Source organism: Aegilops tauschii, chromosome 2, assembly GCF_002575655.3.
Source record: "Aegilops tauschii subsp. strangulata cultivar AL8/78 chromosome 2, Aet v6.0, whole genome shotgun sequence".
Taxonomy (NCBI): domain Eukaryota; kingdom Viridiplantae; phylum Streptophyta; class Magnoliopsida; order Poales; family Poaceae; genus Aegilops; species Aegilops tauschii.
Window position 1 is genome coordinate 485,066,261 of NC_053036.3, and position 72,089 is coordinate 485,138,349.

A 72,089-nucleotide genomic window follows, 5' to 3' on the forward strand; every position below is an offset into this window, starting at 1 on the left:
CTGATGAAGTCTTTCGACAATGTTGTTAGTCGATCAGTGAGTTCCATAACACTTTCCGTATGAAGACTTCTAAAACCAGCAAACATGGCACGAAGCATTTGAGTGGAAGGGTCTGTTCTGGCAATGAATTCTTCATAAGCATTTTTTATGGCATCCCAGAGTTCGTTAACAGTGTCAAGTGTCTGGAACCGAATGAAAATGTCCTTTGAGATACTTGCACAGATAATGTCTTTCGCTTGTGCAATCAACTGCAGCAAAGCTTTGTCATCACAAGTTGGAGCATCAGGGTGCTGAATAGTGTATCCATTTTTCACAATCTGCCATAGTTCTAGATCGATCGCTTGAATTTTGATTCTCATTCTTTCTTTCCAGTAGAGATAGTCATTTCCATCGAAGATAGGAAATCTTTGACAGTGCGAGGATCTACCTGGATACGACATACTCAAAACTCCAAGGACGTTAGACCTTTAATAAACAGAGACAGGGAGTACCCACTCTGATACCAATTGTTAGGACCGAGAGTATATCAACCAGAGGGGGATGAATGGGAGATTCAAAAATTCTTTTGAATGTTTTGAACAGATCCTAAACGCAGCAGCGGAAATAACGTATGATGGAAAACAGCTCAATTAAGCATTATGTTGGGGAGCATATCTATCGACGTATGAAGTAATTACCGCACGTGCTTGCAATAACACAAGTTTGATCACAACAATATTAATGCTACACGCTATCACATGAAGTAACATGAGACAAAACATGACATGAGGAGCGAAATATAACTCTGATAAATCAACACAGATGAACCAAGGAATATGACAGTGATGAATGAAAGAAAAGTGATGTGAATGCAGCGGGATGAACACAATGATATCTGAAGTGAGCAACGGAGATGAATGATACAACCGATGATAATGATCAGAAGAACTATCGACACAGAGCACAAATGTAAACTGCTGAAGGAATTGCAGTAAAGTAGAATGAATCAGTGGTGCTTGATGGCGACAACAAGATTTGGTAGACCAGTTCACCCTTCTGTCAAAGGGCTACGTCTGGTTGGAGGGGTTGTGACTTAACACGGAAGATAAACTCTCTTCACCCTGTTCTCCTTCAACTCGAAGCTGATCAGACTTCAGTTGATTTCACTCGTGGTAGATACTTTTCGGCGATCTCCAAACCTTCGATCGACCTTCGCGAACCACAATCACTCTTCGTTGCTAAAGATCTAGCTCGGTGAAGACAACAACTCTTCAACACTCGAGCCGAAACCTATCTGTCTAGAGAGTGCACAGCTCTCAAGAGTAATAGGTATAAGAACTCTAACTCAGAACTACTGTGGTGCTAAACTACCATCTAAGTTTGGGATCTTGATTTATCTTTCGGTGGATCTTAAAATCAAATCACTTGAAGAGTGGTTGCTCAAATCAATCTTAGAAATCTCAAGCGGAGCAGCCAATGGACAATGTTGGAGCGGGGTGGCTATTTATTGTCGCAACCTTCCCTGATGGGAAATGACCAGATTGGACATTGAGAGCAGCCAATGGCCGAACGACACGAGTCCAACGGTAAGATTTTGAGCACAATGGCAACATTACTTGTGGAGCAAGTAATGCTAGCTCCTCGGTCTGAGACAAATCTCTCGCAGCATAGAAGATCACAGTCTCTTGCTGACAAGTATTTGTTCGGAACACAAAGAGATTTCTCTCGCGACTTTCATAGGTTCGGATCTAAGCTTCGAGAACCTATACCCCTCTTAATAGTATGGAGGTCCTATGACTCAAATGAACAAAAGAAGAAAGACGAAAAGAATACTACGTCTTCAATTTGTCTTCGATTTCCGCTCGCTGCAGCCAATTTTTTCGGACAACAACACCGAACCAAATGCTTTCCTTCATAAGTAATCTTTCGAGGGGATAATTCCTTCACAGCAATCTTCTCGTCTACATGTCTTCAACAGATGTAGCTCGTTCTTCTGTGCAGCGCAGATATACTTTGGTGAAGTTCCTCGAACTTGGAACCGGAGATAGCATTCTCTTTGGTTTCTGTATGGACTATTTTTGTTAACAATCTCCAAAACATAGGTAGGCAGATATTGCACCAATAGTGGTCAACCGGGTTCCCCCTCTCAACCATGACTTCCTTGCGGTGGCGGAGACCAGTCACTACATGCCGCTGCATCACCGCACCGCCATCTGCAACATGGTTCAAGGTCTGCTACATGAATCTCAGCTCTTCACTACTGAAACTAGTGACCATCCATTTGGTGTTGGTTTGTTTGGATTTGTGGAAGAATTTATGAGAGATACTGCTATTGCAACTCCGAGTGAACTAGAAGAGGAAGACCTCCTGGTCACCTTTGTTCCCCACAATTTCGCGCTTAATAGGCGTACCACCACCTATGGTCCAGAATTATGGCTGATGTACTTTGGGTTCCCATATGATTATTAGACTGAATATTATATCAATAAGTCACTTGGGGGATATGGATCTTTGGTTTCTTGGTATAATCCCAGGCAGGATAGAAGATATATTTTGCTCCACGCTCATGTCATGCATATGCGGCTGATTCCTAAGATTTCCATAATATGGCAACTGGGAGGAGCACGGCGCTGTTGGACTGTGTAAGTCACCATTCTTCGTAGCAACGACTGGAACATGTTGCTACCTGAAGTTCCGCCTACTGGTGAAAAACCCCTCCACCGGACGACAACCCGCATCCACACTTCGGACCAGATCTCACAGCAGAGCAGTTGTACCAGTAACAGGTACATAATTGGCTTGTGCAAAATGCTCCTCCTCCCAATGGTGCTCCTAATGATCTCAATATGGAGGCAGAGGTCCAAGTAGATGTTGGATGGGGAGCTTAGCCTGCACCTCCCCCTCCACCACTGCCACCTCACTTAGTTAATTATTAGGCCTGGCTTGCTGCCCAGGGATTGACATTGCAACATGGCCTTGTTCCCGAAGACAATGATACAAATAGTGCAGTGCAAGCATGGAATGACTCCATAACTGTCTCTGATGACACTAGCTCAATGTAATCCATCATGGCTATCTCTGTTGTTGATGCATTGCCTATTGAACCCAACCACCTGCAACATCATACTGAAGAACTAGATGTCATTGTCCGTCTGCACAACTGTGGAGTTCAGTTTGGCATGTCTGCTCAAGGAGAAAAAATACTTGCAATCTTGCTCGCGGACCCAATCCAACGTCAGCAGCTCAACATCTTTCTCTTCAATGCTCTCAGACCTGCACTTGCCACAGCGGGACCTCGGAATAGTGGTTATGGAATGAGGCAGGAACACTTGGAAGTTACTGTCAGAATCACTCATACTACTGCAGGTATTCGACCCCTGTCAATCCTGACAACACTTCTATGGCTGCAATGAGTGAACAATCTGAACCAATGTACAATCCTATGTAAACTGCTCTTGCTAACACTATGCCCCTGGGCTTATCAGAGCAGGAGATGGATAGCTCAGAGTCTGACAGCCATACCCAAAACCTAAACATGGCTGCAGAATATGTGGACTCTCTGGACCATACTCAGACTGATGTTGTTGAAACCTTGGATAAATCCACTACTCTTAGTGCACCTTGTTTCCCTCTGCCTGAGAATAATGATGCAAGTTCTGCACAGGGCAACAACTCCTCTGTTCCTGGTTCGTCTGGCCACACTCAACGTAAGGGTAAAGCTCCAGCTCCTATCGACTGCTCCAGCCTCCGCCATAGTACCAAAAACAACAAGTATGATGGTTTCAAAATCCACCAGCCGACAGACAACCGTCAATATAAATCCAAGGTGAAGGCCAGGATGATCCCCTCAGCTCTAAACTCCAACAATACCCACATTACCTCTGGCACCTCTGAAGCAACAGAAGTAATCCCCCACCAACCACTATACCAATGATGCAGGCGATTGGAGTGCAGCTCTGTGCTGTCCCTGAAGAACCCTCTGCAGACACCCTCGCCAAGGAGCTAGAAGAGGCTTCATCTCCTTCCACTTAAGTTTCCTTGCTCTCCTTTTAATAATGGTACTTTTGAGCACTTAGAATGTGCTTTGCTGGAACGTACGTGGACTTAATGCTTCCAATAAGCAGTTAGCTCTTTCGAACGCGATCACATCGAGTGGGTGCGCCATTATATGCTTGCAAGAGACAAAAATGGCTACTTTTGATGCTGCATTGCTTAAATCCCTCTGCCCAAAACATTTTGATCAATTTTCTTACATTACTTCGCAAGGGGCCTCGGGGGGGGGGGGGTAGTGACGATATGGAATAGTTCTATCTTTGCTGGCCATGTTATCTTTTCTAAACCTTTTGTGCTTGGTATTCAGTTCACCTCGAAGCAATCTGCGCATAAATGGGGGTTGATCAACGTTTATGGGCCATGCAAAGGGGAACGGAGAGACACATACACCAAATGGTTATTTGATCTACATATCCCATCCAGCAAGAGTTGGCTATTGTTGGGCGATTTTAATTACATCCGATCACTAGAGAATCGCAATAGACCAGGGGGAGATGTGCACGATATGTTCACCTTCAATGATTTCATTAGGACTCAAGAATTAATTGAACTACCAATTAAAGGCCGATCCTTTACGTGGAGTAATATGCAGCAGGTTCCATTATTAGAACAACTTGACTGGACGCTAGCATTTCCCAACACTATGGTTAAACCACTCGGTCGCCCGGTATCTGACCATGTGCCTTGCAATGTCATAATTCAGACCACGATTCCCAAAACTAAATTATTCCGCTTTGAACACTACTGGATCGCTCACCCTGGCTTCATGGACGTAGTATCAACTGCCTGGGACAAACCCATTAAACATGGAAAAAATAAAAATGCAGCCTTCATTATACGCCACAAGCTTAAAGCGGTCAGACAAGCACTTAGCAAGTGGAGCAAGCAAATTTCTCGTCTCACTATTGCAATTGAAAATACAAACAAGGCACTTCTAGAATTGGACACTCTTGAGGAAAAAATAAAGCTGTCATTACCTGAATCTAACTTCAGAAGGATTCTCAAGAAACACCTCCTACGACTGCTATCCTATCAAAAAGAATACTGGAAAAAAACGTTATATGATTAGATGGATAAAATTTGGAGACGAGAACACAAAGTTTTTCCAAGCTGCAGCCACAGAAAGGTACAGGAAAAAATACCTTGCCAGTCTGAGAACGCTCAATGGCTTTGTGGTTGATGATCATGTGGGGAAAGAATCCATTCTTTTTAACACCTTTAAAGATCGCCTAGGCACAATAAACCCACAAGGTATGAAATTTGATCTGAACGAGCTCATTCACGCAGACCCAGACTGTCGGATGTGGGGTTCCGGCAAACCCTTAAGGTTCGAACACTGGGGTGCGCGCGAAGTCTTTCCCTCCTACCGATCTGCGCCCTTGCTCGCTAAGATCTCGCGGACGAACTCGACGAACTCGCAACACAGAAAGACACGGGATTTATACTGGTTCGGGCCACCGTTGTGGTGTAATACCCTACTCCAGTGTGGTGGTGGTGGATTGCCTCTTGGGCTGATGAAGAACAGTACAAGGGGAAGAGCAGCCTCCTGAGGTTGAGGTGTTCTTGTGCTAGTGTTGGCTTTCGATCTGTTCCCCTTCTCCCCCACTACTGTGGTGGCTAGACCTATTTATAGAGGCCCTGGTCCTCTTCCCAAATAATGAGCGGGAAGGGAGCCAACAACGCTGGGCAAATTTGAAGGAGGACGGCTAGTACAAGCTATCCTGACAAAAGTGGTCTTCGCCTGCAAAAGGCTCTGGTGGTGACGCCATCTTAGGCTCCACGATGACCTCCATCTTGCCGTCCTCCTGGTCTTGGTCTCGTTGCACCAATATAGCAACCTTTGCCTGATGCCTCGGTACTCCTCGCCTGCGCTGGCTTCCTTAGCACCAAAGAGGAAACAAGGACGCTGCGGCGCTGGCGCCCGCCTAGCGCCTGCCTGGTGCCGATCGTCATGGCTCACGTCATGAGAGCCTCGTGAGGTTTGCCCCGCCTTGATATCTCCACTCCTCGTGAGCCTGCCTGGCTTGGCCGCTCCTGAGGAGGTCTTGCGTCGTCCGCCTCGCGAGGCTTGGCCCCTCGCGAGGGTCTTGAATGCTTTGTCGAGGAAGATGGGTCGTACGGCGTGCTAGCTCAGCCACGCCGTGGGCCGCAGGCAGGCAAGTCTGGGGACCCCCATTCCCAGAACGCCGACAGTAGCCCTCGGGCCCAAGGTGCGCTCGGGCTTGGCTTCGCGGCAAAGCCAAGGGTCAAGTTCGGAGCACCACGGGCCCCAAAAGCCTGCAGCCTCGGTTGACGCGTGGCGGTTGATTGGACGCGGGCGTCTTCGCTTCCCCACGCTGCCTCGGCAACTGCTTGACCTGACAAAAGGCTGGCGCAGGCAGCACTTGCCTTCATTGCTTCTTCCTTGCCTCGCTCAGGATCCCCTTTCTTGCTCCTCGCCACCGCTACCTCCAGATCCGCTCCAATCTTATCCTGCACCGACAATCCATGGCGCCGCACAAAGTCAAGACTTCCTCAGCACCGGCTTGGTATGATCCGGCCCTTGAGGCGCCCACCATCACGGAAAAAAGCCTTGCCTCCGTGCGCCTGCTGATGGCGGGCGAGAGCAATGAGTGGGGGGCGACCGAGCTCCGGCTTGCCTCCGATGTGCCGGAGCCCGAGGGAAGCACCTTCTTCCCCTTCTTCTCGAGCGATGTCGCCGTCGGGTTGGTTCCTCCCTTCTCTGATTTCTTTTATGAAGTCCTCAACCACTACGGTCTGCAGGCGTTGCATCTTCATCCCAACTCTGTCCTCCTGTCCATCTTCGCCTACTACTGTGAGGCGTACCTGGGCGTGATGCCGTCCGTGGCGTTACTGCGCCATTTCTTCTTCCTTCATGTCAGCGAGGGTCACATCTCCGGATGCGCTAACTTCGTCGCATGCGGCAAGGCCAACTCGATCTCGAGCACCAGGAAGAGGGCCGACAACATCCAATCCAAATGGGTCATGATGGATGCCAAGCGTGCCGATCCGCGCCTGGCGTTGCCAACGGCGGCGCCCTCTTCCAACGGGGGGTGGCCCAAGGTGGAGCTCGCCGATGAGCGGGCATCGCTAGTGTTGGGGCAGATGGTGACCGACCTGAAGCCGGGCAATGCGAGGGTGGCCAAGGCGACGGGGGTCATGCTCCTGAGGGAGTTCTTGACGCTGCGAGTGGCCCCGCTCCAGGCGCGCGCGCGCCCCCTGTGGGAGCTTGAAGAAGAGGGAAATAAGGCCTGCCTGAGGCCAGGGGCCCTGCCTGACGATGAATTGGCTACTGTTCTGCGCCTCATAGCTGGGGACAACCAGGAGTACCCGCCAAGCGCCTTCGTTCCTCTGTTCCAGCGTAGGGATCGGGAGGAATTCGTCGCCTCCAGGCCGACCTTTGACGCGCGTGGGCTGGTGCCGCCGGCGCTCCCAGGGGCTCCTGCGGCGCCCATACCGGTGGAGGTGTCCTCTGACGAGTCCCGCGGGGAGGGGGAAGAGGAGGTGGACTCGGAGAAGACTCTGGAACAGGTGGGGGAGACTTCCCCTCTGAGCAAGGCCGAGATCCTCCGCGCCTTGCCTGACGACGCCGAGGTCGACGCCCGCCAGGAGGTGAGGGAGCAACCCCTCATCCCGACAAGGGGCAGGTCGTCGCTGGTGCCTCGCGATGCCGTCTCCACCCCGACGCCTCCTGGCGCTGGTTCCGGCCCTGCCGCTGCTCCGCCTGCTGCCGCCGAAGCCCGCACGCCTACTCCCCAGGTCCCGATGCTTTCAGGCTTCCAGCTCCCCAAGCGGAAGGTGGAGTACTGTGCGGTGGACCGGTAGGTGCCTCGAGCTTCGCCTTATCCCTACTGGTACTCGTTATTTCCTGACGCTCGCCCTTGGTTGATCAGGCCGACATCTTCGGCGAAGAAGAGGAAGGAGGATACGGCGATCGTGCCTCCCTCCACAGAGAAAGGAGGCAGCAGCGCCCGCATCTCCCCAGCCCGGTCGTCCTCGCGGGGCCAAGAGGAACATTGCCGCATGGAATCAGCCCCCATGGCCCCGCTGGCTCCGGAGGTGCCGGCACTTGTTGCGGCTGATGAGGTCCCAGCTGCTCCGGAACCCGCGATCTCCCAAGCCCTAGTGACGATGTCGCTTCCTCCCACTGCTGCACCTCCACTCCCTGGTTCTTCTACTCCTGCTGCTGCTCTGGAACGTGCTCTTTTAGAGATGACCCAGTTGCAGGCGGATCTCCTAAGTGCGGACCCGCGCCTTGTGGCCGGGCACCTGGAGTTGGCCTCAGGCTGGCTCCACTCCGACTTGGCTGTTCACGCGGCACTGGGCCAGGCCGCTGCGGCTTCTGAGAAGGAGAAGAAGAGTGCCACCAATGCCACAGTTGATCGTGAGATGCCGTTGAAAGACGCCAAGGCCGCCCGTGACCGCTGCCGGGCGCTAGAGGACTAGTTGCAGAGCCTGCACGACAAGCATGCCGAAGAAGCGCGCTGCCACCAAGCGAAGGCGAAGGAGATGAAGGCCCGGGAGGAAGCCGTCAAGAACCGTGATGCTGAGCTGGCGGAGTTGGGGAGGGCGCAAGCCGCTGAGCGCGACCGGTTGGAAGAGCTGGAGCGAAAGGCGAAGACGAGGGAGGCCGATCTCGACGCCAGGGCACGAGTCCTGACTGAAGACCGCACGGCTTTTGCCGACCTCGAGAAGAGATCTCGCAAGGCGCTGAAGACGCTCGCCGAGGCCTCGGGAGGGGCGCGCGACGCCCAGGTCCGGGAGACCTGGTTGGGTGGCGTGCGCTTGGGCGTGACCCGAGCGCAGCCCCGAGGCCTCGGGAGGGGGCGCGACGCCCAGGTCCGGGAGACCTGGTTGGGTGGCGTGTGCCTGGGCATGACCCGAGCGCAGCCCCCATGCCCAGCCCCCTCGTGCGGCTCTCCCGAGGGGAGGCATTGTGGTGAGGCTGGGCGCTAAGCTCTGGGCTCCCTGAGGTTGGTACGACCGTGGGGCCGCCCTCAGTTGTTTATCACCAGCGCGGAGCATAGTGCTTTCGCTTGTGCACGGGCATAGCCGCTCCTCGGCAGTGTCGACAGCCAGCGCGGAGCATGGTGCTTCCACTAGGGCGTGGGATGGGGGCCCCCCTCCGGGAGGAGCCCCCGGGGCGTGTACAGCCCCGCCCTAACACGTGGCTTGCACGGCAGGGCTGCGAGGTGTATCTGGGCACTCGTGAGCCAGCGCGGGACTCACGAGGCCCTACCTCAGGGCGGGTTGCTTCTGGTCTTGAGTCTTGGTGACTGTATGTTCTTGCAAGGCGGTTAGATGCAAGCACTCTACGTCCTCAGGTCCCGGCCCTCGAGCGAGCTCAGCCGCCGCTGGTATGCCAGGTCGCGATGCCGTGGTCAAGGCCAGGGGGTGAGGGCTGGAGAGCCAGTAAGAGCTCCTGAGTCGCGATGCTCAGGAGCCCCCCTTTTAACGCGCAAGTGAATTGCATAGGATGAGCAGACCCGTGATGGGCGGCGATCGAGCAGGCGATAGCCGTGGGCAGGTTAAGCATGGAAAGCAACTCAACTTAGGTAAATGCAGGAAGATACATGCCACTGGGTCCGGCCCGAGCGGCTTGGGGATGATGCAGCCCGTGGGGCGCCCCCAACAAGGTGAGCTAAAGACATAAGCAAAAGGGATACATGCCACAGGGACGGACCCATGTGGCCTGGGAATAATGCAGCCCGAGGGGCGCTCCCAGCTAAACAAGCTTGGAAGATGTCACCTGGTTATGTAGACGAAGTAGAGTTGGTGCAGCTGAAGACGTGCGTCGAAGGAGTGACTCCTCATGAGCCACCAGAGCCCTGAGCCTCGAGAGGCTCTGGGGGCTCGGGAGGTTCCCTGAAGACCGTCTCCATTTCCTCCAGGACGGCGTGGTACCTGGCCTCCTGAGCCGCCAGGACACGCCGCATATTGCGCTGATAGGCCGAAGCCACGCTCGGCAAGCCGAAGGGCATGCGAATGTAGCTGTGTGGTGGGCCCTCGCAGCGGCCCACACGCGATGGCCAGAAGCGCTCCTGAGATGCGGCCCTGTTGAGCCCGGGGACGTCGATGCAGACACGCAGCCCAGCATCCTCGCCAGGATGCGGAGCTGCGCCTCGTGAGCAGCTATCGCCGCGCATGGCTCTTGCTTCTTGCAGTTCCTGAGTGGTATTGGTGATGAACTCCTGAGTGGTGGGCACTCCTTGCCCTGTGCTCTCCTGAGGGACACGTGCCGCGAAGCACGCCTCCAAGTGGTGCCCAAGCGCCTCCCTCATGAGGTTGGCAAGGTCTGAGGCCCTCCAGAAGAGAGCCCTCGAGCCCTGTCCGAGGAGGGCGCCGGGCACGCCTTCCTATGCGATGGAGGAAGGCGCCCCTGGGACGGACGCTGATCCTGATGAGGCTCCTGCCGCGTCGCAATCCTCCTGAGGTCCTGCGCGGCGCAGCTGCTTCTTCTTGGGGATGGCCTCCGGAGGGCCCTCACTTCTGCTGTCGGGGTCGTCGATTGCTGCAGCTTGGAAGGCGTGCTCAAGGGAGCACACCGCATCTCTTTCTTCACACGGGACCGTGATGATTCCTCCGCTTCCCAGCATCTTGAGGACGTTGTAGCCGTGGTGGATGACCGCCATGAATTTGGCCAGGGCCGGATACCCGAGGATGGCGTTGTACGGCAGGCGGATGTGCGCGACGTTGAAGTCGATGAGCTCGGTGCGGTAGTTCTTGCGTTCTCTGAAGGTGACGGGCAGGCGGACTTGCCCTATCGGTGTGGTGGAGCCGTCGGTCACTCCTGAGAAAGGTTTGGTTGGCTAGAGCTGCTCGTATGGCACTTGGAGATTGTCGAACGTGTCGACGGACAGGACGTTGAGCCCTACGCCGCCGTCGATGAGGGTCTTGGTAACCTGCACATTGCTGATGACTGGGGAACACAACATCGGGAGGGCGCCGGCAGTGGCCGCGCAATTGAGCTGATCTGCCGAGTTGAAAGTAATGGCACATTGGGACCACTTGAGCGGGCGCGTGGCCTCGAGCTTGGGGAGCACCGCGTTCACCTCGCGAGCGAACTGTTTGAAGATGCGCTGAGAGGCTGGGGCCTGGGCGCCGCCCAAGATGCAGGCGATTGTGCGCGGCTCTTGGAAGCCCCCAGCCCCCTCATCCTGATGGTGGTCGTCGTTCCTTCTTGGTGGTGGCAGCGGGGGAAGACCGGTGTTGCCTTGGGGGCGATCCTCGCGAGGCTGGTCCCTCCAGGCGCCCTCGCAGGATGGTCCTGCGAGCGGTCCTCACGAGGCCTGTCGCGCCACTCCTGGCGCGGGCCACAGTCGTCCCAGCGTCCGCCTCCACGTCCTCCTCCATGGTCGTAGCCCCGGTCGTTGCGCTCGGGGCGTCGACCGAAGCGTCCTTCCCGTATGGCTCTGAGCTCTTGACAGTCGGTGGTGTTGTGGGTGTTCAGGTTGTGGAAGGCGCAGAACGATCGGCCGTTCTTGGATGACTCGGGCTGATCCCTGCCCCGCTTGGTGTCGGGCTCCGCTGCGAGCACCACTGCCTCCTTGCGCTTCACGTCCTCGGCCTTGGCCTTCTTCTCCTCCGCTCCTGCAGCTGGCAACTCGAGGAGAGAGAGGTGCCCCTCCTCAGCTCTTGCGCACTTGGTCGCCAGGTTGAACAGCTCCTGAGATGTGTAGAGCTCCTCGTGGATAGCGAGCTCTTCCTTCATCTTGACGTCGCGGACGCCGTCGGGGAATGCGGAGATGATGGCCTCGTCCGTGACCTTGGGGATCTTGAGGCGGGTGTTGTTGAAGCGTTGGATGTTCTTTTGGAGGGTCTCTCCCGGTTGTTGCTTGATGCGGTGCAGGTCGCCCGCGGCCGGCGGGCGGTCGCGCGTGCCCTGGAAGTTGGCGACGAAGCGGTCGCGCATCTCCTCCCAGGAGGAGATCGAGCCGTGCTGCAGGTTCAGGACCCAGGAGCGAGCCCCATCCTTGAGAGCCATGGGAAACCAGTTCGCCATGACTTTCTCATCGCCGTTGGCTGCTTCGATGCTCAGGTCGTAGAGCTGCAGGAACTCCGCGGGGTCGGCGGTGCCGTCGTAGCGAGGAGGCAGGTCCGGCTTGAACTTGCCCGACCAGGCGACGGTACGCAACTCGGGGGTGAAGGCGCGGTAGCCAGCTGTGGTCACTGGTGCCCGCCTCGGAGGTGGAGCTTGGTCTTGACGAGGTCCGCGCGGCGCCGCTGCGGGCGGCGCGCGGTCTTGACGAGGCGGCGCAGGGAGCGCAGGTGCAGCTTCTCGCGGCCGCGGGATTACTTGGCAGCTTCTTTCCTCGCGCGTGGGCACTGGGCGTGGTGGATCACGCCGTGGGGCCACGCCCCTTGGTGCCAAGGCACCGTCTTGGGGCAGAGGTGGTGGAGGCGCGCCATGAGCCTCATCGCCCGTGGCTGGCTGAGGGTGAGGTACAGAGAGGGACGGCACCGGGGAGCCCCCTGCGGCGCGGACGAGCTTGGTGACACGGTCGAGCCACTCCTCGTAGAGGTCGTCGACAGGGCGGTAGCGTAGGAGTTCGTTTGCCGCAAGGAGCGCGGCCCGCGCCTCCATGGGAGCGCGGTGTGCGTGAGACGAAGAACCGACCGGGGTTAGCGATGGTGTGGCGGTGCGGCCGTCCTGCCGCATCGAAGGATGCAGCAAGGACGCCTGCTGCTCGTTCCCCGCCGGGCCGGTGGTAGCGTTGGCGGCGGGAGATGGTGAACGACGAGGTTGCCCGCCGACGAGAGCCGTCTGAGCAACGCGGGCGGTGAGGGCAGCCCGACGCTCAGCTCGAGCACGACGAGCGTCCGCTATGGAGACGACGGAGCGACGAAGCAATGGACTGATGGAAGGGAAGCTACGGCGCACCCCTACCTGGCGCGCCAAATGTCGGATGTGGGGTTCCGGCAAACCCTTAAGGTTCGAACACTGGGGTGCGCGCGAAGTCTTTCCCTCCTACCGATCTGCACCCTTGCTCGCTAAGATCTCGCAGACGAACTCGACGAACTCGCAACACAGAAAGACACGGGATTTATACTGGTTCGGGCCACCGTTGTGGTGTAATACCCTACTCCATTGTGGTGTTGGTGGATTGCCTCTTGGGCTGATGAAGAACAGTACAAGGGGAAGAGCAGCCTCCTGAGGTTGAGGTGTTCTTGTGCTAGTGTTGGCTTTCGATCTGTTCCCCTTCTCCCCCACTACTGTGGTGGCTAGACCTATTTATAGAGGCCCTGGTCCTCTTCCCAAATAATGAGCGGGAAGGGAGCCAACAACGGCGGGCAAATTTGAAGGGGGACAACTAGTACAAGCTATCCTGAAAAAAGTGGTCTTCGCCTGCGAAAGGCTCTGGTGGTGACGCCGTCTTGGGCTCCACGATGACCTTCGTCTTGCCGTCCTCCTGGTTTTGGTCTCGTTGCACCAATATAGCAACCTTTGCCTGATGCCTCGTTACCCCTCGCCTACGCTGGCTTCCTTAGCACCAAAGAGGAAACAAGGACGCTACGCGCGCTGGCGCCCGCCTGGTGCCGATCGTCATGGCTCACGTCACGAGAGCCTCGTGAGGTTTGCCCCGCCTTGATATCTCCGCTCCTCGTGAGCCTGCCTGGCTTGGCCGCTCCTGAGGAGGTCTTGACTCGTCCGCCTCACGAGGCTTGGCCCCTCGCGAGGGTCTTGAATGCTTTGTCGATGAAGATGGGTCGTACGGCCTGCTAGCTCAGCCACGCCGTGGGCCGCAGGTAGGCAAGTCTGGGGACCCCCGTTCCCAGAACGCCGACACAGACCTTGATCAACTCACTCTTCCATTCACACATGAAGAAATTGACAAAGTTGTGAAAGAAATGCCCCCGGACAAGGCGCCTGGCCTAGATGGTTTCAATGGGGCGTTTCTAAAAGCGTGCTGGCCAATCATCAAAAAGGACTTCTACAATATGTGTTCTGAATTCCATGAAGGGTCTCTTAACATTGAAAGCCTGAATTATGGTCATATCATGCTGATTCCCAAAACCAACTCTCCAGAAATGGTGAATGATTATCGTCCTATCACTTTGCTCAATTGTTGCCTGAAGATTCTCACCAAAATACTGGCCAATAGACTCCAATAGGTCATTCTTTGCTCAGTTCACCACAACCAATATGGTTTTCTGAAGGGATGATCTATACACGACTGCCTTGCATGGGCTTTCAAGTTCATACACCAGTGCCAAGTCTCTAAGAAACAAATTGTTCTGCTCAAACTCGACTTCGCAAAAGCCTTCGATACTATTGAACACGCTGCAATGATTCAGATTATGGAAAAATGGGCTTTAACATAAGATTGATTAAATGGATCAAAAGCATTTTCAATTCTTGCAAATCTTCAGTGCTCCTTAATGGTGTCCCCGGGAGGCAATTCCCATGTAAATGTGGGGGTACGCCAAGGAGACCCGTTGTCCCTCTTGATATTTGTTCTGGCAGCGGAATTGCTCCAAGCAGTCATTAATGATGCCATGCGTAAACAACTTCTGAGGCACCCATTCGATGATGGCAGCACCTTGATAATAATGCCTGCCTGCCCAACACAAGCAAGCCTGATGAAGGGAATCCTCACGGATTATGCTGAGTCCATTAGACTGCGTATTAACTTTCACAAATCCACAATTGTGCCGATTAATACACCTTCAGACCTTTGCCAAGACATAGCGGCCATTTTTGGTTGCTCAACGGCTTCCATGTCGTTCACGTACCTCGAATTACCTCTAGGCACAGGTAAACAATCCATACAGGATCTCACCCCTCTGGTATGCCAGGCCGAGCACAAGATCACAACCACAATGCTACTGATGCCGTATGCTGGGAAATTGGCGTTAATTAACTCAATTGTCACATCATTGGTTGTCTTCACCATGGGAACAATTAGACTACACCCAAACATTTTGGAACAGCTGGACAAAAATCGCCACCAATGCCTTTGGAGGAAAAAGACTGACGATGGAGTGAAATGTAACTCCCTAGCTGCATGGGATATGATTTGCCATCCAAAGAAGCACGGAGTATGGGAGTGCTCAATCTTCGAGTGCAAAATGATGCAATACTGATCAAGTTCTTGCACAAATTCTATAACCGGCATGACATTCCCTGGGTACAACTGATATGGGATACGTACTATCGTGACACGATCCCCCACACGCAGCTGAATAGTGTGGATCCTTCTGGTGGCGCGAAGTAATGCAACTCAGCCCAATATTCAGAGGGGTCACTTCGGTTCAGGTGCATCGTGGTGATACGACCCTTTTTGGAAGGACTATTGGAACCAAAACCTCCTTTCCGAAGCATTCCCCCGAGCTTATTGATTCACTACAGTCGAGGATATGTCTGTCCGAGATTTCCTACAAACCACAAAACTGCGGACAGTGTTTCACCTCCCCTTATCTGTCCTAGCTCATGAGGAAGTGAGGCAGATTCAAGTTACAACCATTGACACAGACATATCAGGTCAAACACATGACATATGGTCCTACATTTAGGGGAAAATGGAGTTCAGAACCAAAGAGTATTATGCCTACTACTAATTCAGAGAAGTTCAAGCTCACCAAGCTTTCAACTGGCTATGGAAATCAACCAGCACTCTGATAACCCACAAGTATAGGGGATCGCAACAGTTTTCGCGGGTAGAGTATTCAACCCAAATTTATTGATTCGACACAAGGGGAGCCAATGAATATTCTCAAGTATTAGCAGTTGAGTTGTCAATTCAACCATACCTGGATAACTTAGTATCTGCAGCAAAGTGTTTAGTAGCAAAGTAATATGGAAGTAACGGTAACGATAGCAAAAGTAATATTTTTGGGTTTTGTAGTGATTGTAACAGTAGCAACAGAAAAGTAAATAAGCGAAGAACAATATGTGAAAAGCTCGTAGGCATTGGATCGGTGATGGAGAATTATGCCGGATGTGGTTCATCATGTAACAATCATAACATAGGGTGACACAGAACTAGCTCCAATTCATCAATGTAATGTAGGCATGTATTCCGAATATAGTCATACGTGCTTATGGAAAAGAACTTGCATGACATCTTTTGTCCTACCCTCCCATGGCAGCGGGGTCCTCATGGAAACTAAGGGATATTAAGGCCTCCTTTTAATAGAGTACCGGACCAAATCATTAACACATAGTGAATACATAAACTCCTCAAACTAAGGTCATCACCGGGAGTGGTCCCGATTATTGTCACTTCGGGGTTGCCGGATCATAACACATAGTAGGTGACTATAGACTTGCAAGATAGGATCAATAACTCACATATATTCATGAAAACATACTAGGTTTAGATCTGAAATCATGGCACTCGGGCCCTAGTGACAAGCATTAAGCATAGCAAAGTCATAGCAACATCAATCTCAGAACATACTGAATACTAGGGATCAGGAGCTGTGACTAGTTTCTCTTTGAGAGTGTTGAAAGCAACGTCACACTCAGGAGTCCAGACATACTTCACATGCTTCTGGAGGAGGTTGGAAAGAGGCTTTGCAATCTTAGAGAAATTCTCAACGAATCTTCGGCAATAGCTTGCAAGACCAAGAAAACTGCGAAGCTGCTTGACATTCTGAGGAGGTTCCCAATTCACAATTGCGGACACCTTCTCGGGATTAACAGCGATGCCCTTGGCAGAGATGATATGACCAAGGTAAAGAACTTCATCAAGCCAAAACTCACATTTGGAAAACTTCGCATAGAATTGATACTCTCTGAGCTTGTCGAGCACCAATCGCAAATGTTTGGCATGGTCCTTCTTATTCTTGGAGAAGACCAAGATATCATCGAGATACACCAGGACGAATTCATTGGTATAGGGGTTGAAGATGAAGTTCATCATACGAGAGAATGTTGGAGGAGCATTGACAAGGCCGAAAGACATGACAGTATATTCATAAGAACCAAAGCTTGTTCTGAATGTTGTCTTGGGAATATCTTCTTCACGAATGCGAATCTGATGATAACCCATTCGAAGGTCAAGCTTGGAGAATACTTTAGCACCTTTGAGTTGCTCGAATAGCTCATTGATGTTGGGAAGTGGATACTTGTTCTTAATTGTCTTCTTGTTCAATGGACGGTAGTCGACACAAAGTCGGTCCATGCCATCCTTCTTCTGGACAAAAAGAACACCACAACCCCATGGAGATGAACTCGGTCTGATCAAACCCAGACGCTCTTGTTCATCGAGCTGTTTCTTCAATTCCTTCAGCTCCTTGGGTCCAAGCTTGTATGGACGCTTGCAAACGGGTTCAGTGTCGGGCTCAAGATCGATAACGAACTCAACTGGCCGGTGCGGAGGCATACCCGGAAGCTCTTCTGGAAAGACATCTTGGTACTCACAAACGACTGGAATTTGAGGAATAGCATCCAACTCGCCCTTCTCATTGAGAGAAAACAACCGAATGGTTTCATCACGAGCGGCATAGATGATAACATCCTGAGAAGAGTGTGTCAATTGAATTTCCCTGGCAGCACAATCAAGTTGAGCCTTGTGCTTAGAGAGCCAGTCCATCCCGAGAATTAGATCAATATCCGAGTCACCAAGGACAATTGGAGAAGACAGAAATTTATAGTCGCCCATCTTGATAGAGGCAGATAGACAAGTTGAATCAACGGATAGAAATTGCAACATATAGTCTTCACAATAAACATTCGAACGAGGATGAACGAATGAATTCCATAGTAAATCATCACACTTCCATTAAGGTGAGAAGCCACTTGATAAGAGATTGATGAATAAAATAAAAAGGTACGACTGGAACAAATAAGTGGTAAGGATTACCCAATCACAAACCACATATCTGCGGGAAGAAATGCTAAGAGCTAGTTGAATCCCACCTATAAACTCCCAAACTTTCTGGTTATGCAATCTGGTGTTGGGGATACAGGGGACACAAAATATATCACCCAAACTAGCCATCCCTAGATCCAGCTGTATACATCCGTCAACACATAACCAAGAAACCTTTGGAAATCGTGTACCTCAACCTTCGAAAAGCATCCGTTATACGAGTTATGGCAATACTCTCGAACTCCCGCCCCAGTACTGGGTGGCGTCGAGGTGATCTCACCAACAACTGCATAAAAGAGATTTTCGATGTCGGCGAAACTCAGGAATTCCAGAACTGCAATGATAAAATTGTGACGACAACACCTCAGAGCTCAACTCCCTGGGACACTGCCACAACCCCTAAATGTCAGGAGGCACCAAGAACAATGTTCTCGTCACAAAACCATCGGAACGATTCCAAGATACCCGCGTGATCCTAATTTTTTTTAGTGAAATTTGAGGAGAGAAGAGTCAAAACTTCTACGTAAGGAGACCTCACCAGAGCGACGAAGGGACTGAGGAGTAAAAAGAATCCTACTCTCCGATATATATAATCCTAAGACTCGAAACATTTTTGTTCTAGACTCAACAACGCCAGCGATTCGATCAAGCAGGGGGCTCCTAAGTCGGGGATGGCTCTGATTACCAACTTGTAACGCCCACGATGCGGCTATATCTCCCACGTGTCGAGGCACGACTTAGAGGCATAACCGCATTGTAGGTGTTGTCGCAAGAAGGGTCATCTTCACACAATCCCATGTAATGAACAAGAATGGGATAATGAGAGTTGGCTTACAATCGCCACTTCACACAATACATAAATAAATTCATACATCATCCAAAATCCACATTTAGACCGACTACGGTCAAATCCAAATGAAAATAAGTTAACCCCAAATGCTAGATCCCCAATCGTCCCAACTGGGATCCACTACTGATCATCAGGAAACGAAACATAGTAACGACCACGTTCCTCGTCGAACTCCCACTTGAGCTCGGTTGCGTCCTCTGCACTGGCATCGTCGGCACCTGCAACTGTTTTGGTAGAATTTTTGAGCCACGAGGACTCAGCAATCTCACACCCGCGAGATCAAGACTATTTAAGCTTATAGGAAAGGATGGTGTAATGAGATGGAGCTGCAGCAGGCACTAAGCATATATGGTGGCTAACATACGCAAATGAGAGCGAGAAGAGAAGCAACGCAACGGTCGCGAAGCTAGAAATGATCAAGAAGTGATCCTGAAACTACTTACGTTCATGCATAACTCCAACCGTGTTCACTTCCCGGACTCCGCCGAGAAGAGACCATCACGGCTACACACACGGTTGATGTATTTTAATTAAGTCAAGTGACAAGTTCTCTACAACCGGACATTAACAAATTCCCATCTGCCTCATAACCGCGGGCATGGCTTTTGAAAGATAATACCCTGCAGGGGTGTCCCAACTTAGCCCATTATAAGCTGTCACGGTCAACGAAGGATAAACCTTCTCCCGGGAAGACCCAATCAGTCTCGGAATCCCGGTTTACAAGACATTTCGACAATGGTAAAACAAGACCAACAAAGCCGCCCGATGTGCCGACAAATCCCGATAGGAGCTGCACATATCTCGTTCTCAGGGCACAACGGATGAGACATCCTACGAGTAAAACCAGGCCTCAAGTTTCCCCGAGCTGGCCCCGCAGTCTACTCGTTTCGGACCAACACTCGAAGGAGCACTGGCCCGGGGGGTTAAAATAAAGATGACCCTCGGGCTCGCGAAAACCCAAGGGAAAAGGCTTAGGTGGCAAATGGTAAAACCAAGGTTGGGCCTTGCTGGAGGAGTTTTATTCAAGGCGAACTGTCAAGGGGGTCCCATAAATCACCCAACCGCGTAAGGGACGCAAAATCAAGGAACATAACACCGGTATGACGGAAACTAGAGCGGCAAGAGTGGAACAAAACACCAGGCATAAGGCCGAGCCTTCCACCCTTTACCAAATATATAGATGCATTAATTAAATAAGAGATATTGTGAAATGCCAAAATATCCATGTTCCAACATGGAACCAACTTCAACTTCACCTGCAACTAGCAACGCTATAAGAAGGGTTGAGCAAAAGCGGTAACTTAGCCAAACAACGGTTTGCTAGGAAAGGATGGTTAGAGGCTTGACATGGCAATATGGGAGGCATGATATAGCAAGTGGTAGGTAGCGCAGCATGGCAATAGAACGAACAACTAGCAAAGCAAAGATAGAAGTGATTTCGAGGGTATGGTCATCTTGCTTGCAAGGTTCTCAGAGGTGTCGAAAGCTTGATCCTCGTAAGCGTACTCAACAGGTTCCTCGTTCACGAACTTATCTCCCGGCTCTACCCACAGCAAGAACACAAGCAATGGAACCACAATCAATCACGGGAAATGCACAAGCAACATGATGCAATACATGCATGATATGCAAGATATGATATGCGATGTGTATGCGTGCTCCGAAAGAAAAAGGATGAACAAGGAAGTAAATTGGCAAACCAAGTATGCCACTGGAAAGATGAGATGATTTCGGTCGAAATCGATATAAAGATCACCGGAAACGGATGCACGGTTTGCAAATGGCAAGCAAAACAAGAATGACACGATTCTGCGATTAACAGCATGATAGCACTTAGAATACATCACGTAACTATGCTACAGCACCCCAACATAGCAACAAAGCATAAGACAGTTATCTACAGGAGATGCTTGACAAAAGATGAACACTGAGCTACGGCTATATCACAACATAACAGGTTCAAACAAGCATGGAAAAAGTGCAAAAGATATCAGCTTCACAGACACTGAAAATACTGAACATGGCTGAAACAGCAGCAGGTAGCAATGTTCAGAGCAAGCAATCAACATGCTAAAGGAACTTAACATAGCAAAACAAGGCATGGCATGAATCTACTAAACGCATAGAACAAAAGTCCCTTACTGGACATGAGCCAAAAAGGATCAGAAGATATGATGGCACCCATGTAAACATAGCAAGTTTCGTTAACAGGTTTCAAACAGCAGAAAACAGAGCATGGCATTAACAGAAATTATGAGGGCATCTTGGTGAGCTTGATTCACTCATTACAAAGCAATGCATGACAAAACAAGCATACCTATAGAAAGAAGGCATGTTTATGAAGCTAACCATGGCAAGACCAAGTTCATTGCATGTATGGATCAACTACAACAACCTTGGCAAAATTGAATATCATGTTAACAATCTGCCAGAAACATTTTACAGCAAAAGTAGAGCAAGATTAAGACATGCTAGGACACTCCATAATTGCACATAGGGGCATGGATGGATAGAACACAACAATATCTACAAAACATCCTTACTGAACATGTTCAAAAGAAGCACGGATCTCACTGTAGCCACATGGATACATGGCAACAAAATAACAGCAGTAACAGACTTAGCAAAATCCCAAGTCCCTGAAAACAGAAACATCACGAAGCCTAGTTTGCATGCTTGTGCTAGTCACCACATAGATCACAAAAATACATGTCATACACCTCTGTAAAGATGGCATGGCATAGATCAAAACACCTGTAGAGCTCATGCCCATAAGATGCACACATCAAATGTAGCAAAAATAACAAAACACCAAGTTCTGATAAGTAACAGCAGTAAACATCATATAGCACTCTTGCACCAGAGATTTGGGCATCAAAAAGGACTCAATCGAGCATGGCACAATGGAACAAAATAAAGAGCATCTCGAGATGAACATCTCAATATATCATGCATGCAAAACGGAGCAATATGCGATGAGATATGATGCGATGAACATGAGCACATAATGCAATAATATACGGGACTTGGCAGAAAACGAGGGGATTTCAGCGTCAACCTCCAGATCCAGATCGGGGCGGCACGGAAGTCGAGGTTCACCGGGGTGAGCTCGCCGGAGATCTTGCCGGTGAGGGAGGAGGCGCCGGCGGGGGTGGAGCTCGGGCGCGGGAGGAAGGAGGAAGGCGTCGGCGGGGTCGCGGCGCGCGCGGGCGTCGGCGGGGCACCGAGGACGGCGGCGACCGGCGAACGGCGGCGGCGACGGGGAGACGAGGCGGCTGAGCGGGAACGGCGGCGGGGTGCGCGCCCGTCGACTGCGGGCGGAGCGGCGGGCGACGGCGGGAGCCGCGGGCGCGGGCGAGGAGGCGCGGGCCGCGGGGGCCGGAGATGGGCTCGGCGGGCCGGCGGCGGTGGGGCGGCGGCGCTGCCACGTGGCGGGCGGTGACTGGCTGCGGGCGGCGGCGCGGTTTGTCCGGCGCGGACCGGACGTGTCCGGCACGTGGAGGGAGCGGGGCTAGGGTTGATCTGTGCGAAAAATCTCGGGGGGATCACCTATTTATAGCTAGAGGGAGCTAGGAGACTCCAAATGGAGTGCGGTTTTCGCCCACACGATCGTGATCGAACGACCGAGAGCATGGAAGTGACTTAGATGGGTTATTGGGCTGTTTGGAGGGGGTTTTGCTGCAACACACAAAAGGACTTTGCGGTTAACCGTTGGAGCATCAAACGACCTCCAAATGGAACGAAACTTGACAGGTGGTCTACCGGTGGTATACCAAGGCCACTTGACAAACCTCGGTCCATTCCGAGAACGTTTAACACCCGCTCACAAAAAGAGACAAGAGGGGTGCGCCGGTGCACGTGGGAGTGTCGGATTGCAAAACGGACAACGGGGAAAATGCTCGGATGCATGAGACGAACACGTATGCAAATGAGATGCACATGATGACATGATATGAGATGCATGACATGAACAAAATGCAAAACAAAAACAAAACCCGACCACGAAGGGAATATCATAGCACATAGCCGAAAATGGCAAGAGTTGGAGTTACAAATATGGAAAGTTACATCTAGGGTGTTACAAAACCCTAACAAAACTAACTCGATTACATGATAAATCTCATCCAACCCATAACCGTCCAGCAAGCCTAAGATGGAATTACTCACGCACGGCGGTGAGCATCATGAAATTGGTGATGGAGGATGGTTGATGATGACGATGGCGACGGATTCCCCTCTCCGGAGCCCCGAACAGACTCCAGAACAGCCCTCCCGAGAGGTTTTAGGGCTTGGCGGCGGCTCCGTATCGTAAAACGCGATGAAACTTTCTCCTTGATTTTTTTCTTCCCGAACACGAATATATGGAGTTGGAGTTGAGGTCGGTGGAGCGTCAGGGGGCCCACGAGGCAGGGGCGCGCCCCCCACCCTCGTGGACAGGTGGAGGCCCCCCTGACGTGGATTCTTCTTCCAGTATTTTTAATATATTCCAAAATAATTCTCCGTGAAGTTTCAGGTCATTTCGAGAACTTTTGTTTCTGCACATAAATAACACCATGGCAATTCTGCTGAAAACAGCGTCAGTCTGGGTTAGTTCCATTCAAATCATGCAAGTTAGAGTCCAAAACAAGGGCAAAAGTGTTTGGAAAAGTAGATACGACGGAGACGTATCAACTCCCCCAAGCTTTAACCTTTGCTTGTCCTCAAGCAATTCAGTTGATAAACTGAAAGTGATAAAGAAAAACTTTTACAAACTCTGTTTGCTCTTGTTGTTGTAAATATGTAAAGCCAGCATTCAAGTTTTCAGCAAAGATTATGAACTAACCATATTCACAATAACTCTTAGGTCTCATGTTTACTCATGTCAATGGCATAATCAACTAGCGAGCAATAATAATAAATCTCGGATGACAACACTTTCTCAAAACAATCATGATATGATATAACAAGATGGTATCTCGCTAGCCCTTTCTAAGACCGCAAAACATAAATGCAGAGCACCTTTAAAGATCAAGGACTGACTAAACATTGTAATTCATGGTAAAAGAGATCCAGTCATAGTCATACCCAATATAAATTAATAGTAATGGATGCAAATGACAGCAGTGCTCTCCAGCTGGTGCTTATGATAAGAGGGTGATGACTCAACATAAAAGTAAATAGATAGGCCCTTCGCAGAGGGAAGCAGGGATTTGTAGAGGTGCCAGAGCTCGATTTTGAAATAGAGATAAATAATATTTTGAGCGGCATACTTTCATTGTCAACATAACAACCAAGAGATGGCGATATCTTCCATGCTACACACATTATAGGCGGTTCCCAAACAGAATGGTAAAGTTTATACCCCCCTCCACCAACAAGCATCAATCCATGGCTTGCTCGAAACAACGAGTGCCTCCAACTAGCAACAGCCCCGGGGAAGTTTCGTTTGCAATTAATTTGATTTGATTTGCATAAAGCATGGGACTTGGCATCCCGGTGACCAGCCATTTTCTCGTGAGTGAGGAGCGGAGTCCACTTCTCTTGAGAATAACCCGCCTAGCATGGAAGATACAGACAGCCCTAGTTGATACATGAGCTATTCGAGCATACAAAACAGAATTTCATTTGAAGGTTTAGAGTTTGGCACATACAAATTTACTTGGAACGGCAGGTAGATACCGCATATAGCAAGGTATAGTGGACTCATATGGAATAACTTTGGGGTTTAAGGGATTGGATGTACAAGAAGTATTCCCGCTTAGTACAAGTGAAGGCTAGCAAAAGACTAGGAAGCGACCGACTAGAGAGCGACAACAGTCATGAACATGCATTAAAATTAATGAACATTGAGTGCAAGCATGAGTAGGATATAATCCACCATGAACATAAATATCGTGAAGGCTATGTTGATTTTGTTTCAACTACATGCGTGAACATATGCCAAGTCAAGTCACTTGAATCATTCAAAGGAGGATACCACCCTATCATACCACATCACAACCATTTTAATAGCATGTTGGCACGCAAGGTAAACCATTATAAGCTCCTAGCTAATTAAGCATGGCATAAGCAACTATAATCTCTAATTGTCATTGCAAACATGTTTATTCATAATTGGCTGAATCAGGAACGATGAACTAATCATATTTACAAAAACAAGAGAGGTCGAGTTCATACCAGCTTCTCTCATCTCAATCAGTCCATCATATATCGTCATAATTGCCTTTCACTTGCACGATCGAACGATGTGAAAATAATAAGAGTGCACGTGCATTGGACTAAGCTGGAATCTGCGAGCATTCAATAAACAGGAGAAGACAAGGCAATATGGGCTCTTGGTTAAATCAACAATAATGCATATAAGAGCCACTTCAACAATTTAATCATGGTCTTCTCCTATCGACCCCCAAAGAAAAGAAATAAAACTATTTACACGGGAAAGCTCCCAACAAGCAAAAGAAGAACGGGAAATCTTTTTGGGTTTTCTTTTTAATTACTACTACGGCAAGAACAGTAAACTAACTAAAAGCTATTACTAATTTTTTTTGTTTTTCTTAAGGTTTTTCAAACACACAAGAAGAAAGCATAAAAAGAAAATAAACTAGCATGGATATTACAGTGAAAGAGTATGAACACCGACATCTAGCAATGAGTGTGTGAACATGAAAGTAATGTCGGTGAGAAATACGTACTCCCCCAAGCTTAGGCTTTTGGCCTAAGTTGGTTTATTGCCACGGATGGCCTGGCGGATATCCATAGTTGTAACCGGGGTCGTACTGAGATGCAACGGCTATTGCCTCCTGAGCTGCAGTGTGGCGGCGAGCTGCCTCCGCCCTCCTCTCATACTCATCTGCCTCCTCTCTGGTAATAAAATGTCTTCCTTTTGCCTGATAATCAAAGAAGGCAGGAGCAGGGAGAGTAATATGGACAGCACGACGTCTGTTAAAGATTAAGCAATACTGGAGGGACTGCTCGTTCCTCTCAAGAAAATGATGATGAACCATGGCATTATAATCTAAATAAACATTAGGCAGCTCAACATCATACTCACGTATAGGTACCTCAAGAAAATTAGCTAGACGGATTGCATAAATTCCTCCAAAGAAATCTCCATTAATTTTATTATTATGCAACCTACGTGCAACAATAGCTCCCAAATTATAAGATTTATCTCCTAACACAGCACTCCTAAGAATACTGAGATCAGGGACACACATGTGACATGCTTCATCCTTACCATTGATGCACCTACCTATGAAGAGAGCAAAATAATTTATAGCAGGAAAATGAATACTCCCTATGGTAGCTTGTGTTATGTCTCTAGATTCACCCATAGTTATACTGGCGAGAAAATCTCTAAATTCAGATTTGCGAGGTTCACGAGGACTACCCCATTGTGGAAGTTTGCAAGCAGTGGTAAAATCCTATAAGTCCATAGTATAAGAATTCTCATAAAGATCAAACAGGACAGTTTGAGAATTGCGTGAAGATGAAAATTCAAACCTCCTCACAAAGGAACTAGTGAGATAGTGGTACTGGGGGCACTTTTCTGCCTCAAAGCTCACAAGATCGTCATTACGCAAATATGCGTTAAATTCTTCCTTGATTTCTGCTCGATCCATAAAGTCTTCTGAAGGCCACTCACAAGGCCGCACTGGGGCGTCCCTTGGTGGTTCATCATCAGCATCACGCATTGCAAGCCTGGGTCCTTGCTTCCTTGAAGGACCACCTTGGTACATTTTCCTAAACATCTTTCTTCCTCTGAAAGATTTCTGAAATTTTTAGTAACTTCAAATAAAAGTGAACCAAGCTCAACAAAATTGATAGCAACTACTCCTACAAGTGCCTAGAGCCTATATCATGCATTAGAACTACTTGGAACCATATAAATTTGACATGGAAGCTCAAGAACATGGTCACTTAGGCAGCACAAATTTGCAATGAATAAAGCACTAGAACAAAAACTAATTGGACCAATGGAGGAGTACATACCAAGGAACAATCCCCCCAAGCAGTTTTGTGAGACGTGCTTTGAGCAAGGAGATCGAAAATCGCAGCAAAATGAGCTAGAACTCGTGCTTGAGCTGGATGGTGAATTTTTTGGGAGGAAGAAGAAGTGTGTGGGTGCAGGAATAAGTGGAGAGGAGCCACCGTGGGCCCACGAGGCAAGGGGCCGCGCCCTGGACCCTCGTGGCCAGGTGCTTGCTCCCCCTGTTGTGTTCTCAGTGCCAGATATTCTCAAATATTCCAGAAAAAATCATATTTCAATTTCAGGGCATTTGGAGAACTTTTTTTTCGGGGTATTTTTATATTGCACGGATAATTCAGAAAACAGACAGGAAAATACTATTTTTACTTTATTTAATCTAAATAACAGAAAGTAAAAGGAGGGTACAGAAGGTTGTGCTTTCTAACTTCATCCATCTCATGCTCATCAAAAGGAATCCACTAACAAGGTTGATCAAGTCTTGTTAACAAACTCATTCCGAATAACATGGAACCGGAGAAATTTCGAATAACACTATGTTACCTCAACGGGGATATGCACATCCCCAATAATAAGAATATCATATTTCTTTTTGACAGTAGGAAGAGGAAATTCAAAACCTCCAATAATAATCGATGGAATTTTTCCAATAGAGTTGATACTATGAACTTGAGGTTGTTTCCTCGGAAAGTGTACCGTATGCTCATTGCCATTAACATGAAAAGTGACATTGCCTTTGTTGCAATCAATAACAGCCCTTGCAGTATTCAAAAAGGGTCTTCCAAGAATAATAGACATACTATCGTCCTCGGGAATATCAAGAATAACAAAGTCCGTTAAAATAGTAACGTTGGCAACCACAACAGGCACATCCTCACAAATACCGACAGGTATAGCAGTTGATTTATCGGCCATTTGCAAAGATATTTCAGTAGGTGTCAACTTATTCAAATCAAGTCTACGATATAAAGAGAGAGGCATAACACTAACACCGGCTCCAAGATCACACAAAGAAGTTCTAACATAGTTTCTTTTAATGGAGCATGGTATAGTTGGTACTCCTGGATCTCCTAGTTTCTTAGGTATTCCACCCTTAAAAGTGTAATTAGCAAGCATGGTGGAAATTTCAGCTTCCGGTATCTTTCTTTTATTAGTGACAATTTCTTTCATATACTTAGCATAAGGGTTCATTTTGAGCATATCAGTCAAACGCATACGCAAGAAGATAGGTCTAATCATTTCAGCAAAGCGCTCAAAATCCTCATCATCCTTTTTCTTGGATGGTTTGGGAGGAAAAGGCATGGGTTTCTGAACCCATGGTTCTCTTTCTTTACCGTGTTTCCTAGCAACAAAGTCTCTCTTATCATAACGTTGATTCTTTGACTGTGGGTTATCAAGATCAACAGCAGGTTCAATTTCTACATCATTATCATTACTAGGTTGAGCATCACCATGAACATCTTCATTAATATTATCACTAGGTTCATGTTCATTACCAGATTGTGTTTCAGCATCAGAAATAGAAATATCATTTGGATTCTCAGGTGGTTCAGCAATAGGTTCACTAGAAGCATGCAAAGTCATATCATTTTTCTTTTTCTTCTTTTTAGAAGAGCTAGGTGCATCTAAATTAGTTCTTTGAGAATCTTGCTCAATTCTCTTAGGATGGCCTTCCGGATACAAAGGTTCCTGAGTCATTTTACCAGTTCTAGTAGTCACTCTAACAACATAATCATTATTCTTATTATTTAATTCATTGAGCAAATCATTTTGAGCTTTAAGTACTTGTTCTACTTGAGTGGTAACCATAGAAGCATGTTTACTAATGAGTTTAAGTTCACCTTTAACTCTAGACATATAATCACCCAAGTATTCAAGCGTATCGGAATTATATTTCAATTGTCTACCAAAATAAGCATTAAAGTTTTCTTGTTTAACAATGAAATTGTCAAACTCATCTAAGCATTGTCTAGCAGACTTATAGCGATGGATATCACCTTCATCAAATCTATAGAGAGAATTTACCTTTACTACCTGTGTCGGGTTATCAAGACCATGAGTTTCTTCAATAGGTGATGGATTAAGATCATATGTTTCTTCAACAGGCGGTAAATTAAGACCATGTATTTCTTCAATAGGAGGTAAATTCTTAACATCTTCGGCTTTAATACCTTTTTCTTTCATAGATTTCTTTGCCTCTTGCATATCTTCCGGACTGAGAAATAGAACACCCCTCTTCTTCGGAGTTGGTTTATGAATAGGCTCAGGAGTTGGCTCAGGAAGTGTCCAATTATTTTCATTTGTCAACATATTATTCAATAAAATTTCAGCTTCATCCGGTGTTCTTTCCCTGAAAACAGAACCAGCACAACTATCCACGTAATCTCTGGAAGCATCGGTTAGTCCATTATAAAATATATCAAGTATTTCATTTTTCTTAAGAGGATGATCAGGCAAAGCATTAAGTAATTGGAGAAGCCTCCCCCAAGCTTGTGGGAGACTCTCTTCTTCAGTTTGCACAAAATTATATATATATATATATCCCTTAAAGCAGCTTGTTTCTTATGAGCAGGGAAATATTTAGCAGAGAAGTAATAAATCATATCCTGGGGACTACGCACACAACCAGGGTCAAGAGAATTAAACCATATCTTAGCATCACCCTTTAATGAGAATGGAAATATTTTAAGGATATAAAAGTAGCGAGTTCTCTCATCATTAGTGGACAGGGTGGCTATATCATTTAATTTAGTAAGATGTGCCACAACAGTTTCAGATTCATAGCCATAGAAAGGATCAGATTCAACCAAAGTAATTATATCAGGATCAACAGAGAATTCATAATCCTTATCAGTAACACAGATAGGTGAAGTAGCAAAAGCAGGGTCAGGTTTCATTCTAGCATTAAGAGATTGCTGCTTCCATTTAGCTAATAACTTCTTAAGATCATATCTATCATTGCAAGCAAAAATAGCTTTAGCAATTTATCCATCCATGACATAGCCCTCAGGCACAACAGGTAATTCATATTTATTAGGGGGAGAGTCTTCATCATCACTTTCGTCAATATTATCAGTTTCAATAATTTCATTCTCTCTAGCCCTAGCAAGTTGTTCATCAAGAAATTCACCAAGTGGCACAGTAGTATCAAGCATAGAAGTAGTTTCATCATAAGTATCATGCATAGCAGAAGTGGCATCATCAATAACATGCGACATATCAGAATTAATAGCCGAAGCAGGTTTTGGTGTCGCAAGCTTACTCAAAACAGAAGGTGAATCAAGTGCAGAGCTAGATAGCAGTTCCTTACCTCCCCTCGTAGTTGAGGGATAAATTGTTGTTTTTGCGTCTTTCAAGTTCTTCCTAGTGACCAGCAGATATAAATCCCAAGTGACTCAAAGAATAGAGCTATGCTACCCGGCAACGGCGCCAGAAAATAATCTTGATAACCCACAAGTATAGGGGATCACAACAGTTTTCGAGGGTAGAGTATTCAACCCAAATTTATTGATTCGACACAAGGGGAACCAAAGAATATTCTCAAGTATTAGTAGTTGAGTTGTCAATTCAACCACACCTGGATAACTTAGTATCTGCAGCAAAGTGTTTAGTAGCAAAGTAATATGAAAGTAACGGTAACGGTAGCAAAAGTAATATTTTTAGGTTTTGTAGTGATTATAACAGTAGCAACGGAAAAGTAAATAAGCGAAGAACAATATGTGAAAAGCTCGTACACATTGGATCGGTGATGGAGAATTATGCCGGATGTGGTTCATCATGTAACAGTCATAACATAGGGTGACACAGAACTAGCTCCAATTCATCAATGTAATGTAGGCATGTATTCCGAATATAGTCATACGTGCTTATGGAAAAGAACTTGCATGACATCTTTTGTCCTACCCTCCCGTGGCAGCGGGGTCCTAATGGAAACTAAGGGATATTAAGGCCTCATTTTAATAGATTACCGGACCAAAGCATTAACACATAGTGAATACATGAACTCCTCAAACTAAGGTCATCACCGGGAGTGGTCCCGATTATTGTCACTTCGGGGTTGCCGGATCATAACACATAGTAGGTGACTATAGACTTGCAAGATAGGATCAAGAACTCACATATATTCATGAAAACATAATAGGTTCAGATCTGAAATCATGGCACTCGGGCCCTAGTGACAAGCATTAATCATAGCAAAGTCATAGCAACATCAATCTCAGAACATAGTGGATACTAGGGATCAAACGCTAACAAAACTAACTCGATTACATGATAAATCTCATCCAACCCATCACCGTCCAGCAAGACTACGATGTAATTACTCACGCACGGCGGTGAGCATCATGAAATTGGTGATGGAGGATGGTTGATGATGGCGATGGCGATGGATTCCCCTCTCTGGAGCCCCGAACGGACTCCAGATCAGCCCTCCCGAGAGGTTTTAGGGCTTGGCGGCGGCTCCATATCGTAAAACATGATGAAACTTTCTCCTTGATTTTTTTCTCCCCGAAAACGATTATATGGAGTTGGAGTTGAGGTCGGTGGAGCGTCAGGGGGCCCATGAGGCAGGGGGCGCGCCCCCACCCTCGTGGACAGGTGGAGGCCCCCCTGACGTGGATTCTTCTTCCAGTATTTTTAATATATTCCAAAATAATTCTCCGTGAAGTTTCAGGTCATTCCGAGAACTTTTGTTTCTGGACATAAATAACACCATGGCAATTCTGCTGAAAACAGCGTCAGTCCGGGTTAGTTTCATTCAAATCATGCAAGTTAGAGTCCAAAACAAGGGCAAAAGTGTTTGGAAAAGTAGATACGACGGAGACGTATCACACTCCAAAGTTAAAGGTGTTCGGCTGGTTCCTCCTCTCCGATAGACTAAACACTCGAAACATACTGAAAAGAAGGCACTATAACATTGGGAATAACTTTGATTGCAGCCTGTGTGACAATCATGTTGAAGAAATGGTGGAACATCTCTTTTTCCACTGCACATTCAACACCGCATGTTGGAAGATCTTGGACATCATCTGGATCGAACACACTAACAGACTTGAGCTGGTTGAGATTGCGAAAAAGAATCATGCCATACCCATGTTCATGGACATCTTCCTGGTGGCTGCGTGGAGTTTATGGAAAGAGAGGAATAACAACTTTTCCAGAGGGGTCCCACCGACGATTGCATCCTGGAAACGTAGGTTTAAATCAGAATTTAGCGCCCTGATCCATAGGGCTGCTGAACAAAAGAAACACTTTATTGATGCCTTTGTAAATTCTTTTGTTTAGATACTAGTTAGCCCCCCCCCCCACCCCTCTCTCTCCTCCCTTCACCCCCACACCAAAGTGTGTGTCCCCCCATGTAAATAATTGTATTAGAGAGTAATACACATGCAGTAGAAGTCTTTCCTACTATTTATTTGATCAAAAAAATTAGTCCCTTACGACGGATAAGGGATCGGCTAGGTCCCGATTAGAGAAGTAAAACCGCATTCTTACTCCTCGAACCGGTTATAACAGGGGCGGAGCCAGAAAATTAAGTCGATGGGTTCATTGATTGAATTAATTATTTTGAAGATTTAGTGTGAATTAATTGATTATAGTGGCCAATTTCCCAATTCATATAATAATAGTATAGCAATCAAATACAACATAGCAACTAAACACACAATATTTGATATATATTTTTTACTTAATAAATAATATAGTGCAAGACATACCGGTTGGATGAAATTATAAAATTACTTGCTTACACACAGCAAATAACTTCAGGTTTAGCTTCACTCTTCGAAATACTAGAAAAATTGACATATTAGTTTGACAAGTTTATAGTACCATAAATTGAAAGAAGCATGTAAAGTCACTCACATTTTCAGAGTGTGCCCTTTCAATCGTCATATGCATTACTTGCCAATATATCACTCCCAACTTGTCCCTCGATGTACTCTGTTAAAAGGTAGCAGCACAAACAAAAGATCTTTGTGCACCTTGTCATTGTTCTCAAGCCAACCATCATATTCCTTTAACCATTTTGGAATAAATCTCGGTGGATCGTTTGCATGGACCTTCTGCAGTAATGAAATTTAAGCGGTGACATGTAAGGTCTCCAATTAAATATGTCCGCCTTATGTCATCCTACTTCTTAGGATTTCTTGTATAATCTGAAATTCTCTTCCAATCAGCGGAGTCGTAAGGCATATCATCTAAATTAATTTTTCACCGTATAGATGGCGCTTCGGGAGACTATTTGCAGTAACGAGATTCTGATGCAACATGCCTATATCCAATATGTGCCTTGATGACTCCATCATTATCTGAATTTGATGAGCCTAGATCAATCAAAGTTAAGGAAAAAACAAATTAAAAATTAGGGCAAAGGTCATTAATTATCGCACTAGGCTGAACCGAACATGCATAAGAGAAAGAAAATGTGATGATGGGATCTAATTTCTTTGAATTGGGATTGCATGCCCACCTGCTGTTGCAACCGTCTGGTTGCCGCTGGAGATCAGGTGACACGTCGACACCGTGACGGCGAATAGGGTAAAGAGAGAAGGCTAGAGGAAAGGCGGCGGTCTTGGGGAAGCGACAGTCAATTAACGGGACGTGCATCCTGGTGCGTACGATTGTAGTACGTGATATGAATTTGAGGCACGCACCGAGGCAGTAGTAGTTTAATTGTGCGCCTTAGCTGGGCTACTCACGTTAAAAATTTGTGGACTAAAAGGCTTCTAGCTTGTCAATTCCGATCCAATGGGTTCATCCTTCAATTTCTATTGGGTTCATATACAAAACTACCCACATGCACAACGCTAGCTCCGCCCCTGGGTTATAAGGGATCGGTTAGAAATGCCCTATGGAGTCAGCTTATCAATTAGTTCACCACTACTAGCTTTCAAATTAACACTAATTTTGCACTGTGCGCAATTGCAAAGCCTGGATAGTCATGGACCGAACGAATTATGAGGCCAAACAAATTGCAAGTTACGTAGAAAGAATGGATGCCATTCTGTACCACGCCATTTTGCATGCGACTCATCCTTGGAGAATGGAATACAGAGCATTGAACAACGGAACTAAATTTCTGCACACATGGGGCCTACACCTATACATCTGAGACCATGAACACAAATCTCGTTATCCCGCAGCAATTAAGACGGCTACTGTACTTTGGATCCTACACAGGAGAGGGGCCAACGACGCGCGCGGCGTTCGGGGGATCGGATCACTGTGATCAGCTGCAGAGTGCTAGCCTCCAGTAGTCGTGCTTGGAGTCGACGTGGCAGAGCACGGCGAGGAAGATGTCCTCGTCGCAGGGCAGGCACAGCTTGGCGTCGGCGGCGAACTCGTACTCCTCCCGCGCGCGGTCGAGCAGCTCCCGGAACAGCGGGTGGTCGAGGGAGGACACGCGGACGACGTACCGCCGCAGCTCCTCCCCGACGTACACCACCGTGTGGCCCCTCGGCACGTCCACCGGGATGGCCTCGTCGCCGGCCTCGAGTTGCACCCACGCGCTCGCCGTCGGGCCGAGCAGCTGCAGCTCGGCGCTGAGCTTCCTGCACGCGCCCAGGAACGACCTGAGGAGCCTCCTGTTGGACCGCCGTCCTCCCTTCATGCCGCTCGAACGTACCATGCGTACGTGTGTCTGTGTGGCACTGTGTGGTGACACTGCTGCATATATTCTGTATATATACGCGGCCATGCAACTGGGCCTGTGCCTTGTGGATTGGTCGACATTAATGGTTGTAGCCTCAGAGGCATGTGCTATGTTTGTTTAGCTTGTGGCAAGCTGGAAAACTAGACTCTTGAGGTGACGTTTGGATGTGCGTACGCAAAAGAGAACGAAAGAAAACCGATCGTACATTGGTATATACGTTTGCACGGTCTAGGCCGCAACGGCCAAGGGGATTCCTTATGTCACTTATCGTTATGCGGGCAATAGTTGCATCCACGGTGATGCCGTCGTCGCGATGGTTGAAAATTACCTGTGTCTGCATTAAGTCGTGCATGTGCTGCCATTAGCGTACAGTCGTACACCATCACCACTGGCCTACGTACCTTTCTACGGATGGATCAACCGAGGCAGGAATTCCGCCACGATATTCTGGTCAAATGAGTGGCTTGCAGTCTCGAGCAACCACTGCGTACAGCTTGACACGAACTTATCGGCAGGCGCATGTTGAACACGCAAAGGCCACAGCCCTTGACAGGATATAAAACAGTTTTCAGTACAAAAGGTATTGGCAGCGCGTACGTCCTTGAACGTATGGAACTGGTACATCACCGTGTACGTACTACTACGTAGTCCTTTTCTCCTCCTCCCATCTCCTTCAACCAAAATGGTCGATCGACGTCACCAAGATTCTGGAGCGGCGCGTTCTCTCTCCAATAATGGGAGGAGGATCGAGCGGCCGAGCAACTAACTGCGTCTCGAAGTTGTGGAAGGAGTTAGATTCTTGCACACATCGCCTTGAGGTCGGGGAGGAGATAAGCTAGGGCGCGAGGACAGGGATGGGGGCTCGCGGCCTCATTGGACGGGGTGACGGCGGCGGCGGCGGCGGCATTCATTGCGGTGAAAGGAAGCTCTGCTGGGACTGCTCCTCGCTCTCCGGAGCCACCGGCCGGCGGCCGAGCGGTACGCTGCCAGCTTCACATTCTGCTTTCGAGGTCAAGGAACTGCATGCATCGTCGGCGGCGGCGGCATGGGAAGAATTGGACGACGGGTGCGTGGTCTATTCCTTGCTTGTTGCGAGTAATGCGGTCACATCGCTCATTACCTTTTTCTACGTGGGCCGGCCGAGTAAGAATCCTGCTGTATCAATTAGGCGGTACGTGTTTCTTCTTCCTTTTTCTTTTGAGCTGAGCACGTTTCTGCTTGAACATAGATATTATTTTTTTGGTATAATCTACTGGAGTACCACCATTTTCTATTTTTATTTTAAATACTTCTTATCATATATATATTCTGTAAAATATATTATTTCACTGGTTTTCCGCATCCTTTCTTCAAAAGTAGAAGCAAAAAAAAGTGCACATGTTGCAAATCAGTGTTCGTGTAACTAAAAAGAGGTGTTCCGTATTTTTTTAAATGTTCATCCAACTAGAAATTTGTCCACAAATTTTTAATTCAAAAGTGGTATTTTTATAAATGTACATGTAAGTAAAAAATGTTCTTCATCTATGAAAAATATTGTCCATTGCCTTCTTCACAAAGGGTCAGCATGTATTGAAAAACATCATAGCGTATTAAAAAACATCAGAAATTAAAAAAATGTTCATCATGTTTGTACAGAAGGGTAATTATGCATTAAAAATGTTCATCGCGTATTAAAAAAATCTTCATAGTGTATGAAAAAATTGGTTGTCGTATTCTTAATAAAGGTTCATCATAAACTTAAAATGGTCATATTAAATTGTTTATAGTGCAATAAAAATTTATCTCGTATAAAAATTGTTCATGAAGTATTAAAAAATATTCATCACCTATTAAAAAATATTTATCCCATATTACAAAAGTGTTCATCATATTTTGGAAAAAGGTTCATCGTGTATTTAAAATATAGCAGTCGTGTACTAAAGGAATCAGAGGAGCGGATTTGGAAGAAAAAAAATGGTATCTTGGTCCGGCCCATGTACATGAGACGTGTGGGCGAGCACTCGTTATGATTCACAACAAGAAATTATAGCTTTCGTCGAGTTACATGGGATGACATTGTTGTGCACCAGGCGATGAAGATAGAACGGCCGAGAAAGGTGCAATCACTTTGTAGCAACCTGGTGGTGAGAAAGCCAACAAGTCGATCGGCAATTCCCATCATGGGAAGATACAAAAATGAATGACATACTAGTTGAGCTTCATCCCATGGAATAAGTTTTATGGCGCCAAAGGTCTCGGATTTAGGGGCTCGCATCAAGGGACAAAAACACACAATAAGCCACCAAAAAGCGAGCATGCGAAGGAGGGAAAATAATTTTTTTGGCTAGGGATGATGGCTTCACCATCGAGGATCTCCGTGAGATGTAGATGTTGGTTATGTACTTTTATAAAACCCTTTTTGAATCTGAGGGCGGTTCTTGAGCCTTACGGCAGGGAGGAAGTCAAAGTGGCCCTTTTCAGATGTTTCCAAATAAAGCCCTCGGGCGTAACGACTACTCGGCTCACTTTTTACGATGGCATTGGGGACTTGTGGTGTGGAGGTTGTAGCGAAAGCTCTTTCTATCCTACATGGAGAATAAAGTGTTTTTTAGGAGTAACTTTGTGTTCATTGCAAAAAGCATCCATAGCACATACACACAACATTTACCCAAAGGACCTAGAAATACATGATTCCCGGACAGTTGCACAAAGAACCTCGAAAGAAATAAAGTTCAAACTCAGTCCTATGAGACCCTTGTACACATCATCATCTACGCTCATTGCCGACCACGGTTGTCGCTGAAGCACCGCTGGAGATAGGACAGACGAGCAGCCCCACAAACCGGATCTCCCGAAGCACCATAGCTGAAGCAGCTTTGTGAATGATTGAGGAGCCTGTTGTAGAACGACAAGGCCGAATCTTTATGGCTCGTCGGCAAGGGAACATCCCCGTTCTCGTCAGATTGCAGATCCGCCAACTCCGCTCGATGCCGTCGAATGAGGGGATCAGATCAGCTCGCCATATTCCACAAGCCCTTGTACTAGGTCACCATGTCCCAAGGGTCACCGGCGCCGCCACCATACGAAGAGGGAGCCACCACTGGCCGGATCATCCCAAAGCATCCTCCTTGTCCCTCGAGTTGTGCTGGAGGATACACCGCCATGACGTAGGCGGACCCGGAGGACAAAGGACAAGAGCTAGGTCGTCGTCGTCGTCTCGCCGACCTAGCTCTACCACCCAGATCTCTCCATCCACGCATGACCCGCGAGCAGACCGTAGCTCGCCCATATCTCCCACCCAATGCTCCAAGGACTGTAGCAGGGAAAGATCTGAAGCGCCATTATTGACTGTCGTCGCGACTCCGACCACCACCCAACGAGCGTGAGGCCCGTGGGGGAGTGGAGTCGCCGGATCCAAAGCCGGAACCCTGGTCGCCCCTCCAGTCGCCTTTGGGAGGGAGAGAGAGGCAGAGACGCGTGTGACGGACTCTCGAACTTGTGTGGCCGTTAATGAAACTATTCTTATTATGACCTACAAGGTAACAAATCCCACATAATTCTATCAATTCTGACCTATGAGTCTCTGCAACATTATATAAGATTGTGTACAATCAGCTTTTGTTTGAGGTTGTCATATCACTGATAACATCATCTCAGCATATGAATGTCTTAATTCATGAAAAGGAACAAAGCCAAATATATATATATTTTGTGCTGGAGTTGAGTGGATTATTTACAAGTGATCATGACTATGTTAGGGTTTGCACCAGCTTGGATCTCCATGGTTATCGGCTTAGTGAGTTCCTTAAATTATTAGTTTTATTTAATGATATTAAACTTGAGGAATTCAAACCCTCCCAAGGAATCCATCAAGGGTACTCTATTTCTTCATACTTATTCTTATTGGCAGCAGGGGCATTTCGTGCCTGTTAAAAGGTAAAGGTCAGCCATCACACCTTAGTTGTATTAGAGTAGCTCAATCGGCGTTGCTGGTTAGCCACATGCTTTTTGCAAACGACAGCTTGTTGTTTTCCAAGGCATGTGGTGATTGAGAAATAGAGTTTTCTTTTTATTGGGTTGTTATTGCCAGGCTTTGGTAGATAGAATAAATTTGTCAAAATCTTTGAAATCCTTTAGTAAGGGCTGCCATCAATCGGTCATAAATGAAATGAAACATATTATCGACGTCCATGATCAATCTTTATCGGAAAAATATTTGGGCATGCCATACGATGTTGCCAACTGATGCCAGCGGAGTCGAGTGTGTACCATGTATCAGTTTTGCCTCATCCTTCATCTTCGGAGGCCTATTTGACACCGGAAAGCAAGGGAAACCACGTCCAAGTAAAGTTTAATTCATTTGCTTTTAGATATATGTTTTCTCAATGACAATGTCTTAATGTTGAGGAGAAGTCGCATGGAATAAAACCCACTCGCTTTATCTTTTTCGTGGTATAGTTGTCAATTGGATAAAAATGAGTCTGATGTTTGGTCTCGCGGATCATCATCTCCCGATATGTTCTAGTGTTCCCAAGTGCTCGAAACTATCTTGGTAGTGGTAACTGTGATGATGGTGTCAGTTGTGCTGTGTTTAGAAAGTTCACTTTTCATTATTTCATGGTCTCGGTCTTTTCCTCTGATACGGTATTGAAGTAATGGCTCAACAATTTGCTTCGCAAGAGGGATAACACAATGTGTTAATTGAATCTTAGGTTCTCAGCTATTGTTTGGGTAACTCATGCGGTTTCCTAAAATCTTTAACGTTAGTCCAATTTGCACATGTAGTCTCATGTAATATTCACTGAAATCGTGACGGAACATAGGTGACGCAAACAATGAACAAAGTAAGTAATTTTGAAGAACCTTGGTGTAATATGTAGGCCTTCACAAGCCGCTTTATAGTTCCTTTTTCAAGTATAGCAGGTCAAACGTACTATATTCAATAAATGAATAAAAGTCAAATATTTACTAAAAGAACTTGACTGTGATTCTACCCAATGTATATAAATAAAAGACTCGTGTTGCATGATTTTTCTATGTTCACGTTGTCGGCTAACGTTCAGTTTCTTCCTCCCTTTTCCCCACAGTATTCTCTATTTTTATTTACCCCCAACGTTGCTGATGTTTTGTATTCCCCGCAAAGGTTTCTTGGTTGCCCCGCTTCTTCCCTCTACTCCACCATTCCGCCCAAACACACATAGATTCCTTTCTTCTTCTGCATTACAACGGTCCCCTCTAATTCATGTCTTCTCCACGGACGATGTTGGTGCTCCTCCTCCCCCGAAGATCCCCCATCAAGGTGTCATGTCTTATCCACATTAGCCTCTCTCTCTCTCTATCTATCTATCTATCTATCTATCTCTATCTCTATCTCTATCTCTTCACCTTCTCCTTTGTCAAACAAATTCCACTACTTAGAAACAAATGCATTCATGTCATAGAAAGAAACTGATGGATTTACTCCTACCTCATCATGCACGGGTAACCAACGCGGTTGATCCCTCTTTAAGCAATGGGCTCCTCTATTCCGGTCATCAATTCATTTCTACACATCTGGTCAAGAGTCCCCGGGTGACGCTCTGTTTTGGTCACCAATCCTTGCTGATGCGGAGCAAACTGCGGAGGCCCTTCAGTACAGTGCTTTGACCTACACAACCAGGCCAGTCCTAGCGACTATATCACAAGCCAAGAGACATTGGCGAGAAAGCTCGAGAGGTCCAGGCGGGGAATCATCTTCTGTTTTAGAGAGGAAAGATGATGAAGACATACAAAGGATGTTAAGAGGTCAGTCGATGAACGCATGCAAAGGACAATCGGGTTTTGGGTGCATGCAGGACTCGAAGGGCGTTTATGCAATTCTATGATGATGGATGAAGGGCCAGAAGGTTGGGACATTTTTTATTATTCTCCCTTGTTGATCCAAATTTCTCCTAAAAAGGTTTATTTGAAATTTGGAGCTGATAGATTGTCCGCTTCTTCCTTTATTCCGTCCTATCCAAAATTAGGCAAATGAATCATTGTGAATATGTTACCAAGATCACTTCCGTCATCAGCTAAAAAAGAAATGACTTCCAACATAGTTATGTAGCAAATTGTCAAAGTCAAGAAAAATTTAAATCGTACACTATGTCTGTGTAGCAAATCGTCAAAGTCAAGTCAAGAAAACTCTGGACCACTTGCCATGGTCGACAAATCTACTACCCCTTTAAAAGTATGAGTAGTGACAGATCCATACCATCTTAGCCGTCTAATCACATGATTCAATGTCCAGACCAACCGCCTTGCTCAAACATCATCCTTCCCGCATTCTTTCTATAAAAATTTTGCCATGCTCTGAGAAAATTGGATACTTGCCATTCTCAACATCTAGGTTAGCATAATTGCCATTCTCAACACTAGTTTCTCATAATTGCCACTTTCTAGATTAACTTAGCAAAAATTGCTGCTAGGTTCATTGAGACACTCATTATCATGCCATTAGTACCTATTTTATTCTTGTTCTTTTCCTTTCTCCATTAACAGGTTGTGGATAAGAACCAAAGTTCACATTGGCTATCTGGCTATATCATCCGGTTCAACTAGCTCGATCGGTCGAATCCTCACCTAATTGCACATGTACCACCCACCTAGTCAAAGAAGGAGAAGAAGATAAAAGGGAAGAATGTCAAATATAAAGAGGCGCATCCAGTGGAGGGAATACTAGCCTACCATGGACTAGTAGGTACACATTGGCTCTGTAAATGATGCTTACTTAAGAGTCCGGAGCACGGATATGTTTCTTTATATTAGCATGTATCCAAGTGGAGCCAACTGCCAAAGAAGTGTTTGCCCCACATGGACGGCGGTTTAGTGTATGGATCAGCTCAGTAGTATCTTAGGTTGTTTTCACTTTGTCAAAATATAATAGTTTCCTTTTCGTGTGTTTGGATCTTCATGGATTATGTGCATTTTTGTTGTGCGCATGCTGGGTAAGGACTTTTTATGGTTGTATCACCTTGAGAGGCATTTGAGTCAATAAAACTCTTTTAATAAAACTAAACTAACATATGGTATTGAAAAAACATGACTATTACTGTCCAATGAACATTTTTTTGTTGAGCACACATCACATGTCGAAGGATTTAAAAAATAATTCATAATTTACAACTTGTAAGAGATTGATTGTCTATTATAAAACTCACACACAATCAGATCAAATAGAAGCAACGCTAACCTCGGAATACAATAGACATGGTAACAAGGTTCAGAAGAAACATAAGTATTACATAAGAAGGAACATAAATATGTGCATGTAGTAGTTTTAATAGATCATTATGCATGTGTTAACTCACCTTGCATAATAGGAACTTCTTGGATTTATGGGTTGGTTCTCACTTTCACCCACAGGATACCCACTTAATTCTATGTCATACCCTCTAGTAGATTCTCGTCCAAGAAGGTTTTCTGCTTCCGGCTCAACATCGAGCCGTACCCAAGGATGCAGTGAAAGTTTCCTCAATCTGTTGAGCTCATCAGCGACCTCTTTCATAGATGGTCTGTTGTCACCACACATATCTAGGCATTTCTTAGCTAGGTCTGCAAGTCCTGCCAGCAACTCCTTGCTTTCTTGGACTTTAACGTGGCTAACCAGCACATCATTTAGGTTATTCTCCTTCATAGCAGACAAGAAAATCAATGCTAAGCTTCTTTGCTTCTCAGACCCCTCGAGCTTTAGTGGCAACTGACCCGTGAGAATTTCTAAAAGGATAACTCCAAAGCTGTACACATCACTTTTGTCCGTTAACTGGCATGTTTGCATGTATTCGGGATCAAGGTAACCACAAGTACCTTTAACCATTGTGATAAACTGCTCTTTGTCAGATGGGGCTAGTATGGAGGCTCCAAAGTCTGACACTTTGGCCATATAGTTATCATCAAGCAAGATGTTGGAAGTTTTCACATCACCATGAATTATTGGGGGAGATGCAAATGAATGGAGGAAGCTAAGTCCTTCAGCTGCTTCATGAGCAATCCTTAAGAGAGTACTAAAGGATATTTGCAATGCTTGGTTCTTGCCATGGATAAGCTCGAACAGTGTATCGTTTAGGACAAATTCATATACTAGAATCGGAACTTCCACCTCAAGACAACAACCCAAGAGCTTGACAACATGCTTGTGATTGATTTGAGATAAAATGAGCATCTCTTGGCCGAATTCCCTCTTTTGCCTTTCATCAACCACTGCACATCTTTTAATTGCCACTGGCATGTTGTTTATTATCCCTTTATAGACCGTCCCATGGCCTCCTTTTCCAAGTATTCTGCTACTATTGAAGTTGTCGGTGGCACGTATGAGTTGAGCTTCTGAAAATATAGTAAAAGCAAGACCTTGCTCTCATTTCATCCTATCAAACAAAATCAAGCCTCCATGCTGGCGAAAATACTCCTGCTTAACTTTGTTAAGTTTTTCCGTTTGAATTATCCTCTGTCCCCAGAAGACAATGATCATGATGATAACCATTACACCAAATAATCCCATTATAACTCCTGATGACGTCATTAGATGAGACAATTATTTTTTAGACTAGGGAGAGGGACACTATAAAACATAGTTGGTGTACATTAGCTAAGATTAGATGCATGGTTATCAAAAGTGTCATAAAGTTAATGATCTAGCTAGATGATCACATTTATTTGGGTGTTACCTATTATTAAGCCGGTATTAGGGTTGCATGTATTGCTTTCTTTGACATATTTTTTTCCAAGTCGACAAGAACACCGGTATTCTCCAACGATATTGTGACAATAGCAGTCTGAAGGGCATGGGCCGTGACTGCATTCATTAACATCTGCAAATAATTAGCAAAACAAAATATTATAGTTGTAAGTAAGAAACATAATATTATAGTTGTAAGCAATGTAAAGGGACCCCTACATCCAAGGTGCAGTTTGATGGTTATTATTGCATATATACACTGACACTCGATGTTAATCCATACCTTTGCATCCGTCTTGAAGATAAGGGTTGCCTTCATAACCATTGGTGCAATTGCACGTGTACCCTTGATCATTGGTGGAATCCACACAGTCGCTGTTGCTACTAAGGCATGCGTAAGTGCCCATGTTATTCTGTTTTGCAACATCACATGACTTCACATCTCTCACAGCCCAATCAAGAATCATAGGCACTCGCCCATTGTATGTGTCATTGAACTTGTTGGTATTTATGTACGTAGTATTGAACCTGAATGTCGCTGCCTCCATCAGTACCGCATAGCTGCAAGGGTTGAACTCCCATATTTCACTTGTGTTGACCCCTTTCAAGAAGGTTGTGTCGTAGTAGTACATCCTCTTTGGGATCGCAGTTTGGGAGCAGCCCATGCCAGAGCAGGATCCGTCTGCTAAGTCTGACAAGTTGCGGCACGTTGCGACGCCCAAGCCCTGATAGCCAGTGCCATTGTAGTCGGATATAAATGCAAGGGCGTTGCACCCGATGACGGTGAACTTGTTCTGAACGTCAGAGAGCCGGTAGAGGGAGGAAGGTCGACCTACATAGCCGTCGTAACGGCCGAAAAACTTCATGCTCGTTGTGGAGGCATTGTAACAGTAGGCCGTGATGTAATTGAGCACCCGCAGCGTGCCATGAGTCAAGGAAATGTCCAGAACCTCAAAGTCACCTTTAAATGGTCTGGAGACGCCATCTTGGACCTTGCAACTGATGTTGAAGCCTACTGAGAGTGAGCAGTTCGCACCGATACCGAACGGATACGGTATCTCAACAGTACCACACTGCCTTGGGCAATCTGAACTAGGAACCGCAATTCCAGGTGCATACTGTGCTACAAGCAATACGAGACCGAGGCAAAGCTTCAAGAACACTTGCATACTCTTCGGCTGGAGAACAAATAAATATGACACCGTCAACTAATCCTTTAAAAAATGAAAAGAAAATTTGTTGTACTTCATCCATTCCCTTATACAAGGTCATTATGAAAAATACATTTTGCATCTATACAAGGCCACAATCAGTAACCAAGACAAAAATAAATGATGTTTTCTCGTACTACCAACATGTTTAGTACTTGCATGCATGTAGCCACAATGACACTCGGCTATTTCCTTCTCATTCTTTCCTTGCATGCAAGCGGCGTATTAATGATCCCGGATAACGAAAAGAAAAGTTAGCTTGCAAAACAGTCACTAAATTTTACTTGATACCTGTAATCTGAATTTGTGGCCTTGTATAAGGAAATGAAGTGAGTATGAAAAATGGAGGCCATGTGGTTGGTTAAATTTGGGGATTACTCTACATGAATATAGGCATATAAAAAATAAGCAGCGATTCGGTGCTCGAGCTCATATGCTCCCGAAATCGCTAGCGTCCGCTGCTGCGTTGGGATCCTAGAAAATAGGTTTGCCGTGTCAGAGTCTGAGTGCAGGAAAATTAGGATACTGCGCGTATACGTGCGGGAACAGTGCGCGCTGGCGGGCCCTGGTAGTAGCGGTGGACACCCGTCAGCCCTGTTCCGTTCCTGGTCCGTGTACCAGGAGGCCGATGGTGTGTTGTGCCCTGGCCCGGATTGTTAGTCCAGTACGTCAGCGGGAAACCTGGGCCGTTTTTAGTCGTAAATGTACCGCGGGTCTGGGAATTGAAAATTCTGTGGACAGTTCTAGTGGGTCAGGAAGACTTGCGAACCCTCGTTCCCCTGCTCTCGGCGGCGGCTTGTGCGGCAACGGCAGAGGAGCGGCTAGAGTTCCTGTTGGATCCCGTCGACCGGTGAGTTCCTCGCTTATCCATGCTCCTTTTTCCGTAGATTGGTTCCAGGGGCGCTTCAGTGTTCGTAGACCAGGCCGGTGGAGCACCTCTGACATCCCGGGCGATTGACAGCGTTTGCGACCTTGCAGGTTTCCCTTGAGCGACTAATCAGCTGCTACGGTGGCTGATTTGAATGTCGGGTCCGGGTGCGGGCAAGCTGAGGGTGCCGGGAGCCCGGCGAGGGTTGGAGGAGAGGGGCGATGAAGAAATAATGTATCTACAATCAGGTCGGCACAGTCGACTAACAGGAAGAATCCTGAAGCACGCGGCTGACTAAAAGGTAGTAATATATTGATCAGTTGTTTGGTTAAAACTCCACATTGCCTTTGGGCCATGAACTGGACTGCTGTTTTGTGCTAAATCAATAATTAGTGGATGCAGACATATGTGCGTGGTTGTGGGTGATGGTGGTATATGCACTGAAAAATAGAAAATCTGAAGCGACTCCTTACATAATTCGAGGTTGAGGCTCAGTATTGCACCACCTGACAGGGCACCCTGCGCATCGAGGATTGAGTTTTGATTCACTTGGTGAGGCATACGACTTTTACAACTTGTATTCTTGGGAGATTGGCTTTGGGATTAGGTATGGCAAAAGCAGATCGAACGCTGAGAGCATGAAGTTGATGCAGGAAATTATTTGTGGCACTGTTGTTGTCTTGTTAAATTTCTTCTGATTGCTGAGTCGAAGGCTTGTACTGACTAGAGCCTTCTTTGGCAGCTGAATGTGTGTGTTGCAGGGGAAGCCGGAAGCGGAGAATAGCAGTTCGTGCGGTACATACAGAAGAATGCGAAGGAGAGCCTGAGCCCTCTGTACACGAAGTGAAAGTGCAAACCACATGTTGAAGGGTTATATGCCACCTGCTATCCCGATGCACTTTTTTGTGAGGCAGTATATGAGGCTCCAGATTGAACGTGAGAGGGAGGAAAGCTACGAAGAGTAGAGGACTAATTGTCAGAAAAACTGATGTGTCTGTTCGTTGTTCACCGTTGCTGATTAATTTTCAATTTTTCATTGTCAGTAAAACTGATGTGTGTTGGTGGTGGCAGGGAGGTGTCGTGAGGAGAACAAATCTAGCAATAGAGCAGCATGCAAGCAAAGTGTGCACTCATGCTATGTTTTGGAGCCCCGTCCAAAGGTAGCCCTAGTTTGGAGGCCCAGGAAGGTAGTGTCGGGGCGTCCGTCAGCATGAATGCGCTTCAAGGACTAGCACCACTGGAGTAGCAGAGGGGTGTAGGGAGGCCGTCGAACAGCCGGGGAGAAATCACCACACGAGGCTCTGAGCAAGTGTACCAGGTTTTGCAGCATCTGCCCCCGTGAAGGCCACAATCGGACTTACATGTCCTGATCGTGGAGATGCACCTAAACAGCCCCGCAAGCCCGGAAAGTGCAAGAACTATTGAATGGAAGGGCGACGCAGGAACACGTGCACACGCCCACTGGTTGGTGCACAGATGTAGTCGAGAAGATTTAAAATTTCGTGTGTAATGTGCGATTCGAGGATTTTCTGGTGTGTGCTGTGAGCCATGCTCCAGGCTTGTTCCTCGGGTGCTTATTAATTTTAGTGTTGTTGTATTGCATAGTGCTGTACTGTAAGTCAGCAACTCAGCACAACTTCAGAATTATGATAGAAAAATGTTGGGCGTCCTATCTACATTTTCGAGGCTGTTGCATTGTTGGTGTGCGTCCCAGAAAATATTTTGTGCGAGACGGGCTTGATGAAGCATGTCGTGGGTGCCAGTGATGAGATTCAACTGCGTTTCGTTTTCGTTGTTCCATTGCTTTGTCAGGATGAAGACTGTGTTTGTAACACAACATTTGCAGGTCTCGGGCAGCTTCAGTACGGGGTCTACAGCTGACGCACGGAGCACGACGGCGGCGCAGGTTGAATCTGCAGTGGCTGCGGAGGAGGTATGAATCATAGCATCGGCGAGAGCCAGTTTTTCATCAGGAAGGTCCGCTGAGTTGGTGCGGATGGAGGTTCGTTCGAGGGGACGGCTCGGGATGGCTCGGGAAGAATGGTGGGCCGTGCGCCGAAAGCCTGATCCGCCCGCTGGACGATGCCTCCGTCACAATGAATGCGCCCAGGCCCACCAAAACTTTAGACGAAATACCTACTGGAATACAGCTACGAATACATCACGGGCGCTGATCCAAATGCGAGTTGGCGGCTGAGATTTCGGGAGCAGCTAAGCCTGGGCTCAGAATCGAATATCCCTAAATAGGAAGCAGCGATTCGGTGCTCGAGCTCATATGCTCCCGAAACCGCTAGCGTTCGCTGCTGCGTTGGGATCCTAGAAAATAGGTTTGCCGTGTCAGAGTCTGAGCGCAGGAAAATTAGGATACTGCGTGTATACGTGCGGGAACAGTGCGCGCTGGCGGGCCCTGGTAGTAGCGGTGGACACCCGTCAGCCCTGTTCCGTTCCTGGTCCGTGTACCAGGAGGCCGATGGTGTGTTGTGCCCTGGCCCGGATTGTTAGTCCAGTACGTCAGCGGGAAACCTGAGCCGTTTTTAGTCGTAAATGTACCGCGGGTCTGGGAATAGAAAATTCTGTGGACAGTTCTAGTGGGTCAGGAAGACTTGCGAACCCTCGTTCCCCTGCTCTCGGCGGCGGCTTGTGCGGCAACGGCAGAGGAGCGGCTAGAGTTCCTGTTGGATCCCGTCGACCGGTGAGTTCCTCGCTTATCCATGCTCCTTTTTCCATAGATTGGTTCCAGGGGCGCTTCAGTGTTCGTAGACCAGGCCGGTGGAGCACCTCTGACATCCCGGGCGATTGACAGCGGTTGCGACCTTGCAGGTTTCCCTTGAGCGACTAATCAGCTGCTACGGTGGCTGATTTGAATGTCGGGTCCGGGTGCGGGCAAGCTGAGGGTGCCGGGAGCCCGGCGAGGGTTGGAGGAGAGGGGCGATGAAGAAATAATGTATCTACAATCAGGTCGGCACAGTCGACTAACATGAAGAATCCTGAAGCACGCGGCTGACTAAAAGGTAGTAATATATTGATCAGTTGTTTGGTTAAAACTGCACATTGCCTTTGGGCCATGAACTGGGCTGCTGTTTTGTGCTAAATCAGTAATTAGTGGATGCAGACATATGTGCGTGGTTGTGGGTGATGGTGGTATATGCACTGAAAAATAGAAAATCTGAAGCGACTCCTTACATAATTCGAGGTTGAGGCTCAGTATTGCACCACCTGACAGGGCACCCTGCGCACCGAGGATTGAGTTTTGATTCACTTGGTGAGGCATACGACTTTTACAACTTGTATTGTTGGGAGATTGGCTTTGGGATTAGGTATGGCAAAAGCAGATCGAACGCTGAGAGGATGAAGTTGATGCAGGAAATTATTTGTGGCTGCTCGGTGAGTATTGCACTGTTGTTGTCTTGTTAAATTTCTTCTGATTGCTGAGTCGAAGGCTTGTACTGACTGGAGCCTTCTTTGGCAGCTGAATGTGTGTGTTGCAGGGGAAGCCGGAAGCGAAGAATAGCAGTTCGTGCGGTACATACAGAAGAATGCGAAGGAGAGCCTGTGCCCTCTGTACACGAAGTGAAAGTGCAAACCACATGTTGAAGGGTTATATGCCACCTGCTAGCCCGATGCACTTTTTTGTGAGGCAGTATATGAGGCTCCAGATTGAACGTGAGAGGGAGGAAAGCTACGAAGAGTAGATGACTAATTGTCAGAAAAACTGATGTGTCTGTTCGTTGTTCACCGTTGCTGATTAATTTTCAATTTTTCATTGTCAGTAAAACTGATGTGTGTTGGTGGTGGCAGGGAGGTGTCGTGAGGAGAACAAATCTAGCAATAGAGCAGCATGCAAGCAAAGTGTGCACTCATGCTATGTTTTGGAGCCCCGTCCAAAGGTAGCCCTAGTTTGGAGGCCCAGGAAGGTAGTGTCGGGGCGTCCGTCAGCATGAATGCGCTTCAAGGACTAGCACTGTAGGGAGGCCGTCGAACAGCCGGGGAGAAATCACCACACGAGGGTCTGAGCAAGTGTACCAGGTTTTGCAGCATCTGCCCCGCGAAGGCCACAATCGGACTGACATGTCCTGGTCGTGGAGATGCACCTAAACAGCCCCGCAAGCCCGGAAAGTGCAAGAACTATTGAATGGAAGAGTGACGCAGGAACACGTGCACACGCCCACTGGTTGGTGCACAGATGTAGTCCAGAAGATTTAAAATTTCGTGTGTAATGTGCGATTTGAGGATTTTCTGGTGTGTGTTGTGAGCCATGCTCCAGACTTGTTCCTTCGGTGCTTATTAATTTTAGTGTTGTTGTATTGCATAGTGCTGTACTGTAAGTCAACAACTCAGCAGAACTTCAGAATTATGATAGAAAAAATGTTGGGTGTCGTATCTACATTTTCGAAGTTGTTGCATTGTTGGTGTGCGTCCCAGAAAATATTTTGTGCGAGACGGGCTTGATGAAGCATGTCGTGGGTGCCAGTGATGAGATTCAGCTGTGTTTCGTTTTCGTTGTTCCATTGCTTTGTCAGGATGAAGACTGTGTTTAACACAACATTTGCAGGTCTCGGGCAGCTTCAGTACGAGGTCTACAGCAGACGCATGGAGCACGACGGCGGCGCAGGTTGAATCTGCAGTGGCTACGGAGGAGGTATGAATCATAGCATCGGCGAGAGCCAGTTTTTCATCAGAAAGGTCTGCTGAGTTGGTGCGGATGGAGGTTCGTTCAAGGGGACGGCTCGGGATGGCTCGGGAAGAATGGTGGGCCGTGCGCCGATAGCCTGATCCGCCCGCTGGACGATGCCTCTGTCACAATGAATGCGCCCATGCCCACCAAAATTTCAGACGAAATACCTACTGGAATACAGCTACGAATACATCGCGGGCGCTGATCCAAATGCGAGTTGGCGGCTGAGATTTTGGGAGCAGCTAAGCCTGGGCTCAGAATCGAATATCCCTAAATAGAACTAATATCCAGAGGTGAAAGAAAGGAAATATTTTGCTCTATAAGTCTGCACAAACTAGGATGTGCTATCAAAGCAAGAACAGATTCAACCAATCGAACTTGGCTTTCAACAACCAATCCAAAGATAAACAAGAACTGAAAGCTTGTAAAAGATAATCTGTAGAAACATATTGATATGTAAATTCACCTCCAACATATCTCGAGGCATTTAGTTTTGCTTCATGATCTTCAGGCAGAGAGGCGAGAGCACCAATACGAGTTTGGAGCTTGCTTCCGTAGTTGTGTTCTGAAGACAGAGGGAGGCCAACACCTCGAGTTTCTATATACACACGGAGAGCTCTGGACGTTAACTGCCGATCCATCGGGAAATAGTCAAACTAAGCACAGCAACATGGCCACAGCCCACATGGTAGACTTCGTTATTTCCCTCGTGAGATTAAACGGAGCAGGCTCGCGGTAATTTTTTTTTGTAAATTACTATATTCCATTCCCCCAGCAAAGAAACATCTGTGACTCTTTCTTTTAACAAACGGGAATTGGTTCCCTCGAAGAAACAAACGAACAAACGGGGAACTGGTCAACTAACACCCACACACATCGTAATTTCAGTCTAATATACTGGACACTTTGTTTGAGCAGGGTGCACCTGCAATTCACGCTCACGCCGCGCCAAATCCTCCTACACGCGTTCGATGGATTAGCTGTTGGACACAAGTCCTATGTTCCGGAACATCCAATGTTTCCCACCTTCCATAGGCTCCACACGGAGTTGATTACAGCCGAAACACATCGAGGAAAACGACCCCAAGCACCGAGTCACAAAAGCAAATTGAGGTAATTGCATACACCGAGTACATACCGCGTGTCGGCTTTCCTCGTCTCCGAAGACCTACTTGCCGCCGGAAAGCAAGGGAAACCGTGAATCAACGTCAAAGTAAAGTTTAAGGCCAGCCCTAGGCGCCGGCGCGCCGGCCGAAACTTTCGGCCGGTCTAGCCCAGGCCGTTGGATTTAAGCCGTGTGATAGTTGGATCCGGACAAAAAAAAAACAAACAAATCGCCCCAGCTTCTTCTTCCTTCCTCCGCGTACGCATCTAGCCGCCATGGATGAGCGAGGCCCCCGACTCGAAGCACCACCCGGCTTGGCCGCCCCCAACGCCGGTCACCGCCCTCGCCACCGGTTGCTGCCCTCGCCGTAGGTTGCCTCCTTCGCACGCGCGTCACTGCTCCTCCCAACCATCTCACTCGTTCGCAGCTTCCGTCGTGGTCGGATCCCTCGCCAAACTTGGCCATGGCTGACACGGAGCCTCCGTCGGCAGCGGTTGAAGCTCCCCGCCCCCGTGGTTGCAGCATCTGGTGCACCACCCCCTCCGTCCTCGCCGTCGAGCTCGCCGCAGGCGTCGCCGTCTCTGTTGGCCTCCATCGACATGCATCGTACCTACAGAATTCCAGTGGTTGATTGAAGCAAAATCAAACAACGCTTCCAGCAAAACCAAACTTAGGTTCCAGCAAAAACGACATGAAACATTTGAGAGCTCTGCAGTCGATGAAGCAAAAAATTACATCTGTTCCAGCAAAACAATACATCGGTTCCAGCAAAAACAAAAATTTTGGTTCTGTAAAAAAGAAAAAAAATCAGCAAAAACGGCCACCCCCTTCTTGCAGCTCCCCTGGTCACCGGTTGTAGCTCCGGCGTACATGGTTGCAACTCCCGGTGCTCCCCACTGGATGCAGCTTCCTCCGGCGAGGTGTCAACCTTGCAGCACATCCACCAGCTGGTTCCAGCAAATCGGGACACCGCTTCCAGCAAAAATGAAAAAAGTTCATCAAATCAAATGAGGATGGTAGCAAAAAAGAAAAGGGTTGTAGCAAAAATAATGAGTGGATCCAGCAAATAAAAAACCTGGTTCCACCAACCCTCCGGCTCCAGCACAGACTCGTCGCTGCCATGGCCGATTGCAGCTTGGTCATGGTGAACTAACGAAGCCCTGGCTATGGTTACCATGGAGAGGGCGTTCGTCCAGTTGCCGGCGAACAAGGCGACGAGCGCGCCCCTGGCTGTCGGCGGCCATGGAGAGGGGTGAATCCGGCGCCGGTGATCCGCGCATGATTCAAAACGAGGAGCATCGAGTTGCCGGCAGCTATGGCGACGAGCGCGCCCGGGATGCGAGTGGATGGGGAGGAAGACGCGACTGGATAAGGAAGGAGATGAGCAACGAAGGGATAAGAAAAAGAAGCCACGCGTGTCGCGGGCGGTGCACGGGCCCCGACAGCCTCGCATTTGTTCCCCGTGTGTGGCTAAACAGACGCTTAGATCGCTAAAAACATCCAACGATCCGCGCGTGACCGGCCGAAACTTCGGCCGGTCCGCCGGCTACAAACATTTCCCAAAGTTTAATTAGCTGTACATCTGCATTGCAATTTCTGCACTTGGATGCATATGCAATCGGGTGAACAATAAGATCGGAATAAATATGAGAGAACATTGTCGAATGCTTTGTCAACATGCAAAATTTCGTGGTGAAATAAGGTCTGAGAAAAAAAAACGATGTTCCAAGAAGGACAATTATTGAAAGCATTTTGGGAGATCCCCACAAAAAATAAAGCATATTAGGACATTGATTTCTGTTTTTTACAGGTCTCCACGAATGCTTTTTCATCCCACGTAGTTAAAACATTCAACAATGTTTCTTACAATTTTTTTAAAAAAATTCTACTTTCAAAATTTTACTATTCATCTCAGGTGCATATGCACCCAGGAGCAGAACAAAACTTCCGCAAATATAAATGTAAGTGTATCTTCTCAAATATAAGGTGTTCACGACGAAGAACGGGCGCATGGATAAATGTTTATTGGCTCTACCTTTGTCCTAGTGTAGCCTTCATTAGAACCGAAGAGTTTGTGTTGTTTTGTTCTCGCCGATCGTCGTCTCCTGATACGGTGTATCGCTGTTTTCTGTTTCGGCCTATCTTGGTGTTGGTACAGCGATGATGGTGTCGGTTGTGCTTTAGTTTCAAATTTTACTTTTCATTATTATTTTCTGCTTTTTGGTCTTCTTTTCTGATACGGTGATGTAGTAACGCGTCGATGTGTTTTTCACACGGTTCTAACAATGTACAAGAATCGCACGTAATTCATATGACACTCGGACGTCACCTCAGATTAGTAGATGGACATGGGACAGGAATTTTATCCAGGTTCGGGCCCTCGCGTGGCGAGTAACAACCCTACCCTTGCTTGTCTGAGATTGTATGATATAGAGGTTACAACGATTGAGTACAAGGGATGTTCGGCAAGTTGTAGGTCAACTCGTCGAGTTGTGCATGGACGATATAGATGGGATGTTTAGATCGGATCTATTTTGTTCCTCTAATCTGACAGCTCTTTGGCTTCGGAGGTCTTCGCTTTTGGAGAGGCTGTCCATACCCATCGTGGTGGACGTCTATTTATTGGAGTCTTGGTCGGTTGCCTTGGTCGCCAGTGTCTTGCTCTCCTTCTCCTTTTCATCCTAGAGTTCTGAATGCCTTGAAGTTGTTTTTGTATGGAAATTCAGACGACACTGTTAGGAATGAGAAACTACATTCACCGAAGGGCCAAAGGCCAGTACATATACATGTGTACAATGGGGATAAACCGAAAAGGACTATACACATCTAACACCCCCCCTCAAACTCATGGTGGATCAATAACACTGAGTTTGGAGAGAAGAAAACTATGCTGCGCTCGAGTCTGTGCCTTCGTGAAGAAGTCCGCCAACTGTAACTCAGAGGGCACATAGTGAAGAGCGAGAGTCTGATCCTGCACGGCAGCATGCACAAAGTGGGCATCCACACCGATGTGCTTGGTGAGCTCATGCTTCACCGGGTCACGCGCAATACTGATAGAACCAGTACTATCTGACAATAAGGGAGTCAAGGTAGTAGCAGACACACCAAAATCCTCAAGTAACCACCGTAACCAGATCACCTCAGCCGTCAGCATAACCATGGCTCGCAACTCAGCCTCTGTACTCGAGCGAGAAACTGCAGTCTGTTTCTTTGTCTTCCAGGCAATAAGAGAGCCACCAAGAAAGACACAGTAAGCAGACAACGAGCGGCGATCAGAGGGATCACTAGCCCAGGTAGCATCAGAGTAGGCCTGGAGCTCAAGAGAGCTGGAGCGGGGAAAGAAAAGGCGCTGAGAGAGCGTGCCACGAAGATATCGTAGAACACGGAGGAGATGACTATAGTGGACAGAGGTGGGGGCTGAAACGAACTGACTCAGGATATGGACATGATAGGAGATATCAGGACGCGTAACAGCAAGATAGACATGACTGCCAACAAGGTGACGATAGCGAGTGGGGTTAGGGAGAGGGTCACCATCAGAGGCACGAAGCTGAACGTTGAGCTCCATATGAGTCACAACAGTGCGCTCATCACCAAGAGCAGCGCGAGCAAGAAGATCCTAAATATATTTTTCTTGGGAGATGTAGAAGCCATCAGAGGTCGAGGAGATCTCAATCCCAAGAAAATAGCAAAGTGGACCAAGATCAGTCATGAGGAACTGGTCGCGAAGGCGAGCCTTAACAAAGGCTATGTAGTCAGAGTTGTCACCAGTGATGATCATGTCATCAACATAGATAAGGAGAAGAGTCCGACCGCAAGGAGACGTGTGAACAAACAACGCGGGATCATGATCACTGGGCAAGAAACCAGCGGCAGTCACCACAGAGGCGAAGCGTTCAAACCAGGCGCGAGGGGCCTGTTTAAGACCATAGAGGGAGCGATGAAGTCTACAGACCATACCATCAGGAGCATAGTACCCCGGTGGTGGTTGCATATAAACCTCCTCACGCAACTCGCCATTAAGAAAAGTGTTCTGAACATAAAGTTGAGAGATAGACCAATGACGAACAGAAGCCACAGCAAGAAGAGTGCGAACAGTGGTCATGTGGGCCACAGGAGCGAATGTCTCATCATAATCACGGCCCTGTTCCTGCTGAAAACCACGGGCCACAAGGCGCGCTTTGTAGCGCTCAAGAAAACCATCGGAGCGAGTCTTAATCTTGTAGACCCACTTGCAGGTGATGGGACGGACACCGGAAGGGAGGGAAACCAGATCCCATGTGCCAGAGCGCTCAAGAGCAGCAAGCTCTTCAGCCATCGCAAGCTGACATTCAGGCTGAGTCATGGCAGTCCGATAGGAAGTGGGCTCAGCAATAACAGAGAGACCGTACCGATCAGGAGAGTAGCGATCAGGCGGGGGGCGAGGCTGAGCACGGAGGTTATGAACCGGAGGAGGCGTGAAAGGAGGTACACCAGAGGTGGAAGGCGCGTCAGGGGAAACATCCTCAGAACGAGGGCGATGGACTGGAGATGATGGTGGAGAGGTGGAGGAGGAGGATGGGGAAGAGGGTGTCGGTGGTGAAGGAGAAGGAAGGAGAGGTGCAGGAGGAAGAGAGGAAACATGAGGAGGCACATAGCAGGGTGTATCAAGGAGAAGAAGAAAAGAAATATCGTCCATAGAGAAGCTTGAGGTAGAAGGGCGTGGGTAGTAAGAGCGAGACTCGTCAAAGGTCACATCACGCGAGATGCGCAAACGACGACCAACAGGATCCCAGCAGCGATAGCCCTTGTGCTCATCACTATAACCAAGGAAAACACACTCAACCGACTGAGCAGTCAGTTTGGTGCGTTCTCGCGGGGCAAGAAGGACATAGCAGACACATCCAAACATACGAAGAGCTGAGTAGTCAGGAGAACGACCAGTGAGACACTCCATAGGAATACCACCCTGCAGAGCAGTCGATGGCTGAATGTTGATGAGATAGGTGGATGCAGAAATAGCCTCAGCACAAAAATGGGGTGGGAGGGAAGCAGCAATCATCAGTGCACGAGACGTCTCAAGTAGATGACGATGCTTACGTTCGGCAACGCCATTCTGAGCATGCGCACCAGGACATGAGATCTGGGCAAGAGTACCCTGTTCCACAAGAAAACCACGCAACAGCTGGGAGATAAACTCACCAGCGGAGTCAGCACGAAAAGTACGAATGGGCGTGGAAAACTGAGTGTGAACCATGGCAGCAAAATGTTTGTATATAGAGAGAACCTCGCTACGAGATTTCATGAAGTAGGGCCAAGTGTAGCGAGAGAAATCATCAATAAACAAGATATAGTAGCGGTGACCACCTTTCGAATCAAAGGGGGCAGGACCCCATACATCAGAATGAACTAAGTCAAAAGGACGCTGAGATACCGACTCACTGGTAGGATAAGGTAACTGGGTCTGTTTGCCAAGTCTGCAGCCATTACAATGTAAAGAAACATCTCCAGATACAGACCCTAAGAGGCCCTGACGAACTAAAGAGGACAAGCGAGAGCCACATATGTGACCAAGGCGATGATGCCACTGCTGGAAGGACGCAGACGAAGAGGCAGCAAGAGCATGGGAGCTGGCAGAAGTGGTGGCAGCGGAAGGAACACAAAACCAATCAACCTCCCAAAGGCCCTCTGACTCACGGCACCGGGGGCCAGCACCAACCAAAACCTTGGTGCGACGATCCTGAATGGAGCAAGAGTCGGTATCAAGAATGACACGACAACCAGAATCAGTAAGTTGGGCAGCAGAAAAAAGATTCATGGTGAGGCGAGGAACATGTGAAACACTAGGAACAGAAAAAGATGGAGTGGAAATAAGACCACGACTAGGAACAGGAAGAGGTGTGCCATCAGCGGTAAGAACATTAACAAGCGAATCAAGAGGTCGGAGAGAAGACAGCACAGAAGAATCAGAAGACATATGAAAGGAGGCTACAGAATCCAGAACCCACGAAGATGTACCTGACTGTGTAGATGCCTGCGGTGGTGGAGAAGTGGCTGCAGTCACAGCAGCGGAACCGGTCGACGAAGAGCCTGAAGAAGCCAAGAGACGCTTGAGCCTCATAATGTCCTGGTCAGTGAGTGTGGGGTCGAGGAGGATCCAGGAGTCCCACTGGAAGAGGAGCGCTTCTAGTCTTGCTTCTTCTCACGGCAATCAGACTCTGGATGACCTGGCCGAGAGCAGTAGCCACAGAAGGTGTCACGACGCGACGGGCCCCTCTCAGCATAAGAAGGGCGACCCACCCCCCCTTAAGGAGTAGGCAGTGTTGGGGATCGTTGCAGAAATTAAAAAAATTCTACGCATCACCAAGATCAATCTATGGAGTTTACTAGCAATGAGAGGGGAGTTCATCTTCATACCTTTGAAGATCGCGAGTCGGAAGCGTTGCATGAACGCGGATGAGGGAGTCGTACTCGTAGCGATTCAGATCGCGGTAGATTCCGATCCTAGCGCCGAACAACGGCACCTCCGCGTTCAACACACGTGCAGCCCGGTGACGTCTCCCGCACCTTGATCCAGCAAGGACGAGGGAGAGGTTGAGGAAGAGGGCTCCAACAGCAGCACGACGGCGTGGTGGTGATGGAGCGGCAGTTCTCCGGCAGGGCTTCGCCAAGCTCACGCGGAGGAGGAGAGGTGTTGGGGAGGGGAGGGGCTGCGCCTTGGATGTGGTGCTGCAGCCCTCCCTCCACCCCTCTATTTATAGGGAGAAGGGGGAAGGGGGCCGGCCCCTCTAGATGAGATCTAGAGGGGGGCCGGCGGCCAAGGGGGAGGGGACTTGCCCCCCAAGCAAGGGGGCGCCCCCTTTAGGGTCCCCCCCCCCCGCAAACCCTAGGCGCATGGGCCCTAGGGGGATGGCGCCCAGCCCACTTAGGGGCTGGTTCCCTACCACCTACAGCCCATAAGGCCCTCCGGGGCAGGTGGACCCTCCCGGTGGACCCCCGGAACCCCTTCGGTGGCCCTGGTACAATACCGGCATACCCCCGAACACTTCCGATGACCGTATGATGACTTCCCATATATAAATCTTCACCTCCGGACCATTCCGGAACTCCTCGTGACGTCCGGGATCTCATCCGGGACTCCGAACAACATTCGGTAATCACATACAAACCTTCCTTATAACCCTAGCGTCATCGAACCTTAAGTGTGTAGACCCTACGGGTTCGGGAATCATGCAGACATGACCGAGACCGCTCTCTAGCCAATAACCAACAGCGGGATCTGGATACCCATGTTGGCTCCCACACGTTCCACGATGATCTCATCGGATGAACCACGATGTCGAGGATTCAAGCAATCCCGTATACAATTCCCTTTGTCAATCGGTACGTTACTTGCCCGAGATTCGATCATCGGTATCCCAATACCTCGTTCACTCTCGTTACCGGCAAGTCACTTTACTCGTTCCATAATGCATGATCCCGTGACTAACTACTTAGTCACATTGAGCTCATTATGATGATGCATTACCGAGTGGGCCCAGAGATACCTCTCCGTCATACGGAGTGACAAATCCCAGTCTCGATCCGTGCCAACCCAACAGACACTTTCGGAGATACCTGTAGTGCACCTTTATAGCCACCCAGTTACGTTGTGACGTTTGGTACACCCAAAGCATTCCTACGGTATCCGGGAGTTGCACGATCTCATGGTCTAAGGAAATGATACTTGACATTAGAAAAGCTTTAGCAAACAAACTACACGATCTAGTGCTATGCTTAGGATTGGGTCTTGTCCATCACATCATTCTCCTAATGATGTGATCCCGTTATCAATGACATCCAATGTCCATGGTCAGGAAACCGTAACCATCTATTGATCAACGAGCTAGTCAACTAGAGGCTCACTAGGGACATGTTATGGTCTATGTGTTCACACATGTATTACGATTTCCAAATAACACAATTATAGCATGAACAATAGACAATTATCATGAACAAGGAAATATAATAATAACCATTTTATTATTGCCTCTAGGGCATATTTCCAACAGTCTCCCACTTGCACTAGAGTCAATAATCTAGTTACATTGTGATGAATCATACACCCATAGAGTTCTGGTGTTGATCATGTTTCGGCCGTGGAAGAGGTTTAGTCAACGGATCTGCGACATTCAAATCTGTATGCACTTTACAAATATCTATGTCTCCATCTTGAACATTTTCACGAATGGAGTTGAAGCGACGCTTGATATGCCTAGTCTTCTTGTGAAACCTGGGCTCCTTGGCCAGGGCAATAGCTCCAGTGTTGTCACAGAAGAGAGTCATCGGGCCCGACACATTGGGAATAACTCCTAGGTCGGTAATGAACTCCTTCATCCAGATTGCTTCATGTGCTGCCTCCGAGGCTGCCATGTACTCTGCTTCACATGTAGATCCCGCCACGACGCTTTGCTTGCAACTGCACCAGCTGACTGCCCCACCATTCAAAATATACACGTATCCGGTTTGTGACTTAGAGTCATCCAGATCTGTGTCGAAGCTAGCATCGACATAACCCTTTACGACGAGCTCTTCGTCACCTCCATAAACGAGAAACATATCCTTAGTCCTCTTCAGGTACTTCAGGATGTTCTTGACCGCTGTCCAGTGTTCCATGCCGGGATTACTTTGGTACCTTCCTACCAAACTTACGGTAAGGTTTACATCAGGTCTGGTACACAGCATGGCATACATAATAGACCCTATGGCCAAGGCATAGGGGACGACACTCATCTTTTCTCTATCTTCTGCCGTGGTCGGGCATTGAGCCGTGCTCAATCTCACACCTTGCAATACAGGCAAGAACCCCTTCTTGGACTGATCCATATTGAACTTCTTCAATATCTTGTCAAGGTATGTGCTTTGTGAAAGACCTATGAGGCGTCTCGATCTATCTCTATAGATCTTGATGCCTAATATGTAAGCAGCTTCTCCAAGGTCCTTCATTGAAAAACACTTATTCAAGTAGGCCTTTATGCTTTCCAAGAATTCTATATCATTTCCCATCAATAGTATGTCATCCACATATAATATGAGAAATGCTATAGAGCTCCCACTCACTTTCTTGTAAACACAGGCTTCTCCATAAGTCTGTGTAAACCCAAATGCTTTGATCATCTCATCAAAGCGAATGTTCCAACTCCGAGATGCCTGCACCAGCCCATAGATTGAGCGCTGGAGCTTGCATACTTTGTCAGCATTCTTAGGATTGACAAAACCTTCCGGCTGCATCATATACAATTCTTCCTTAAGGAAGCCGTTAAGGAATGCCGTTTTGACGTCCATTTGCCATATTTCATAATCATAGAATGCGGCAATTGCTAACATGATTCGGACCAACTTCAGCTTCGCTACGGGTGAGAAGGTCTCATCGTAGTCAACTCCTTGAACTTGTCGATAACCCTTAGCGACAAGTCGAGCTTTATAGATGGTAACATTTCCATCCGCGTCCGTCTTCTTCTTAAAGATCCGTTTATTTTCTATCGCTCGCCGATCATCGAGCAAGTCTGTCAAAGTCCATACTTTGTTTTCATACATGGATCCTATCTCGGATTGCATGGCTTCAAGCCATTTGTTGGAATCTGGGCCCGCCATTGCTTCTTCATAGTTCGAAGGTTCACCGTTGTCCAACAAAATGATTTCCAGGACAGGGTTGTCGTACCACTCTGGTGCGGAACATGTCCTTGTGGACCTACGAAGTTCAGTGGTAACTTGATCATGATCGTCATCATTAACTTCCTCTCTAGTCGGTGCAGGCACCACAGAAACATTTTCTTGTGCTGCGCTACTTTCTGGTTCGAGAGGGGTCATCTCATCAAGTTTCACTTTCCTCCCACTTACTTCTTTCGAGAGAAACTATTTCTCCAGAAAGGACCCGTTCTTGGCAACGAAGATCTTGCCTTCGGATCTGAGGTAGAAGGTATACCCAATAGTTTCCTTAGGGTATCCTACGAAGACGCATTTTTCCGACTTGGGTTCGAGCTTTTCAGGTTGAAGTTTCTTGACATAAGCATCGCATCCCCAAACATTAAGAAACGACAGCTTAGGTTTCTTTCCAAACCATAATTCATACGGTGTCGTCTCAACGGATTTCGACGGAGCCCTATTTAAAGTGAATGCGGCAGTCTCTAAAGCATAACCCCAAAATGATAGCGGTAGATCGGTAAGAGACATCATAGATCGCACCATATCCAATAGAATGCGATTAAGACGTTCGGACACACCATTACGCTGAGGTGTTCCAGGCGGCGTGAGTTGTGAAACAATTCCACATTTCCTTAAGTGTGTGAAAAATTCGTGACTCAAATATTCCCCTCACGATCTGATCGTAAGAACTTTATTTTCCTGTCACGTTGATTTTCAACCTCACTCTGAAATTCCTTGAACTTTTCAAAGGTCTCAGACTTGTGTTTCATTAAGTAGACATACCCATATCTACTTAAGTCATCAGTGAGGGTGAGAACATAACGATAGCCACCGCGAGCCTGAACGCTCATTGGACAGCACACATCAGTATGTATGATTTCCAATAAGTTGGTTGCTCGCTCCATTGTTCCGGACAACGGAGTCTTGGTCATTTTTCCCATGAGACATGGTTCGCACGTGTCAAATGATTCATAATCAAGAGACTCCAAAGGTCCATCTGCATTGAGTTTCTTCATGCGTTTGACACCAATGTGACCAAGGCGGCAGTGCCACAAGTATGTGGGACTATCATTATCAACCTTACATTTCTTGGCATTCACACTATGAATATGTGTAACATCACGTTCGAGATTCATTAAGAATAAACCATTGACCAGCGGGGCATGACCATAAAACATATCTCTCATATAAATAGAACAACCATTATTCTCGGATTTAAATGAGTAGCCATCTCGCATCAAACGAGATCCAGATACAATGTTCATGCTCAAAGCTGGCACTAAATAACAATTATTGAGGTTTAAAACTAATCCCGTAGGTAAATGTAGAGGTAGCGTGCCGACGGCGATCACATCGACCTTGGAACCATTCCCGACGCGCATTGTCACCTCGTCCTTCGCCAGTCTCCGCTTATTCCGCAGCTCCTGCTTTGAGTTACAAATATGAGCAACCGCACCGGTATCAAATACCCAGGAGCTACTACGAGCGCTGGTTAGGTACACATCAATAACATGTATATCACATATACCTTTGGTATTGCCGGCCTTCTTATCCGCTAAGTACTTGGGGCAGTTCCGCTTCCAGTGACCGTTTCCCTTGCAATAAAAGCACTCAGTCTCAGGCTTGGGTCCATTCTTTGTCTTCTTCCCGGCAGCTTGCTTACCGGGCGCGGCAACTCCCTTGCCGTCTTTCTTGAAGTTCTTCTTACCCTTGCCTTTCTTGAACTTAGTGGTTTTATTCACCATCAACACTTGATGTTCCTTTTTGATCTCCACCTCCGCTGATTTCAGCATTGAATATACCTCAGGAATGGTCTTTTCCATCCCCTGCATATTGAAGTTCATCACAAAGCTCTTGTACCTAGGTGGGAGCGACTGAAGGATTCTGTCAACGACCGCGTCATCCGGGAGATTAACTCCCAGCTGAGACAAGCGGTTGTGCAACCCAGACATTTTGAGTATGTGTTCGCTGACGGAACTATTCTCCTCCATCTTACAACTGTAGAACTTGTCGGAGACTTCATATCTCTCGACCCGGGCATGAGCTTGGAAAACCATTTTCAGCTCTTGGAACATCTCATATGCTCCGTGCTGCTCGAAACGCTTTTGGAGCCCCGGTTCTAAGATGTAAAGCATGCCGCACTGAACCAGGGAGTAATCATCAACACGTGTTGGCCAAGCGTTCATAACGTCTTGGTTTGCTGGGATGGGTACTTCACCTAGCGGTGCTTCAAGGACATATGCTTTCTTGGCAGCTATGAGGATGATCCTCAAGTTCCGGACCCAGTCTGTATAGTTGCTACCATCGTCTTTCAGCTTGGTTTTCTCTGGGAACGCGTTGAAGTTGAGGTTGACATTAGCGTGGGCCATTTGATCTACAAGACATATTGCAAAGATTTTAGACTAAGTTCATGATAATTAAGTTCATCTAATCAAATTATTAATGAAGTCCCACTCAGACAGACATCCCTCTAGTCATCTAAGTGATACATGATCCGAGTCAACTAGGCCGTGTCCGATCATCACGTGAGACGGACTAGTCATCATCGGTGAACATCTTCATGTTGATCGTATCTTCTATACGACTCATGTTCGACCTTTCGGTCTTCCGTGTTCCGAGGCCATGTCTGTACATGCTAGGCTCGTCAAGTCAACCTAAGTGTATTGCGTGTGTAAATCTGGCTTCACCCGTTGTATGCGAACGTTAGGACCTATCACACCCGATCATCACGTGGTGCTTCGGAACAACGGACTTTAGCAACGGTGCACAGTTAGGGGGAACACAATTCTTGAAATTTTAGCGAGAGATCATCTTATTTATGCTACCGTCATTCTAAGCAAATAAGATGTAAAACATGATAAACATCACATGCAATCAAATAGTGACATGATATGGCCAATATCATTTTGCTCCTTTTGATCTCCATCTTCGGGGCGCCATGATCATCATCGTCACCGGCATGACACCATGATCTCCATCATCATGATATCCATCATCGTGTCTTCATGAAGTTGTCTCGCCAACTATTACTTCTACTACTATGGCTAACGGTTAGAAATAAAGTAAAGTAATTACATGACGTTTCAGTTGACACGCAGGTCATAAATAAATTAAGACAACTCCTATGGCTCCTGCCGGTTGTCATACTCATCGACATGCAAGTCGTGATTCCTATTACAAGAACATGATCAATCTCATACATCACATATATCATTCATCACATTCTTCTGGCCATATCACATCACATGACACATGCTGCAAAAACAAGTTAGACGTCCTCTAATTGTTGTTGCAAATTTTTTTACGTGGCTGCTATAGGTTTCTAGCAAGAACGTTTCTTACCTACGCCAAAACCACAAAGTGATATGCCAATTTCTATTTACCCTTCATAAGGACCCTTTTCATCGAATCCGATCCGACTAAAGTGGGAGAGACAGACACCCGCTAGCCACCTTATGCAACTAGTGCATGTCAGTCGATGGAACTTGTCTCACGTAAGCGTACGTGTAAGGTCGGTCCGGGCCGCTTCATCCCACGATGTCACCGAATCAAGATAAGACTAGTAACGGCAAGTAAATTGACAAAATCGACGCCCACAACAACTTGTGTTCTACTCGTGCATAGAAACTACGCATAGACCTAGCTCATGATGCCACTGTTGGGGATCGTTGCAGAAATTAAAAAAATTCTACGCATCACCAAGATCAATCTATGGAGTTTACTAGCAACGAGAGGGGAGTGCATCTTCATACCTTTGAAGATCGCGAGTCGGAAGCGTTGCAAGAACGCGGATGAGGGCTTCGTACTCGTAGCGATTCAGATCGCGGTAGATTCCGATCCTAGCGCCGAACAACGGCACCTCCGTGTTCAACACACGTGCAGCCCGGTGACGTCTCCCGCACCTTGATCCAGCAAGGAGGAGGGAGAGGTTGAGGTAGAGGGCTCCAACAGCAGCACGACGGCGTGGTGGTGATGGAGTGGCAGTTCTCCGGCAGGACTTCGCCAAGCTCACGCGGAGGAGGAGAGGTGTTGGGGAGGGGAGAGGTTGCGCCTTGGATGTGGTGCTGCAGCCCTCCCTCCACCCCTCTATTTATAGGGAGAAGGGGGAAGGGGGCCGGCCCCTCTAGATGAGATCTAGAGGGGGGGGCGGCGGCCAAGGGGGAGGGGGCTTGTCCCCTAAGCAAGGGGGGCGCCCCCCTTTAGGGTTCCCCCCCAAACCCTAGGCGCATGGGCACTAGGGGGAATGGCGCCCAGCCCACTTAGGGGCTGGTTCCCTTCCACCTACAGCCCATAAGGCCCTCCGGGGCAGGTGGACCCTCCCGGTGGACCCCCGAAACCCCTTCGGTGGCCCCGGTACAATACCGGCATACCCCCGAACACTTCCGGTGACCGTATGATGACTTCCCATATATAAATCTTCAGCTCCGGACCATTCCGGAACTCCTCGTGACGTCCGGGATCTCATCCGGGACTCCGAACAACATTCGGTAATCACATACAAACCTTCCTTATAACCCTAGCGTCATCGAACCTTAAGTGTGTAGACCCTATGGGTTCGGGAATCATGCAGACATGACCGAGACCGCTCTCTAGCCAATAACCAACAGCGGGATCTGGATACCCATGTTGGCTCCCACACGTTCCACGATGATCTCATCGGATGAACCACGATGTCGAGGATTCAAGCAATCCCGTATACAATTCCCTTTGTCAATCGGTACGTTACTTGCCTGAGATTCGATCGTCGGTATCCCAATACCTCGTTCAATCTCGTTACCGGCAAGTCACTTTACTCGTTCTGTAATGCATGATCCCGTGACTAACTACTTAGTCACATTGAGCTCATTATGATGATGCATTACCGAGTGGGCCCAGAGATACCTCTCCGTCATACGGAGTGACAAATCCCAGTCTACGTTGTGACGTTTGGTACACCCAACCCAACAGACACTTTCGGAGATACCTGTAGTGCACCTTTATAGCCACCCAGTTACGTTGTGACGTTTGGTACACCCAAAGCATTCCTACGGTATCCGGGAGTTGCACGATCTCATGGTCTAAGGAAATGATACTTGACATTAGAAAAGCTTTAGCAAACGAACTACATGATCTAGTGCTATGCTTAGGATTGGGTCTTGTCCATCACATCATTCTCCTAATGATGTGATCCCGTTATCAATGACATCAATGTTCATGGTCAGGAAACCGTAACCATCTATTGATCAACGAGCTAGTCAACTAGAGACTCACTAGGGACATGTTATGGTCTATGTGTTCACACATGTATTACGATTTCCGGATAACACAATTATAGCATGAACAATAGACAATTATCATGAACAAGGAAATATAATAATAACCATTTTATTATTGCCTCTAGGGCATATTTCCAACAGGCGGGAGCGGTGGGGCGGTGAGGCGAGCAGGTGGCATAGGAACTCGGGCGGCCAACACTGATGGAACCACTAGTAACCCAGCAGAGTGAAGGTGGGTCTCTTCAGCACGAAGCTCAGCAAGTACCTCAGAGATAGGAACACGACCACAAGCAAGAAGGTGAGCACGGCGAGGCTCGAACTCAGAGCCGAGATGAGATAAGAACTCATGAACCCGTTGAAACTCCAAATCGGACCATGTAGTCTGACAGCAACGGCAAGTTCCACAAACAACGGTCCGAAGAGAGTCAAGCTGACGCCAGATGGCAGAGCACTGTGAATAGAACTCATCAACAAAGGAATCACCTTGCTGGAGTGCATGCTTCTGACGCACCACAGATAGGTAGAGAGCATCACCAGAGGGCTGATAGCGCTGACAGAGATAAGACCACATCACTGCAACTGTGCCAAGTCCCATGAACTCCGAGGCGAACTGAGGGAGGACACTCGCAGTAAGAACAGCAGCAGCACGAGCATCATCATTGCACCACTGAGTGTAAGCAGACAGATCATCACGATAGGCAGAAAGGGCATCCGAGTAAGCTGACATCTGCTGATCATAGGCATCAACTGCAGCATCATCGAGAGCCTTGGCGGTATCTCGATCGGCCTGAGAAGCGTCAGCAGCAAGAACCGGTGGTGCTGGCGGGGTAGGAGCCACAGAAGCAACAGGGCAAGGCGGACAGGGGACCTCGCCAGAGAGAACACCCCACAGGAGGAGACCGCGCATATGGATACGCATAAACCCCGCAAACTCGGTATAGTTGGTGCCATCGAAGATCACCGAGCACCGAGGAACGGCGACATAGCCCGAAGAAGACATGAGGAGCTCTCTGTTTTTTGGGTCAACTGCTACAGTAGACTGCTACAGTAGACCCCGATCCAGATCGGGATCGGGCTCGCGCTGGCTCGATCCAGCCCCGATGGGGAAGCGGGGTGGGGAAGAGCGAGCGTAGGATGGCCGGCCCTGGGCAGCACCGGCTGCAGCAGGTGGCCAGGGGCGGCAGGGCGCGGGGAGGCGCGGGGCGACGGCGGCCGGCCGTGGCCGAGCACGGGAAGGCACGGGGCGGCGGCAGCCGGGTGCGAGACGGCGATGGCAGGCTGCGGCCGCGCTCAGGGCGGCGCGGGACAGCGACGACAGGGGGCGCGGCCGAGCCCAGGGCGGGGCTGCGCGGCCGAGCGCAGGCCGGGGCGACGCGGTGTGGCGGCAGGGAAGGAGAGGGCCGGGGCGAGGGAGGAGGTGGCCGGCGCCGGCGACGAGGTAGAGGGAGGCCGGCGACGGGGGAGCGAGGCCGGCGACGGTGGAGCGAGGAACGGAGTTGCGAGCGTGCGGGAGCGGGAGAGGAACCTAAGCATCTGATACCATGTTAGGAATGAGCAACTACATTCACCGGAGGGCCAAAGGCCAGTACATATACATGTGTACAATGGGGATAAACCGAAAAGGACTATACACATCTAACAGACACATTTATGAAAGTCGTTCACCTAGGCATGGGCTCTCCTGGTCGTACCAACATGGACTTCCACAACCTGAATACACGGGATGTGCGGCTTGGGAAAGTAAAGAAATTTATTTACACTCGACATAATGATCCAACAGTTTGTCATGCAATAGATCATAAAATATGTTCATTGCATATTAGGGTCTCCCCTATTAGATGGACGGCTTATGTTGTCTTCTAAAACTTTTAAAGTTAGTCCAGTTTGTACATACTTAGCCCTTTGTAATCTTCGCTACAATCATGACAAAGCATCGAGATTCAAATTAACAATGAAGCTAGATACGGCGATTTCGAAGACCCTTAATGTAACTTTTTGATTTGACACGACTATATACCATTAAATTATTTTTTCCATACAATTGGATGTACTTTATTGAACTAATGAATGAAGTCGAACATTTGCTAAAAAAAGAATAGTCAACCTCCTATAGAGGAATATGTATACTGCTTTGTTCCTGTGTAGTCGGTATTCTTGCCTATCTCATGGCCATGATTAAATGTCCAAAATGGGCTATAAATGCCATTAACTCCAAAATGGCCCACTTTGAGAGGGGGGATATGAGAGACAATCGCAAGAATCATTTAGCCAATTGGGGCTTGGTATCTAGGAAGAAATGTTTTGGTGGTTTGGGGATACCCAATATTAGAGATTTCAACATGGCTTCGTTGGCCTCCTGGGTAAGAGATATTTCGGTAGTGTTGGTAGGGATTGGAGAACTTTGGTGAATTTTAAATATAATACCTCTAAACCAAGTGCCCTTTGGGCTAAACATTGTGTTGGTTCTCCTTTCTGGAAGAGTGTAACATAGGCCATATTTGCATCTAAGACCTTTTGCAAATGGGAGGTTGGTAATGGTGATAACGTTAGTTTTGGCATAACATTCAAGTCATGGATTATTACCTTAAGATTAGATTTTGGGATATGTTTATAATTTGCAATCAACCTGATTTCTCCTTGTCCCAGGTTGACGGGATGAACCTTAAACTCACTTTTAGGAGATGCATTGATCAGGCTGGACTTTGCCTTTAGTCCCAATTGCTTCATGTTGTTAAGAACACTCCTTTTACTGATACCGTTGATAAACCTATTTGGGTATTGGAAGCTAATGGTAGATACTTTGTCAAATCCTTTTATAATGATATTAACTTTGGGGATGTGGTTTCTATTGTTGGTGATAAATTCTAAAAAAAATCATTTCGCATAGAAGATTCATGTTTCCCATGGCTGGTTGTTTACAATAAGGTCTTGACTAGAGATAATATTTCTAAAAGGAGACCAGTAGATGACCCCGTTGTCTTTTTTGAAGTGATAATGAGTCAGTGCAACACCTTTTTTTAACTGCATTGTGGCTAGAATTGTTCGGTGCTTTATCAATGAGTTCTTCTAGATAAATATGCCCATGAGTTTTGATGATATTGTTGCCATTTGGGGCCAACACAAAAACAAACGTGTGTTTAACCTTGTTTCGGCTACCTCCTTGTGGAGCTTATGGACATTGAGAAATGATTGCTATGTTCAGGGCCCTATGTGGAGAAACACTTGATGTATCCTGTCAAAACTCGACGGGCTCCTGCACCAATGAAAGGTCCTCTTCACCGATGTACAATCAGTGCTCCTGCAAAAGTGTTTACTCCTCTTGGACCAATGACATATGGAGAATTGCTAAAGATCCCCTGGGTATGACCCTACCCCTGGGATGCGACGGATCAGAAGAAGATGCATGCTTTGCTACTGAGCCCTAGCTTGCTTGTTAGGATGCTCTTTAATCTTTTTCTCTCATTTGTCCAGTCCCTAGGGTTGTGACTTCTTAAAAGAGTGTGGTTTCCATAGACAGCCATTTGGTTACCTGTTGCTTGTAGTGTGATCTGGCTTCCTACCTTAGTTTAGTCTAAATGTTGTGAACCTGTTTTGGTTTCTTTTAATAAAAATGGAAACAGGGAAACCCATATTGCTCAAAAAAAAGAATAGTCAGCCAATTATACATGTATGCAAATATAAATATGAAGCTCGCATTTTTCAAGATAGCGAAGGGAATTGGGGTAGACTAAACATAGGAAAAGACGCCCAACTACTTTTCATGCTAACATTCAGAGTAAAATACACTCGAGGTCCTAAAAGTATTTCAAGTGTGTCAAGTAGGTCCTAAAAGTTTGAAATCGTTCACCGCGGGTCCTATTTGTGTATTTTACCAGTGATTTTTACGACCTACTTGACACACTTTAAATACTTTTAGGACCCGCGGTGAATGACTTACACACATTTAGGACCTGCGGTGAACGATTTCAAACTTTTAGGACCTACTTGACACACTTGGAATACTTTTAGGACCTCCAATGTATTTTACTAAAAAAATTACATGAAACGAATAAAAATATTTTATATATAGTAGAAATTGTATAGATTTTCATATAGATTTCTTACAAATATTTTTAGTTGCCTATAAAAATACCCATGTATGACAAATAAAACATTTATGCTTAAAACGCCTATAAAAATACCCCTATTTTTAGGACCCGCGGAAATCACTTCTTACGAAAAAAATTGTCAAATATTCCCGCCTCCTATGAAAACTGTTAAAATATCCCTGTGCACCATGCCTTCTATCCCCATGGTCGTCTAAATCCGTCCATAATAAATGTTCACATAGGAGAGAAAGACCTTCCAGTCTCGGATCTATTCTTTTGACCCGCATCCACAAGACACAACTTTTTTTGACTGCAGCCCAAAGGAACTTCCATTGTACGAATAGCTAATTTTAATTTGGTGTGCTACTAAGTCCTACACGGCATCTATGAAAAAATCGTCAAGACAACAAAAGTTCAACCCAATAGTCATAATCAACAAATTAAAAGATGAAGGGGGTAAAAGGAAAAAAACTCAAGATGGAGGCCTAATAGAAGAGGCCCATTAAGTGGAGAGCATGTAGCCTAGTCCACTATGGATCATGCAACAAGTCCTCTTTTTAGTCCAACCATGGACTAGCAGGTAAGCATTGGTTTTGTATGTGATCCTTGCTTAAGGAGCCGAAACACAGAGAATTTTAATGGTAACACTAGATCAGGAAGGCATACGTTTCCGCACTCGTCTATATTTGATGAAATTAGAGGGCTGCTTTTGAACATATATGTTAGTTTTGAACGTAAAGCATAAATATTTGGTATGACAATTTTTGTATTTAATTTGTCGCTTTGCATGCATTTTTTCCATGTTATGTTAGGAAAATCAAATGAGTGACATGCGTAGTCTGATCTTTCAAATTTATGTTTATATTTCTTTTGGGTGAAGAGGAATTGTTTCTGGATAGATAAACATGAAAGAAATGATAGACAGATCAGTCAATGCGCTTGGATGGGCTTGCAACGGACGTGTTGCACTACTGTCAACGCACAAACACTCAAAGCAAAAAAATCAACGCAAGTTTTATCTCCTCTTAGCTTTCACCTCAGGGGTATGGCCGGAAAAAAAATAACGAGGACGAGCAGGTTGTGACGGATGGAAAATGTAGAATTAGGCTGGAGCCTCCGCACATTTGATTGGGGTCTTGTAGGCCTTTGATCTCTATGGCCTGATTAGACGATGTCTAACTCACCCTGCGAAGCAGGGGAGCAACTAGTTAACGAGCGCTTCTTTGGGAGCCTCGCAACGATCAGCGCCACTTGGCGCGCTCTCAGTCATTCGCCACGTGTCGCGCTCTGAACGCTCCCTTCAGATTTTGTTTTTCTATTTTTCCGTACGCGTTTTCGACTTTTTAAACGGTTTTTTCCGGGGTTTTTCGACGTTTTGGTTTTCCTCCGGTCTTCCTTAGCGTTTCGACTAAAAACAAATTTGAAAAAAAAATTGCGCGAAGAAACGCGTTTACTTTTTTTTCCTTTCGTGAAAAGTCACGTTTTTTCTTCCGTGAGAGGCACGGTTGTGCTTTAGCAAGAGTCATGGCCGTGCCTTTCGGAAACAAAAAAAATGTGTCTTCTATTTTTTTCGCGAGAGTCACGATTTTACTTCCGCGAGAGGCACGGTTGTGCTTTCGTGAGAGTCACGGCCGTGCCTCTCGGAAAGGGAAAAACAAAACACGTTTTCTGTTTTTTCTTTCTTTCGCGAGAGTCATGGTTTTGCTTCCGCGAGAGGCACGGTTGCGCTTTTGCGAGAGTCACGGCCGTGCCTCTCGGAAAGGGAAAAATACGCGTTTTCTGTTTTTTTTTTATTTTGCGAGAGTCGCGGTTTTGCTTTTGCCAGAGGCACGGTTGTGCTTTCGCGAGAGTCACGGGCGTGCCTCTTTCGGAAAGGAAAAAAAACGTGTTTTCTGTTTTTTTCCCACGGGAGTCACGGTTTTGCTTCCACGAGAGGCACGGTTGTGATTTCGCGAGAGGCACGGGCGTGCCTCTTTCGGAAAGGGAAAAAAAACCGTGCTCCCGGTTTGGTTTTTTCGTAAAAAAAATGTTCGTCAAAACCTATCAACATGGGATCTAGTTTTGAAGATCTCGACGCGAGGAATCCAATGGTGAAAACGGTTTGAGATTTGGATGCACGGTTTAAGAGATAAAACGTTTTGAATAAACGAATCTACGAAAAAAGGGAAAACTCCCAGGTTGCGACAAGTGGCGCGCTGCATGTGCGCTACTTGTCGTGACCTGAGAAGGTGGAG

The 72,089-nt window shown here is 47.4% G+C and overlaps 1 protein-coding gene, 1 long non-coding RNA gene and 1 pseudogene across 2 annotated transcripts; 1 reads left to right on the forward strand and 2 right to left on the reverse strand.

Annotated features, from left to right (window-relative positions):
* Positions 1–33,634: 33,634 nt before the first annotated feature.
* LOC109750225 (auxin-responsive protein SAUR50) lies at positions 33,635–34,303 on the reverse strand. The gene has a single exon (XM_020309179.3). The coding sequence runs from the start codon at positions 34,290–34,292 to the stop codon at positions 33,894–33,896; it is 399 nt and encodes a 132-aa protein (XP_020164768.1). The 5' UTR covers positions 34,293–34,303; the 3' UTR covers positions 33,635–33,893.
* A 7,105-nt stretch (positions 34,304–41,408) lies between these two features.
* LOC109750223 (wall-associated receptor kinase 5-like) lies at positions 41,409–44,159 on the reverse strand (annotated as a pseudogene).
* A 3,450-nt stretch (positions 44,160–47,609) lies between these two features.
* On the forward strand, positions 47,610–49,460 carry LOC141042066 (uncharacterized). The gene is made up of 4 exons (XR_012203877.1): positions 47,610–47,761; positions 47,890–48,080; positions 48,182–48,453; positions 48,539–49,460. It is a non-coding gene; the product is annotated as an uncharacterized lncRNA (long non-coding RNA).
* Positions 49,461–72,089: the final 22,629 nt, after the last annotated feature.

Bases quoted from the DNA above. Each gene is read 5' to 3' on its own strand.
- LOC109750225 (XM_020309179.3), bottom strand. From the start codon at position 34,292: ATGGTACGTTCGAGCGGCATGAAGGGAGGACGGCGGTCCAACAGGAGG.